The 58,886-nt window shown below is 38.4% G+C and overlaps 1 protein-coding gene and 1 long non-coding RNA gene across 2 annotated transcripts; one reads left to right on the top strand and one right to left on the bottom strand.

Annotated features, from left to right (window-relative positions):
• Positions 1–24,374: 24,374 nt before the first annotated feature.
• On the bottom strand, positions 24,375–52,669 carry LOC127114230 (uncharacterized). The gene is made up of 3 exons (XM_051046549.1): positions 52,440–52,669; positions 36,562–37,288; positions 24,375–24,848 (listed from the first exon to the last, which is right to left on the bottom strand). The coding sequence occupies exons 1-3, from the start codon at positions 52,652–52,654 to the stop codon at positions 24,669–24,671; spliced, it is 1,122 nt and encodes a 373-aa protein (XP_050902506.1). The 5' UTR covers positions 52,655–52,669; the 3' UTR covers positions 24,375–24,668.
• Positions 26,973–35,084, top strand: LOC127114231 (uncharacterized). The gene is made up of 2 exons (XR_007800162.1): positions 26,973–27,161; positions 34,971–35,084. It is a non-coding gene; the product is annotated as an uncharacterized LOC127114231 (long non-coding RNA).
• Positions 52,670–58,886: the final 6,217 nt, after the last annotated feature.

Raw genomic sequence — 58,886 nt, 5'->3', positions numbered from 1 at the left:
AAGGAGAGGAAACCCTTATTTATAGGTGAATGCCTTGAATTCACACTTTGCTCATGTGCATGGGAAATGCATTTTGAATGCATGGGCCTTTGTGGACGTGTGAGAGGCCCATGAATGGCTGAAGGAGCTTACTGAGATCATATGGAAGGCATGTGGTCATGCACATGGAATGAAGAATGCTTGCATTTCAAGTTATAACATAAAATATCAAAATGCACATAAATGAAAGAAATTCGAATCTCCCAAATGGTAGATCCAAATGACCATTGTGAGTAATGGTTGGAAAGCTTTTGAAATAAGGAACAAAAGTCATGTCGGGAAAAAAACCATTTGACATGTGAAATTGATTAAAACTGGCTTGGAAAGTTCAAGTGTAAAACATGTTCAAATCACTTTGAAAAAGTTAACCAAAAGTAAGCTTGATCAAACCCCTTTGTCCTCATGATACAAGCTTCAAATGAAAACATTTCCGACACCAAAGTTGCAGATATTTTCAAGACAGTCAATTTAGACTCAAATTTTGCATCATTTGGATTTTCTATGACAAAGTTATGAGCATTTGAAGTTGGGTACTTTTCAAATTCAATGAATTAGGTCAAGGATGACCTATAATGTTTTGCAATGGAACATGTATTTACTTTAGGATTATGAAATTTTGTCAAACATAACATTTGAAGTTTATATCTCAAGATTTCCAATTCCTTTGGTCCCACCTCAAAATCATAAAAATTTAGAAAGGACTGACGAGGTCTTATAAGATGAACAATGATTAAGGGTTTACCAGAGCACATAAGGACTGACGAGGCAAATAATGATTGAGTTGATTGATTAGGATTCAAAGACTTGATCATAAGGGAATTGATACAAGGGGTATCAAAATGTAAAAGAGAGTATGATTAATGATCCACTAAGGAAGAAGTGATTGATGTGCAATGGTGTTTCACTATTGAAGCGTTGAATGATTGAGCTTGCTTGAAGAAGAAGACTTGTCAATTGTATGATTCAAATTGCACTAAAGTCTATGAATAGAGATGAATACAGTGAGCAACATGGTCATTCATAATGTACCCAAAGATATCCAGAATAGGGGTAGGAATTCTCCAGTCTCATTCCTTCTCTACTAATTAAGGCTCATGACGTGCAATTTGCATCATAATCGATGAGTGTTGAAGTTGAATTTCCTTGCAGCTTCTCATGATGAAGGGTTGTCTTTTAAGAATGAATAAGCATGTTAATCAATTTGAATCAAGTTGTGTTAAAGCCTATGAATAGAGGTGAATACTGTGAGCAATTGGGTCATTCATCCCGTATCCAAAGATATCCAGAATGGGGGTAGGAATTCTCCAGTCCCATTCCTTCTCTATTACTTAAGACTCATGGCACATAACTTGGCTCATGATCAACAAGTGTTGAATTTGACCTTTATAGTGCTTGAATAATAGTCATGTCTCGTACTAATTTGAATTGCTTATACTTTTTATCTTTGATCTTTGAATCTTGATTGAAGTTGGAAATCCAGCATCCAACATAGATTGATCATAAGGACTTGCTTTATCAAGTGATCAAGGGTCTTTTAATCACTTGACTAAGCTTGGGGAATTAAGCATAATCAAAAGATTTAGTCGATCAAAGCGTACTTTGATTAACTTAATCAGTGGGCAAAAATTAGTTGAAAGTGAATGCAGCTACCTAAAGGGTTAAAGATTATTGGAATATTTTTATCAAGTCTAAAACTATGGGAACATGCAAAATTAGACTATTTCTACAGCTAGGGGTAAAACAGTCAATTCATAATTTCATAAATATTGAATTAAAATTCTAATTATCAATTATCAAATTAATCTCCACTAAATTCTAAATTATTCCTAATTTCTAAAATCCAAAAATTAATCTAATCTAATCAATTTCTAATCTAACCAAAATATTTCTAATTACTTTCTGATTAAATCCTAACCAAATTTTAATACCTAATTAAAATTCTAAAAGAAGAGCTAATTATCTAATCATTTTAATCTAAATCTAATATTTCTAATCTCTAATTATTTCAACAAATCCTAATTAAAATTCGATTTAACCTAAAAAATACAGCTAATACAAAACCTAACTAATTATCAAAACATAGTAACCAAAAAAAAAAGCAATGGGCCAAGATCAAGGTGGTGGACGGAAACTGGGGGGTGTGGACGACATTCTGACTACAGGGCCCAAACGACCTTACTGTTACGAACAAGGGGGTGTAGGACGGGGTGAATGATGTGATGAACAATAGTTGGCCAACAGGTGCAATTTGGACTGGGAGGTGTGAATAATTCAACTGGGTCCAGAAAGCCCACCGTTCAAACAAGTGAATGGAAGCAAAAATGAATAAGGTATAAACAACAAAGGCCACATGTTCCCAGGCAAACACCAATCACGTTTTTCACGTGCCAAATGATAAATTCAAAAGTCCAAAATGGCGTCGTCCGTGTTTCTCCACTGAGCTACGACTTCTTCCGCCACGCTGGAGGTTGCCTTCGGCAGCAGCAAAAATCTAATGACAAAAATAACCACCTCATCCCCTTCACCTCTTCAATCTGATTCCAGAAATACCACTGAAATAACTCAATTATCCATTAACAACCTGAATCTAAATAGAGAAGTTGCGAATCTTAAACCTAAAACTGAGATCAAATCACGCTCCCTTAGAGTCAAAGCCCTAAAGGTTATGGCTTTGACTTTAATAACCCTATTCTATATCCTGGTAACAAACAGATGGAAAAATCGTGAAGGCAAGAGAACTCACCGGTATGGAGGTCACCGGATTTTTCAGGTACGTTCTTCTGACTCTGTCGAATCTTTTCCTCCTTCGTCTCGATTCTGTCTTCTCCTTCTTCTTCTTATGGATCCTCCTGTTCTTCTCTTCTTTAAGCTTCTTCTACCAATTCTCTTTTGAATGCACGAGTTGTGAAGATTCTTGAACTAGAGAGAGAGAGAGAGAGAGAGAGAGAGAGAGAGAGAGAGAGAGAGAGAGAGAGAGAGAGAGAGAGAGAGAGAGAGAGAGAGAGAGAGAGAGAATTTTGGCAATGTTATTGAATGAATCCTCTTCTCTGTAACTGAATGAAGAGTATGGTTTTGGAGAGAATTGGGAATTTGTGATGAGAATGAAGTGAGGTTAATGAGAGATTAGAGAGTGTGGAAAATGATTCCCCCTCAATTGTGAGCTGAAGGTATGAATTTATAGAGTTGGAAATCCAACAGAATTAGGCAACTCGGGTGGCTCTGTTAGGGCAGGGGTAACTATTAGTTAATTTGGATGAGTGAGTTCAGTTATCAATGAGCTGTTAGGTTAGAAGTTAGTTGCAAGTTATTGATGTTATATGGTGAATTGTCAGTTATTCTGTAGTTATGATACTCGTGGTTTTATGAATGTTAGTTTTGATAGCCTTTGGTATTTATTTATTTGGAATGTGTGGCACTTTGATTGCAGCTTGGTCACTTGGTTAAGTTATGTTGATGTTGCATAATGGTTATGGTTTTGATACATTGTGTAGCGGTATATTCATGACCATTAAGCTATGGATAAACTTAACGTCAATAAAACCAGAGTCGCCACTGCGCTTTTATTGTTTCCAAGGGAAAAGGGAAAAGTACGAACAAAACCCAAAGATAGGAAGTTTTCAAATCAAAATTAATAAAATGCCAGAGATTACAGGTAAGGGGGTTGGTTACACAAAGGGAAGGTATTAGCACCCAAAGGGTCCTAGGTACTTCTAGGGAGCCCTTTTTGTGTGTACATGTGTTTTGGTATAAAAGATGTTTGCAATAAATAGAGTGTGGGGATGAGAAAATAATTCATTAATTATATTTTTTTTGTGTTTGACAAGACCTTCGGACTTGTGCCTACGTACCAAAATAAAATGAGGGATCAAAACCTTGTAGTTCGTGGTATCAATTTCAAAGTCAGTGAGTTACTTTTAACAAAATTTTAAGTTTAAAAAGAGGCACAAAAGGCCTAAAAGAATTTGAATGGGTGTTAGTCCTTTTTGTCTTTTGAAATTTGAAGTCAAGATGATTAGATTCATTTACAAGTTTGATTAAGAAAAAGAGTTTGAAAATGCAATGGCATAAGGCCAAAGTTTCTAATTTGAAATCAAGTTTAGGTTTAGAAATCACAAGAAAAGAAGATTTAATAAGGGGGGAGAGATTTGGAATTAAAGAAGTGGGAGGAGATGAATGACTAACCCTAAGCAAAAATTTAAAAGTTAAGAGTTGAAAAGATATGACCAATGAGCTACAATCCAATAGACAAGAATGTTATATAGAAACCCAAATTTCCCTTGGAATTTAGAATAAAGCAATATCAATACACAAATAGCAAGATGAAGATCAAGGCATCAAATAAAGATAGCCACATCCCAAGTGTAAGACCCCAATTTTGTCCCTAAGATCCCCCATGGCATCATATCATATCATAACATTGCCTCAAGGATCATTGTGCACCTTGCTTCCCTCCTAGTGGGTGGGCCATCTTGTGAGTGTGGTTATTGATCACCAAGCATGTTTAGCATTTGTATATCATTGCTTTTCATTTGTTTATTAACCCAAAAGTACAAAAATATTGTCATCTAACCTTGTTACTTGCAGCTGAAGCAATCAACAGTCAATCAGTCAATCATTCATTGAGCAATGTATGGTGGCCATTCTTGAAGAATTTGGGAACCATGATCATTCATAAGAGATTCATATGAGTTGTGACACCATTTGGTATCAAGATTTCAAGTGGAAGAGGCTTGAAAGTCATCAGAACATGGCTCAGTCAACCAAAACCCTAGTAAAGTCAACTGTGGTCAACTGTGCATTTAATCAGGGATTTGATGGTGGGAAATGGTTTGAGAGGTCTCATTCATGTCCATACAAGCCTCATATAACATGTCAAACATCATCATTGAGGAATTGGAGGTCAGACAAGAAGTTTCCCAAAATAGCAAGTGACCTGTAATTTTCAACTACCAAAAATGGAAAGTTCTTCTCCTCAAAATTACATCCTCAAGCAAGCTTCAAATCAAAATTTGTCCAACATGAAAGTTGAAGATCTTGCTCTTGCCTTTCCAAAAAGTCCAAGAACACCCATTTCTCATGTGTGGTTGGCAAGTTATGATCAAATCAGTTTCAAGAAATCTTGAACTTCAAGGAGGCATAACTCTTGAACCATTTGGCCAAATTGGGTGATTCTTTTTTGAGAAAATCCCATTTGACATGTGCTATCATAATACATCATTACATTTCATCAAAAATCATCAAATAAAAAGTGCATTTTTCAAGTGAACCATTTAAATTTTGGTGGGAAAAATAGTGAATTTGAAAAATACGCATGATTTTCACTCCAAACTAAGGCCAATCACTTCAAAACAGAAATTTGGACTTGCTTCAACTGGTTTTGCACTGTTCCATTGATCACACTTACATAAGGGCATTTTTGCCAAATTACATAACATGTGCATTTTCACTAATCCATTCCAATTGTTGCTAATCATGTTTACCAAGTGGATTAACAGGTACTATAAATCATTAATCATAACAGAAAATCGGAATCCACAATCACAATCTCAGATCCAAAATCAAAAATCATCTCAATTCTCTCAAAAAAATTTCAACTTCTTTTGATCAATTGCTGCATTGCTTTTGCATTGTTCTTGGTATATTCATCTTCTACAGGCATTGTTGAAGATCTGTTGAAGGAGAATCGTGGAAAATCTTGAAGAATCACCACTGTTGAACCTTGAACCTTCACATGGCAGTTGAAGTCTTAAAGAGAATCGAGCTGTTTTGAGCCAAAGCATTGCTTCCATTCACCTTCCTCATCGTCATTGAACATCTGTTTTCAACTTCTTGGCCTTGATTCATTCGATTTCACTTCTGTTGCTTCACAAAGGTAAGAATTCGAATCTTCTAATTCATGAAATAATGACATGGATCTTGTAGATCTTAGTTTGTAGATCACACAGAACTTTAGATCGTGAATTTCCATGCTGAATTGAGTGAGTTATCATGATTTGAATCTTGACATGCTAAACTGTTCTTGTTCGATCCATTCGATATGCGTAGAATTAGGACAAATGCTTGTTAGATTAGTGATGTATGTTGAATGCTGGTTTGAATGGTATATGGCTCGATGATTTCTGGAATATTTTGTTCATGTTGATGATGAACACGATGAGTTCATGTTGAAGCTAGGGTTTCTGTTTCCCAGATCGTCTTTGATCCTCTCTCCCGTGTTTTGCATGCGCGTTTATGTTTTCCCTTCATGTATTCGTCCACTTGTCACGATACGATTGGGGCTGCATTTCTTTTAATGAAACACAGTGTTTCATACAGGCGGTAAATTCAAATTGCTTCGCTTCATTACCACAATGCCATTCGCTCATTATAATTTCATCTTATTTTCTAAATGTTTATTTCATTTCATAATCAATCTTCAAAAAATCATAAGTCATTCATGGATAATCCAAATTGAGTGGGAATTTTTGCATTGATCTCCATTTTCCCTCTAGTTTTTTATAGGCATGATAACAAAAGTTGTGCACGACTGGTTTTTATTTTGGTCTATTGGTTTTGATCATGTATGCTTTTTGCCTATGTTTACCATTTTGATCATGAAATCTTGATGCTTGCTCCAAAATGCTTGAAATTTTATATGCATGATCTAGACTCACTCCTGGTCATTTTGGTATATGGTTTGCTAATTTTGCATTCCTGGATTGTGAGATATGATGTAATCTTTGGAGGTGTGACAATGTATGTCACACCCTGTCTTGTTCATGTTCTTGATTTTATTTTTCCATGCTTATGCTATGCCAATTGCCCTGGAGTTTTGCATGCTAATACTTATGGATGTCTAGTTTGCTTGTGATTTTTCCTGGAATATTTGAATGAATTTTCTATTTGTTTGAGAATTTTCTCCTCTGTTTGACCAATTGTTGACATTTTGTGAGTCATGATATCATATGTGTTGTGAAGTTCTCATGCATTATTGGATGACTTTGAAATTTGGCATGTGTATTATAGACATCTTGAAGTTTGCCATGGCTTTGATCTCATTCATTTATCATGTTTGGTTGCTGTTTTATGATTGCTGGAAGTTGATGCATGTTTTGATGCCTTGTATGAGCTTGTTTGAACTTGGCTTGACTTTATGATTTTGATTGACTTGCTTCCCTTTATCCAAAAGCCATGAAATTTGGTGTGTTGCTCATTCAATGTGTTCTGTTTTAGCATGATTTTTCCTGGAATTTATTGAGCCATTTTGGTATTGATATGCTTGTGTTCATTCTGTTTACATCATTGAGTTCTTAACTTGCCTAGTTTGACATGATTTGCTTATGAAATGGAATTGGTGTATAGTTTTGCTATGGGACCAACTGGAATTTGTTCTTATTTGATTAATTTTGATTTTGATCAACTTTCATGTTATGTTTTAAATTTTTTCTCCTCTTTTGACCCTAGGCTTTGGCCTAAGGGTTCACTTCTCACATTTGAATTTGTTTTCAGGTTAAAGAAGCAATTGCTTTAAGGAGATTAATTCAAGTTGATTGAGTTTGGTTTACTTGATTGTGATGAACTAACTTGGTTTGTTTTGTAGGATGCTAACTCGTTTGGTTTGAGTTTGTGCTTTGCACATGTGATTGATTGTGTTGACTGTTGGTTCATAACTTGTCTGTTTTGACTTTGTGATTGGTATACTGATTATATTTGATTGATTTCAGGTACCATAGTTGCTTTAGTTCCTTTGTGAACTTGCTATTGCTTTGCTTTGCTTAAGCATTAAGGTAGACTCTCTTGTCTCCATGTAGTCTGGAAGACCTGGCTTGTTACTTAGCCAGGCACCTGTCTGAAGTCCTCCTTAAGAGGCAATGTTTGTGATTGTTTAACTTTATCCCCAAGCAGGAAAAGACCTCATATGAGGCAATTGGTAGACAAAAGAGATATGTAGCCTATCTCCTACTATTCTGTGAGTCATTCACCTTGCTCACACCACATGTGTTGATGCATGGTGAGTAAAAACCCAAGATCTATCGAGTCATTAACTTGTGGAGAGAGTTCCATCTTTCTGAACTCCCACACCTTCTGATATTCAATGCTCTCCCTGACCAGGGATAAGAGTGATGAGGCACACCCCTCATATCCTTTCATCTGCTTCACGTTGGCTTTCAATGTCAAGGTTAAGAGCACCATCTACCCTATTCCAGTTGACTTTTAAGTCTAACCCATTGATTGAGCCTAATTGTTTGGTTATAGTGGGTGCTAAATGACTTGGTTTGATTGATTACTTCATATGTACATGTTTGCTTGCATACTTTGGTGCGTTGATCATCATTAATTGTTCATTATTGCATGATCATCATTTCATATCTTTGTGACTTGTTTGAGTTTGCCCATTGAGGACAACTGTAAGCCCATTCATTGGCCATTGTTCCTATGATTTGGAAGGGATAGAGTGTAAGACCATCTCACTTGGCTACTCATGTCCATTGCTTAGTGCATCGTTTGTTTGTTGTATGTGAGGATGCAATTGTAAGACCATGTTGTTGGCACTTGTACTCCCATGATCATCCTTTGGAGGTTGGTATAAGTCCAGACAGAGTGGCATCTGATATCCAAGTTTTGTTTTGCTTTAGGAGATTGGATTAAATCCATTTATTGGTATCCGATATCCGCTTTTGCTTTGTGAGATTGGTATAAGTCCATTGATGGCATCCGGTATCATTGTTTTGTTTTAGGAGATTGGTGTAAACCCATTTATTGGTATCCGGTATCCGCTTTTGATTGTGAGATTGGTATAAGTCCATTGATGGCATCCGGTATCACCTTGCTTTTATTTGCTTGTTTTGTTGCCTTATTCCTAAGGACACACTTGAATCATCTTCTATATGATCTCAAGAGGTGAACCTTTCTAGGAAGTTTTACATTCCACCATCCATACCCTATTTATCCTAAACCTTTTCACATGTTGTTTTCAAAAACTTTGACTTGTTGTGCAAACATCTTCATGTCTTTTCAAATTTGAAACCTGGACCCTGAGTCCTTGACTTTTCAAACTCCATTTCATAACACTTCTTTGAATCAATCTTAATCATACCTTGACCATATTTTGTGAATACTCATAATCAATTAACTTCACACATTCAATTGTTTTGTGGCTTTGCCGATTGTTAATATGTTTTCATACATTAGCCGTAGGTTTCAATTACCATAGCGGTTGATGTAAATCTTACCTTATCCTTAGTGAGTCGATTGTAAGACTTCCGTACTGAAAACAGGGTTAACCCCTCTAGTACGTCGAAGCCGTCCTCGCATGGTGGATTGTTGATTCAGGTTGAGTTTTCTCCCATTGGTAATGAAAAGCCTTAATGCTTGTGTTTTAAAATGAACTCACTAATTTTTGGAAATCTTTTAGCCGAACTACGGCGTTTTGATCCTTACCTTTGATGGAAGGTACGTAGGCAACGGGTTCATCCGTTCAAACACAAAAATAATAAAATTGTACATTCTTTTCTCATCATCCCATTCATGTTTGCACAATACGTCAAAACAAATAAACATTTTTATACAACAAGTGTGAAAAGGGCTCCCTAGGAGTACCTAGGACGTGATGGGTGCCTAACACCTTCCCATTGCGTAATTTACCCCTTACCCAGACTCTCTGATCTTTTTATTGGTTTTCTACGTGTAAAACTTCTTAGGTTTTTGTTCGCTTTTTAACTAGTCCTTAGGATAAATAAAAGTGCAGTGGCGACTCGATTCATTGTATACATTGCTTATGGTTTAATCAATAAATCATATAGCGACGAATACACCGCTACAGAAAAGTGGCAACTCTGCTGGGGACCACATTAAACCTTCCCTGGTGGTATTGCCTACTTTTCACCCTTGTTGTATCATACTTGTTATGTGTTATTTGACATATTTTTGTACAATTTGGGATAACTGTATTGATTGTAATGTTTGAATTGCTTGATATACAATTGCTGTTTGCTTTGGTGATCTCTGTGAGATGAGTTCTATACCCGAACTCGAGTGCACCTTAGGATAGGAGAATGGCATAGTCTTGTTGACTGGTGTGGAGTATTCCTTAGCCAGTTGACTTGCGAGTCCATTCACTTGGTGGAGGTCATGTTGGATTAATAATGTCACACAAGTCATTTGTGGTTAGGCATTATTCTTTCAATCTTGTGCCTTAGAAGCCAAGGACCGTAGTTTACCAAGCCCATCTTGGCCTATTTTTAGGACGTAGTGCGGAGGTCGTTCAGATGTCAATTCTGATGCGATTGTTACGCGATACTACACTCATAAGAGTCTCTCTTGAGAATATTTTTGGAAACGAGTATTCGTTCCTCCGATAATATCCGAGAGATGGGACGATGATTATGGGAACCTTTGGTAGAACATGTCTGGCAGGTTTAAACCCTAGTACACTCCCTTTGGGTGGTTCTTAACCAAGACTCCATGCTCGTGACTCTCAGCAAACCCGTGATTCATGGTTGAGTCGTTCAGACATCCTTAATATCAATGGAACTTGGGCGTTGATAAGGTGTAAATCATAATCCGCCAAAATGGATGGTTGATATTAAGGATGATTGAGCCGGTTCATGTACCGTTAATATCAATGGAACTTGGGTGTTGATAAGGTGAAAACCTAAATCCACCAAAATGGATGATTGATATTAGGGATACAATGAGCTTTCCCATGACCTTTGTCTGGTGTGATTTGCTTGATCCTTGAGTGTGATTGTTGCATTCATGCATTCATCTGCATCCATATCATCAGATAAAAAGAAAATTTTCAAGGAACTCAAAGGAGTTTATTTGCAAAAAATTTCAAACATGGAAAAAACCGGAATTTTTTTTTACCTGATATATATGATGAGATATTCTCATATATGATCAAAATGCTTCAATATTTCAAAGTTTGCAAATAAAACCCTCGAGTTCCTTTGAAATGAAAAACAAGCATATGCACAAACACTTCATGCATCATTTGCATAAGCGGGTGTTTTGTTCCGGTCTCCCGTCCTGTGGTCTGACCCTGCGATCTTCATTTATTTTGAAGACGCACTTCGCCGGTACTATACCAGAGCCAATCTCTGCCAGATTGATGGATCATCCTGAGTAAGAGAATTGTAAACTCGATGAGGAATTTGCCAAACTAAGTACTTTTGATGGATTTATTCCTGGTTAGCCACTTGTCTTCTTTCTCATATATTGACGCTGAGGATGAAGTTGGAACGCCGTTCCAAGCTTTATCTATTGATGAACCAATTGAGAAGAAGTCTCCTTCATTCACTTCCTACAAAGATGCGAAACTGGCCATTGAATATGGTGCAGTAGCTGGTTTAGGGAAGGTGATTGAGCTTGAAGACAATAGATCCCGGGCTGGCATTGGCTACTGTTCTGGGGAATTTAATGAGCAAGGTTTGTTCACGAGTGGAGGATTCATCCATGACGATCAACCTGAAGAGGCTGCTGCTATCTTGGAAGAGGATGCAGAAGATCTGAACAATTTCGTCATTCCTGGTGGTGTCTGCCACAATTGGGTCGCTGTAGATGTTCCTACAGTCATCCATAGATCAGAGTAATTGTTCACTTTGTTTAAAACCCTTCTCCCATGCCAAAAGGAGAAGTGATGACATTGTTGGCAGCATTCATACAATGATGTTTCATTCAATTAATGCATTATTAAACATTTGTTTTTCCATTTGTTTTCACTTTTCGCTTTTTTGCACGAAATCAGTGATCACAAAAAACCCATAAAAACAAGAATAAAAGCAAACATTTTTCATCTGCATAATGATTTGCTTGTTTAAATTCTAAAAATTTTCATTAACCAAAATCATTATGCAGGTTGATTCTAAAACTCATTGAACATAATGATCCAACACCATCTCCCAATTTCGAATTCCCTGTATTCGAGGCAGAGGAAGATGATATTGAAGGGATTCCTGATGAGATTACCCGTCTCCTTGAGCACGAGAAGAAGATCATTCAGCCGCACCTTGAAGATCTGGAAACAGTCAACTTGGGGTCTGAGGATTGTGTTCGTATGGTGAAGATTGGGGCACTTCTTGAAGAGTCTGTCAAGAAGGGGTTGATCAGCTTGCTACGAGAATATTCCGATATCTTCGCTTGGTCAATTAAGACATGCCGGGTCTAGATACAGATATTATGCAACATTTCCTGCCTTTGAAGCCTGAGTACGTGCCTGTGAAGCAGAAGCTCAGAAGAACTCAACCAGATATGGCAGTAAAGATCAAAGAGGAAGTTCAGAAGCAAATTGATGCGGGGTTTCTGGTGACTTCTACATATCCTCAATGGGTGGCCAATATTGTGTCTGTGCCTAAGAAGGACGGAAAAGTCCGTATGTGTGTTGATTACAGAGATTTGAATAAAGCTAGTCCTAAAGATGATTTTCCTCTACCACACATTGATATGTTGGTAGATAATACAGCTAAATTCAAAGTCTTTTCGTTTATGGACAAATTTTTCGGTTATAATCAAATCAAGATGGCACCCGAAGATATGGAGAAGACAACATTCATCACACCTTGGGGAACATTCTGTTATCGAGTGATGCCCTTCGGTTTGAAGAACGTCGGAGCCACGTATCAACGAGCTATGACTACCTTGTTTCATGATATGATGCACAAGGAGATAGAGGTCTATGTTGATGATATGATTGCTAAGTCCCGAACGGAAGTTGAACATATTGAGCATTTGTTGAAGCTTTTTCAGCGTCTGAGGAAGTTTAGACTTCGCCTGAATCCGAACAAATGTACATTTGGAGTCCGTTCCGGCAAGTTGTTGGGTTTCGTGGTAAGCGAAAGAGGTATTGAGGTTGATCCTTGGGTCGTTGGCACGCGTGCCGCCTCATTTATCACTGTCCCTTATTTCTGCCGATGCTGACAGGCATGGCTAGTTTTTTCGGGTATTCAGACCGATGCGGCATTCAGGCCAGGTTTCCGGTGTTCAGGCCGAGGTGGGTATTCAGACCAGTTTCTGATTTTCAGATCGAAGAAGCTTCCGAAGTTCAGATCGATGCAGCTTGCGGCATTCAGGCCAGGTTTCCGGTGTTCAGACCGAGGTGGGTGTTCAAACCAGATTTTCCGATTTTCAGATCGAAGAAGTTTCCGACGATCAGGTTGAAGTACTTGTGGCATTCAGGCCAATTTCCCGGTATCTAGACCGAATTGGTATTCAGACCGAAGTGGCATTCAGGCCAGTTTTCCGGTGTCCAGACCGAAGTGGTATCCAGACCGAAGTGGCGTTCAGGCCAGTTTTTCAGGCATGCAGGCTAATCTCTCGGTGTTCAGACCGACGTTAATACTCTCATGTTCCGATGCTCAGTATTCAGACTGACGAGCGGCGTTCAGGCCATGGGTATTCCTGTGTTGCCATTTATTTTGGTATCCAGGTCAACGTTTCTTTTCGGTATTCATCCGACTTTCTTTGTACCAGACGGATTCTTCTTTTGAGATTGCTTCTTTGCCGATTCTGACGGGCATTGTTAATTATTTCCCATCAGAGCGCAAATTGTTCGTCTGTTCTTGGTATTCAATCACTCTTCACCCTGATCATCTAAAAGCCGAGGTTGTTCATATCGACAGGTTCACAGTGGATTGAATAGGGGCAGCTATAACACCTCAAAATTTGCCCTCCTCTCTTGGGACTAGCTTAGCATATTGCATTTCATTTTTTAGGGCATTAGGCATTTGCATATTGCATATCATGTGGAATAGATAAGTCATCCCCTAAAATTCTTTCTCAGAAGATAGAGAGGTTAAGAGATGCAAGCCTGAGGGTCTCATAAATTGATCACTAATCATCTGAGGGTTTGTGCTTCAATTAGGGTTTCTTGTTCCTTCAAGGAGTTTGAGCATTATCTTATTGGCAAGGGTACATCATCATCATGGTTGTGTCATCCTCAAGGGGCTCATTGTTCATGCTCAAATTCTTTGGGATTAGGGTTTAGACTTTTGGTCAACCCTAATCAGTTGCATTCTACCAGTCAGGGTTTTTCAAGGAGATGAGGTCTTTATTGAGATGGAGATCATAATATGATTTTATTGAGCTTGTATAAGCTAGGGTTTCATTTTGGAGTTATTTCATCAAGTGGTTGAGGCTCAAAATCATCTGTGCATGTTCAAGTCATCTGTCAACCATAAAAGTCAACAGAAAGTCAACTCAAGGCTAGGAGGTGGAGAAATGAGTTTCAACATCTCATTCATGTTCAAAGGGGGCTTATTCATCATGTCAAATGCATATCTTGAAGAATTTGAGGCCAGATCAAAAGTTTCCAAAAATGGAAAGTGGCCTGTAATTGGAAGTTTCCAAAAATGGAAAGTTTTTGGTTCAAATTCAACTTGATCTTGCATCATCAAATAAGCTTCAAATGAAATTTTGTCCAACATGAAAGTTGAAGATCTCTCTCTCCTATTTCCAAAAAGTCCAGGATCATGAATTTATGATGAATGGTTGAGGAGATATGGTCCAATCATTACCAAGGATGCATGGAACTTCAAAAGGCCATAACTTTTGATTCATAACTCCAAATTTGGTGGTTCTTTTTGCAAAATGCTTGTCATGACATGAAGTTTCCAAAACATCCATCACATTGCATGAATTTCCAACATATGATCATTTGTGCTTTCAAGTCAATTTTGGAGGGAAATTGCAAAATTTAAAATTGATGCATCATGGGAACAAATGACCATTGCTAATATGTGCATGGAGTGTTTTTAAGTGCATTTGATCATTGGTTTGGTATTGTTCACGTCCATTTATTACATGCACCATGCAAATTTCCAATTTTTGCCATGCACCCTTATTTTGCTTAATCTATAATTAACTTTGATTAATTTTAATTAAAATAGGATTAGGACATGGTATATATAGATAATTGTAACAGAATTTGAAGAGGTTAATCACAATTCACCATTTCTAGATCTAAGAATTTTTTCCCTCCAAAATTTTCTTCCAATCTTAATTCAAATTTTTCTCACATAAGCCTTGAATCTTCTTCCATATTCTGGTTCTCTAGTGTTGATTTAGCAGAGATCAAGCCTTGGATCATCAAGTTTGGACCAGAATTGTGCATGTGAAGTTCAAGAACTCAAAAATGGCAAATGAAAATTGAGCTAGATCTACACGTTTCCAAGCCTCAATTTCATCATCAAACTTCATAACAAGTGATTTGGAGTGGATTTGCATGCTTGCTTGGCCTTGGATCTGCAGAATTCGCCAACTATTCTTCAAGAGGTCACATTTTTTATCCTCTTAATTCTCTGTTTTATGTACATAATCTTGTAGATCTTGTTGTGGTGAGAATTCTGATATAAATTTTGTGGAATTTGGATGAAAATTGAGTGAGATATAATGATTTCAAGTTTAGATCTAGAAACTTCTTTGCTTCGATTCAGAAAATCCATGGAGATTTAGGCTTAGATAATATGATATTTGAACTCTACATTGAAAGAGCTTTCCAACGATATATAATTTGTAAAATTCTGAGCAATTCTGGAAAATCTGGAAAATCTGGAAATTTGTGATGAACTTCATCACTGTTCTTCATCGCCTTCGTGAGGAAGATGAAGATCTTCACTTTACGTCGGTTTTGCTTCGCTTTGCGTCGGTTTGGACCGTCGCTAGCTTGAGGCTAGGGTTCGCTGCAAAACGGCGCCGTTTCATTGAGGCGCGCTCATATTCAAATTCGGACCAAGTTCGAATCCTGGTGGCAGCATTAATTCAAATTAATTCCTATTTCCCTCCAATTTCATGTATGCTTCATTTTCTTTTCAAATTTTTTTATGCTAACTTCCAAAATTCATAACAAATTGAAAAAAGCCTCAAATAATTCCAATTTTTTTGCTACTTGTTCCTTAGAATGTCTAGTTTTTTATGATGATGAATTTTGAAGTTGTGCATGGCTGGATTTCTGTTTGTGTTAGAATGATTGAACATATGTGCATTTGTGACCTTGCTCCACTCTTTCTATTGTGAAATGCTTGATTTTAATCCAATGGACATGAAATTTTGCATGATGATTCTAGACACATTGCTGGATGTTTTAGGCTTGGTTTGGTATTTTTCTAATTTACCATTTCTGTTTTATGCACATGTTTGTGAGGTGTGACAATTTGTGTCACACATTTGGTTGATCAACTTATGCAATTTAATTTCCATTTCAAATGACCTCTAATGCTTCTGAATTTTTGTATTATGATCATGTTGGAGGTGTAGAATGCTCATGATTTTTTCCAGAATTATTGGAATCATTTCTGTTTTGATTTGGATTTTTCATTCTCAATGTCCATTTGTGAGCCTTAAAATTGTCTTTGACTTCCTTTGCTTATTACATGGCCTTGCTTGATGATTTTGACTTGGTCCTTTTTATGACATGTTAATATGTGTTTTAAGTTGCATTGTGTTGAATTTCAGCTCCTGTTTTGAATTTTTTCTTCACCTTTGACCCTAGGCTTTGACCTAGTGGTTTGTTACTTACATGTGAGCTTTGAATTTCAGGATCAAGCACTTAATCTCCATGGTTGATGATGCTTCATCATTTAAATGTTGATATTTGCTATTGATTGCTAACATTTGCTGTTTTGTAGGTTGATGATAACTCACTTGAGTTTGCCTTAGGGTTTATTTGTTGTACATTGGGATTGCCTGTTTGATATTGACTGTTGTCTGTTTGTCTGAATTCTGTACTGATTGGTTTAGTTGTTTACACAGGTACTTTAGCCGCTTTACCTCATTATTTGAGTTGCTTTGCTTTGCTTGTGGTTGGCATACCACTTAGGTAACTTCCTTGATCTCCATGTAGTCTGGAAGACCTGTCATGTTATTTTGGCAGGCACCTGTCTGAAGCCCTCCTTAAGAGGCAATGTTTGTGCTTGTTTATCTTTGTGCCTTGTACATATAAAGACCTCCTAAGTGAAGAGGCATTGGCAGATAGAAGGGATGTGCAATCCATCCCCTGCTATTCAGTTGTGTCATGCATCCTGCTCACACCATGTGTTGATGCACTTTGAATAAGAACCCAAGATCTTGTTGTGTCAGTCATGTGGAGAAGAGTTCCTACATTCTGAACTCCCACACTTTCTAGTTGATTCAAGCTCTCCCAGGCCAGGGATAAGAGCTATGAGGCATAACCCTCATCTCCATTTCATCTGCTTCACCCTAACTCTTAATGTTAGGGTTAAGAGCTAAAAACACCCCATTCCAGTTGGCTTGTTTCTACAGCCTAGCCTTGTGTGAGCCACTTGTTTGCATATAGTGTGTGTGCTTGCTCTCTTGTGAATGCCTGTTTGCTGTTTATTTGCTGTTTATTTGCTGTTTCAACTTGCTGCCTGTGCGAGTTAGGTTCTGTTTAGATGCCTCAACCTAGGACTATTGTGGATTGCATGACAACTATTAGGCTCGAGTCAGCCTCCCTTTTAGTTTGTTATTTCCCGGTCTCTGGTTAGGAGAGAGTTTCTCCCCTGTTAAGGGGAACTACGTTGCCCTGATCCTCATACCAGATGAGGTACGTAGGCAGGAGATCGTGCGAGATCTCTCCGGGCACCCTTTTCCTTTTTTGTGTGTGTTTGCTTGACAGATAGCAGGCTCGAGTACCAGACTCCCTGTTAGCTTGTTTGTTCACCTTTTTTGTTGTTTTTGACGACTCAGCGTCTGGTTAACCTCTTGTTTGCTTCGAGTCTGACGTAAGTCCAGCGATTGGTAGTCGGTTTCCTGTGTTTGTTTGTGTGGAGTCTGACGTAAGTCCAGCGATTGGCAGTCGGTTTCCTGTGTTTGTTTGTGTGGAGTCTGGCGTAAGTCCAGCGATTGGCGGTCGGTTTCCTGTGGGTGTTTGTGTGCTTGGAGTCTGATGTAAGTCCAGCGATTGGCATTCGGTTTCCTTGTTTGTGTTTGTTGTTTGGAGTCGGACGTAAGACCAGCCATTGGCAGTCTGTTTCCATTTGCGTGTTTGCTTTGACGTCTCAGCGTCTTGGTATGGTGTTTGTTGCGGCGTGCGTTAGCCGAACTACGGTAGCTCTAATTCTCATTCCAGATGAGATACGTAGGCATAGGATGCGATATCCTAGCGAGCCCGTTCCCATTTTCCCCGAACTACGTCGACTCTGATGTTTGTTTCTGACAAACTACGTAGGCCCAGGATGCGATATCCTGCCGAGTCTCCTTCCTCCATCTTCTTCCGCCTGTTTTATTATTCCAGTGTGTGTGCATTCTTTGAGCAGTTTATCAGCAACCTTATCCTATTCTTCTGAGCGTGGATCCCGTCGAGTACGACGGACGTGAGGGGTGCTAATACCTTCCCCTTGCGTAACCGACTCCCGATCCTTGCATCTCCGGTCGTAAGACCATTTCCTTTCCAGGTTTACTTCGAGCGTTTCCTTTCCCTCCTTTGGGATAAATAACGCACAGTGGCGGCTCTGTTTGTTTGCTTTTTCCCACCGGTTGTTTTTCGCGGATGCGACCGTCGGTTCTCGGAGAACATTGTTACAAGACGTAAGCAAGTCGGATCTGATCACATAGTGACTCTACTCTAGTATATGAATAAGTCGGAAACGGTCTCTGGAAGGGTGTCAGGGGGCAACATGATGTTGGTGTAAGCCCTAGAGGCCAATACTTTTGGTACTTGTATCGAATTATTTATTAATAATAAAAGGCATTTTCTTTATTATGGTTGATTAATAAAGTCCCTGGAATAGATAGTCCGTTTAATGTATTAAGTGTGACTTAATCATGAGAGCACATTAAACATAAGGACACTATTCTTAAAGTATCCGTAGTCGAGCTTTATTATGAAGTGGGATAACATTAAAGCATTGAGACTATTACATTTGTAGACTGGTGATCACATCTCATGGATCATGGATAAAAAGTTATCAAGTCTTAAACATAGGTATGAATATTAAGAGTAATATTTATACCGGATTGACCCGCTATGAGAATACTATATAGAAAGTTATGCAAAGTGCCATAAGTAATTCTCATGGTGATAATGGTGTATACCACTCTATATTGACATCATTTTTATCACATATAACTATGCCAAATCCTCTGCTAAGTCTGCGAGGCCAGAAAATTCTTGCTTTAACTTCAGGAAATAAAAATGTTTTATCCCCTCCCATAGCTGATTGTGAAGGAAGTATTTTCAAGTTCGAGCCGCAAAACTCGTCTCCATCCAGCTCAACGGCTCTTTTGGCAGCATCAGGGGACAAAAATGTTATCTTGCCCCACTTTTCTCTATCTGGAGGATCCTTCCCCATTCCTTGGAACTTGTACACAGCACATATAGAACCTGAGGTATTCTTTTCAAAAAACATCAGGAGCTCCTTGTCATCAATTGCATTTATGTTTGAGTGATACACATCAACACTCAGGGAATGCTTCTCGAGTTCCAGATGCTTTATCTCAGCACCAGACCCAAACAAAGCCATAGGTGATGCAAAACCAGACCCGTGATACAAACATTTTTCCATACATTCTGTGCGTAACCTCTTTTTCTCGTATTCTAAAACATCACTCACCAACATAGTAGCTGTATTCATATCGTGTGAAGCGGCATATAACTGGATGAGATTCTCGTCAACTTTCACTTCAACAAAGATTCTTTCATCCAAACAAGCTTTCCTAATACGTGAAACATGACCAAGCAAATTACTGTTGGATTTCCCACAAAATCTTTTGAGAAGAATAGTGCCAAAACCAGTCAATGTCTTAGTTTGCAACTTCCGTTCTTCCATCTTGGATACATCAAACGAGGGAGGGGGTTGAAGGTCGTATAATGATTGAAACTCAACAACACTAACACAGACCAGATATTCATTAGACACTGAGAGAAGGTCACCGAAAACCACCCAACTAGGATTTTGAGCAAACACGAGCAAGGAAGAAGATGGATGCAGTTGAACATGTTGTCCAGTTTGCGCTACTTCATAACCAAGTTGATTGCGTCCAGAAAACATGGCTACATTTTCAGAAAGTGAGGCAAGTATAACCTTTTTCATATTCTTATCATGAACAGAAGGTGTATGAGGATCCCAACGCCAGTAACTTGGAACAACAAAGCCATGTTCACGCTCTAGAAAAGATTCTAACTCGAAAACTGTGTCTTGGCATCTCCTCATAGATTTAGCATTGATGCTATTTTCCTAACACCACTTATTCCTCCTCTCTTGAGGCAGAGCCTCCCATTCTTTATACTCAGAGAGAAGTGTAAAAAGGTCACCATCAGAATGGCAAAATTGCACTTTGAGACAATCAGATCTTTGCTTATCACCTCATCAATGTAGTTTCTTAGAGCCTTGAGATGAAAACCCCATACTGCAGAATTTATAAATTCTCATTTATCATAGACTCCATCCCACTACAGCACAAAAAACAATAAAAAAAACATGAGTATTACATATCAAAACAGGGGAATAAAACACCATACTATAACATGTCTCATTTATTCTTCTCAATTCTTACTCTTTTTATCCCTATGTTTCTTAAATTACATTAAGATATCTCACTATACTACTGCAAATCATCCTTTGTCCCGTTCATAAAGAGCATTAGAATTTATAAACCACCTTAAGCTCTTAATAAGAGTTTGGTATAAAACATCAAAATGATACAATTGTCACTCCTATGATTCTATGAACCTAACAATAACAACAAAACAAAACAAAAAAAGTTATAACCATGAAATAGAAACTATAAACTTAGAAATAATCAATTGATCTTTTTGTTCATATGCTTCACAAGCTGACCCATCTGAAACCTCCAATACACAAAATACACCATGCCAAATCCAATCATCACATAAAGCCAAACATTCTCTCCCTCACTCTCCTTTGGTGACATAATCTCCTCAATTCTAAAACCCTCCCTCTCTGAATTCCCCAAAAGACCCTCCAAAAAATACCCATACAACACATACATCTTATCCCTCCCTCTCGAAACAACCGAAGTAGGGTACCCTTCACTCTCAAGGTCAATTTTGTCATAAACCACACCCTCCCCCCATCCATTATTACTCTTCAGAAGCCACAACTTATTCGCTTGCGGTGAAACCACCAAAACGACACCGTCACTTCTAAAAACGACGCCATCAGGACGCGTGAGATCCTCGTTGAGAAGTACGTGCCTGGCTGTACCGTCGTCCGCATCAACCTTGAAAACCTTACCTGTATTGGATTGCACCACCAAGAGATAATCCCGCTGCTGACGTAAGCAATACCGTTGAGCCCGATGTAACTATACGGTGTGTCGCGGTCCACCGGATGTTCGGTGAACCTCGGCGATTTTGAGAAGATTGAAGCTTCTCCTTTCACGTTGACTTTCCAGATGTAGTTGCCGATGGAGTTCGTGACGTAAGCGTTGCCGTTGTAATCAACAGCGACGTCGTTTGCGAGGGCTTATTCATCGGTGGGGAGAGGGGAGAGGAAGAGGCGGTTGCCGGATTTTAGGCCGTAGGCGGCGAGAGCGTTGAAAGGAGGAAGAGGTTTGACGGCGTGGATTACAGCGAGGACGCGGTTGTTGCGTGAATCGACTGTTATACCTACAACGGTGACGTTTTCGGGGAGAGAGGTATCGGAGATTAGGGTTTCGATTATGCCAGCGTCGGAGATTGATGAGGTGGTGCGGTGACGGAGGGATCCGACGAGGAAGTGTTGTTTTAAAGGGTCCACGCTAGGGATTCTGGATAGAGGTTTGGTGATTGGAAATTGATGACGTGGGAGTTTTCGGCGAGGGCTTTGATTATCGGAGTTGAAGTTTGGAGGAAGAGGAGGAGGACGACGACGACGGTGGTGTATGAAGTAAGGGGTGATTGGATGAGTGAATTGGCATGGTGAGGTTTTGAGAGCTGTGTTTTTGGGTTTGAAACTTTATTCCAAGTAGCGGCTGAAGTTAAGTGTATGGGTCTTCATCTCATGATGATCTATCTATAAAATTATACTATATTCTTTAATCGGAGAGGATTTTGAATCTTTAGAGTTTGAAAAAGAGAAATTAAAGGTCAGATTGTTTTGTTTTGTTTTGCTTTTAAAAAATGATTTTTATACTATTTATTTTTAAAAAAAATTGTAAATAAAAAAAATTAATAAAAAATTACTTTTAATAATTATTCTAAAAATATTATTTTAGATATTTAATTATTTTATTTAAAAAAATTAGATATTAAATATTTTTAAATTATTTAATTTTGAAACTATTTTTCAAATAGTATTTTATAAAAATCATTTTTGAGATATAACTTTTTAATACATTGTATTTCGATTATATTTTGATCTTCAATAATTATGTTTATATTATTATACATCTTAGAATTCTCAAAGACCGAGCTTTTCTAGGTCGAGTATAAAAAGGCGAACAAGTCGGATTGCATAAATCGTTAGTAGGTCGGTTCTCGGAGAACATTGTTACAAGACGTAAGCAAGTCGGATCTGATCACATAGTGACTCTACTCTAGTATATGAATAAGTCGGAAACGGTCTCTGGAAGGGTGTCAGGGGGCAACATGATGTTGGTGTAAGCCCTAGAGGCCAATACTTTTGGTACTTGTATCGAATTATTTATTAATAATAAAAGGCATTTTCTTTATTATGGTTGATTAATAAAGTCCCTGGAATAGATAGTCCGTTTAATGTATTAAGTGTGACTTAATCATGAGAGCACATTAAACATAAGGACACTATTCTTAAAGTATTCGTAGTCGAGCTTTATTGTGAAGTGGGATAACATTAAAGCATTGAGACTATTATGTTTGTAGACTGGTGATCACATCTCATGGATCATGGATAAAAAGTTATCAAGTCTTAAACATAGGTATGAATATTAAGAGTAATATTTATACCGGATTGACCCGCTATGAGAATACTATATAGAAAGTTATGCAAAGTGTCATAAGTTATTCTCATGGTGATAATGGTGTATACCACTCTATATTGACATCATTTTTATCACATATAACTATGCCAAATCCTCTGCTAAGTCTGCGAGGCCAGAAAATTCTTGCTTTAACTTCAGGAAATAAAAATGTTTTATCCCCTCCCATAGCTGATTGTGAAGGAAGTATTTTCAAGTTCGAGCCGCAAAACTCGTCTCCATCCAGCTCAACGGCTCTTTTGGCAGCATCAGGGGACAAAAATGTTATCTTGCCCCACTTTTCTCTATCTGGAGGATCCTTCCCCATTCCTTGGAACTTGTACACAACACATATAGAACCTGAGGTATTCTTTTCAAAAAACATCAGGAGCTCCTTGTCATCAATTGCATTTATGTTTGAGTGATACACATCAACACTCAGGGAATGCTTCTCGAGTTCCAGATGCTTTATCTCAGCACCAGACCCAAACAAAGCCATAGGTGATGCAGAACCAGACCCGTGATACAAACATTTTTCCATACATTCTGTGCGTAACCTCTTTTTCCCGTATTCTAAAACATCACTCACCAACATAGTAGTTGTATTCATATCGTGTGAAGCGGCATATAACTGGATGAGATTCTCGTCAACTTTCACTTCAACAAAGATTCTTTCATCCAAACAAGCTTTCCTAATACGTGAAACATGACCAAGCAAATTACTGTTGGATTTCCCACAAAATCTTTTGAGAAGAATAGTGCCAAAACCAGTCAATGTCTTAGTTTGCAACTTCCGTTCTTCCATCTTGGATACATCAAACGAGGGAGGGGGTTGAAGGTCGTATAATGATTGAAACTCAACAGCACTAACACAGACCAGATATTCATTAGACACTGAGAGAAGGTCACCGAAAACCACCCAACTAGGCTTTTGAGCAAACACGAGCAAGGAAGAAGATGGATGCAGTTGAACATGTTGTCCAGTTTGCGCTACTTCATAACCAAGTTGATTGCGTCCACAAAACATGGCTACATTTTCAGAAAGTGAGGCCAGTATAACCTTTTTCATATTCTTATCATGAACAGAAGGTGTATGAGGATCCCAACGCCGGTAACTTGGAACAACAAAGCCATGTTCACGCTCTAGAAATGATTCTAACTCGAAAACTGTGTCTTGGCATCTCCTCATAGATTTAGCATTGATGCTATTTTCCCAACACCACTTATTCCTCCTCTCTTGAGGCAGAGCCTCCCATTCTTTGTACACAGAGAGAAGTGTAAAAAGGTCACCATCAGAATGGAAAAATTGCACTTTGAGACAATCAGATCTTTGCTTATCACCTCATCAATGTAGTTTCTTAGAGCCTTGAGATGAAAACCCCATACTGCAGAATTTATAAATTCTCATTTATCATAGACTCCATCCCACTACAGCACAAAAAACAATAAAAAAAACATGAGTATTACATATCAAAACAGGGGAATAGAACACCATACTATAACAGGTCTCATTTATTCTTCTCAATTCTTACTCTTTTTATCCCTATGTTTCTTAAATTACATTAAGATATCTCACTATACTGCTGCAAATCATCCTTTGTCCCGTTCATAAAGAGCATTAGAATTTATAAACCACCTTAAGCTCTTAATAAGAGTTTGGTATAAAACATCAAAATGATACAATTGTCACTCCTATGATTCTATGAACCTAACAATAACAACAAAACAAAACAAAAAAAGTTATAACCATGAAATAGAAACTATAAACTTAGAAATAATCAATTGATCTTTTTGTTCATATGCTTCACAAGCTGACCCATCTGAAACCTCCAATACACAAAATACACCATGCCAAATCCAATCATCACATAAAGCCAAACATTCTCTCCCTCACTCTCCTTTGGTGACATAATCTCCTCAATTCTAAAACCCTCCCTCTCTGAATTCCCCAAAAGACCCTCAAAAAATACCCATACAACACATACATCTTATCCCTCCCTCTCGAAACAACCGAAGTAGGGTACCCTTCACTCTCAAGGTCAATTTTGTCATAAACCACACCCTCCCCCCATCCATTATTACTCTTCAGAAGCCACAACTTATTCGCTTGCGGTGAAACCACCAAAACGACACTGTCACTTCTAAAAACGACGCCATCAGGATGCGTGAGATCCTCGTTGAGAAGTACGTGCCTGGCTGTACCGTCGTCCGCATCAACCTTGAAAACCTTACCTGTATTGGATTGCACCACCAAGAGATAATCCCCGTCGCTGACGTAAGCAATACCGTTGAGCCCGATGTAACTATACGGTGTGTCGCGGTCCACCGGATGTTCGGTGAACCTCGGCGATTTTGAGAAGATTGAAGCTTCTCCTTTCACGTTGACTTTCCAGATGTAGTTGCCGATGGAGTTCGTGACGTAAGCGTTGCCGTTGTAATCAACAGCGACGTCGTTTGCGAGGGCTTATTCATCGGTGGGGAGAGGGGAGAGGAAGAGGCGGTTGCCGGATTTTAGGCCGTAGGCGGCGAGAGCGTTGAAAGGAGGAAGAGGTTTGACGGCGTGGATTACAGCGAGGACGCGGTTGTTGCGTGAATCGACTGTTATACCTACAACGATGACGTTTTCGGGGAGAGAGGTATCGGAGATAAGGGTTTCGGTTATGCCAGCGTCGGAGGTTGATGAGATGGTGCGGTGACAGAGGGATCCGACGAGGAAGTGTTGTTTTAAAGGGTCCACGCTAGGGATTCTGGATAGAGGTTTGGTGATTGGAAATTGATGACGTGGGAGTTTTCGGCGAGGGCTTTGATTATCGGAGTTGAACTTTGGAGGAAGAGGAGGAGGAGGACGACGACGATGGTGTATGAAGTAAGGGAGTGATTGGATGAGTGAATTGGCATGGTGAGGTTTTGAGAGCTGTGTTTTTGGGTTTGAAACTTTATTCCAAGTAGCGGCTGAAGTTAAGTGTATGGGTCTTCATCTCATGATGATCTATCTATAAAATTATACTATATTCTTTAATCGGAGAGGATTTTGAATCTTTAGAGTTTGAAAAAGAGAAATTAAAGGTCAGATTGTTTTGCTTTTAAAAAATGATTTTTATACTATTTATTTTTTTAAAAAAATTGTAAATAAAAAAAATTAATAAAAAATTACTTTTAATAATTATTCTAAAAATATTATTTTAGATATTTAATTATTTTATTTAAAAAAATTAGATATTAAATATTTTTAAATTATTTAATTTTGAAACTATTTTTCAAATAGTATTTTATAAAAATCATTTTTGAGATATAACTTTTTAATACATTGTATTTCGATTATATTTTGATCTTCAATAATTATGTTTATATTATTATACATCTTAGAATTCTCAAAGACCGAGCTTTTCTAGGTCGAGTATAAAAAGGCGAACAAGTCGGATTGCATAAATCGTTAGTAGGTCGGTTCTCGGAGAACATTGTTACAAGACGTAAGCAAGTCGGATCTAATCACATAGTGACTCTACTCTAGTATATGAATAAGTCGGAAACGGTCTCTGGAAGGGTGTCAGGGGGCAACATGATGTTGGTGTAAGCCCTAGAGGCCAATACTTTTGGTACTTGTATCGAATTATTTACTAATAATAAAAGGCATTTTCTTTATTATGGTTGATTAATAAAGTCCCTGGAATAGATAGTCCGTTTAATGTATTAAGTGTGACTTAATCATGAGAGCACATTAAACATAAGGACATTATTCTTAAAGTATCCGTAGTCGAGCTTTATTGTGAAGTGGGATAACATTAAAGCATTGAGACTATTATGTTTGTAGACTGGTGATCACATCTCATGGATCATGGATAAAAAGTTATCAAGTCTTAAACATAGGTATGAATATTAAGAGTAATATTTATACCGGATTGACCCGCTATGAGAATACTATATAGAAAGTTATGCAAAGTGTCATAAGTTATTCTCATGGTGATAATGGTGTATACCACTCTATATTGACATCATTTTTATCACATATAACTATGCCAAATCCTCTGCTAAGTCTGCGAGGCCAGAAAATTCTTGCTTTAACTTCAGGAAATAAAAATGTTTTATCCCCTCCCATAGCTGATTGTGAAGGAAGTATTTTCAAGTTCGAGCCGCAAAACTCGTCTCCATCCAGCTCAACGGCTCTTTTGGCAGCATCAGGGGACAAAAATGTTATCTTGCCCCACTTTTCTCTATCTGGAGGATCCTTCCCCATTCCTTGGAACTTGTACACAGCACATATAGAACCTGAGGTATTCTTTTCAAAAAACATCAGGAGCTCATTGTCATCAATTGCATTTATGTTTGAGTGATACACATCAACACTCAGGGAATGCTTCTCGAGTTCCAGATGCTTTATCTCAGCACCAGACCCAAACAAAGCCATAGGTGATGCAGAACCAGACCCGTGATACAAACATTTTTCCATACATTCTGTGCGTAACCTCTTTTTCCCGTATTCTAAAACATCACTCACCAACATAGTAGTTGTATTCATATCGTGTGAAGCGGCATATAACTGGATGAGATTCTCGTCAACTTTCACTTCAACAAAGATTCTTTCATCCAAACAAGCTTTCCTAATACGTGAAACATGACCAAGCAAATTACTGTTGGATTTCCCACAAAATCTTTTGAGAAGAATAGTGCCAAAACCAGTCAATGTCTTAGTTTGCAACTTCCGTTCTTCCATCTTGGATACATCAAACGAGGGAGGGGGTTGAAGGTCGTATAATGATTGAAACTCAACAGCACTAACACAGACCAGATATTCATTAGACACTGAGAGAAGGTCACCGAAAACCACCCAACTAGGCTTTTGAGCAAACACGAGCAAGGAAGAAGATGGATGCAGTTGAACATGTTGTCCAGTTTGCGCTACTTCATAACCAAGTTGATTGCGTCCACAAAACATGGCTACATTTTCAGAAAGTGAGGCCAGTATAACCTTTTTCATATTCTTATCATGAACAGAAGGTGTATGAGGATCCCAACGCCGGTAACTTGGAACAACAAAGCCATGTTCACGCTCTAGAAATGATTCTAACTCGAAAACTGTGTCTTGGCATCTCCTCATAGATTTAGCATTGATGCTATTTTCCCAACACCACTTATTCCTCCTCTCTTGAGGCAGAGCCTCCCATTCTTTGTACACAGAGAGAAGTGTAAAAAGGTCACCATCAGAATGGAAAAATTGCACTTTGAGACAATCAGATCTTTGCTTATCACCTCATCAATGTAGTTTCTTAGAGCCTTGAGATGAAAACCCCATACTGCAGAATTTATAAATTCTCATTTATCATAGACTCCATCCCACTACAGCACAAAAAACAATAAAAAAAACATGAGTATTACATATCAAAACAGGGGAATAGAACACCATACTATAACAGGTCTCATTTATTCTTCTCAATTCTTACTCTTTTTATCCCTATGTTTCTTAAATTACATTAAGATATCTCACTATACTGCTGCAAATCATCCTTTGTCCCGTTCATAAAGAGCATTAGAATTTATAAACCACCTTAAGCTCTTAATAAGAGTTTGGTATAAAACATCAAAATGATACAATTGTCACTCCTATGATTCTATGAACCTAACAATAACAACAAAACAAAACAAAAAAAGTTATAACCATGAAATAGAAACTATAAACTTAGAAATAATCATATGATCTTTTTGTTCATATGCTTCACAAGCTGACCCATCTGAAACCTCCAATACACAAAATACACCATGCCAAATCCAATCATCACATAAAGCCAAACATTCTCTCCCTCACTCTCCTTTGGTGACATAATCTCCTCAATTCTAAAACCCTCCCTCTCTGAATTCCCCAAAAGACCCTCAAAAAATACCCATACAACACATACATCTTATCCCTCCCTCTCGAAACAACCGAAGTAGGGTACCCTTCACTCTCAAGGTCAATTTTGTCATAAACCACACCCTCCCCCCATCCATTATTACTCTTCAGAAGCCACAACTTATTCGCTTGCGGTGAAACCACCAAAACGACACTGTCACTTCTAAAAACGACGCCATCAGGATGCGTGAGATCCTCGTTGAGAAGTACGTGCCTGGCTGTACCGTCGTCCGCATCAACCTTGAAAACCTTACCTGTATTGGATTGCACCACCAAGAGATAATCCCCGTCGCTGACGTAAGCAATACCGTTGAGCCCGATGTAACTATACGGTGTGTCGCGGTCCACCGGATGTTCGGTGAACCTCGGCGATTTTGAGAAGATTGAAGCTTCTCCTTTCACGTTGACTTTCCAGATGTAGTTGCCGATGGAGTTCGTGACGTAAGCGTTGCCGTTGTAATCAACAGCGACGTCGTTTGCGAGGGCTTATTCATCGGTGGGGAGAGGGGAGAGGAAGAGGCGGTTGCCGGATTTTAGGCCGTAGGCGGCGAGAGCGTTGAAAGGAGGAAGAGGTTTGACGGCGTGGATTACAGCGAGGACGCGGTTGTTGCGTGAATCGACTGTTATACCTACAACGATGACGTTTTCGGGGAGAGAGGTATCGGAGATAAGGGTTTCGGTTATGCCAGCGTCGGAGGTTGATGAGATGGTGCGGTGACAGAGGGATCCGACGAGGAAGTGTTGTTTTAAAGGGTCCACGCTAGGGATTCTGGATAGAGGTTTGGTGATTGGAAATTGATGACGTGGGAGTTTTCGGCGAGGGCTTTGATTATCGGAGTTGAACTTTGGAGGAAGAGGAGGAGGAGGACGACGACGATGGTGTATGAAGTAAGGGAGTGATTGGATGAGTGAATTGGCATGGTGAGGTTTTGAGAGCTGTGTTTTTGGGTTTGAAACTTTATTCCAAGTAGCGGCTGAAGTTAAGTGTATGGGTCTTCATCTCATGATGATCTATCTATAAAATTATACTATATTCTTTAATCGGAGAGGATTTTGAATCTTTAGAGTTTGAAAAAGAGAAATTAAAGGTCAGATTGTTTTGCTTTTAAAAAATGATTTTTATACTATTTATTTTTTAAAAAAATTGTAAATAAAAAAAATTAATAAAAAATTACTTTTAATAATTATTCTAAAAATATTATTTTAGATATTTAATTATTTTATTTAAAAAAATTAGATATTAAATATTTTTAAATTATTTAATTTTGAAACTATTTTTCAAATAGTATTTTATAAAAATCATTTTTGAGATATAACTTTTTAATACATTGTATTTCGATTATATTTTGATCTTCAATAATTATGTTTATATTATTATACATCTTAGAATTCTCAAAGACCGAGCTTTTCTAGGTCGAGTATAAAAAGGCGAACAAGTCGGATTGCATAAATCGTTAGTAGGTCGGTTCTCGGAGAACATTGTTACAAGACGTAAGCAAGTCGGATCTAATCACATAGTGACTCTACTCTAGTATATGAATAAGTCGGAAACGGTCTCTGGAAGGGTGTCAGGGGGCAACATGATGTTGGTGTAAGCCCTAGAGGCCAATACTTTTGGTACTTGTATCGAATTATTTACTAATAATAAAAGGCATTTTCTTTATTATGGTTGATTAATAAAGTCCCTGGAATAGATAGTCCGTTTAATGTATTAAGTGTGACTTAATCATGAGAGCACATTAAACATAAGGACATTATTCTTAAAGTATCCGTAGTCGAGCTTTATTGTGAAGTGGGATAACATTAAAGCATTGAGACTATTATGTTTGTAGACTGGTGATCACATCTCATGGATCATGGATAAAAAGTTATCAAGTCTTAAACATAGGTATGAATATTAAGAGTAATATTTATACCGGATTGACCCGCTATGAGAATACTATATAGAAAGTTATGCAAAGTGTCATAAGTTATTCTCATGGTGATAATGGTGTATACCACTCTATATTGACATCATTTTTATCACATATAACTATGCCAAATCCTCTGCTAAGTCTGCGAGGCCAGAAAATTCTTGCTTTAACTTCAGGAAATAAAAATGTTTTATCCCCTCCCATAGCTGATTGTGAAGGAAGTATTTTCAAGTTCGAGCCGCAAAACTCGTCTCCATCCAGCTCAACGGCTCTTTTGGCAGCATCAGGGGACAAAAATGTTATCTTGCCCCACTTTTCTCTATCTGGAGGATCCTTCCCCATTCCTTGGAACTTGTACACAACACATATAGAACCTGAGGTATTCTTTTCAAAAAACATCAGGAGCTCATTGTCATCAATTGCATTTATGTTTGAGTGATACACATCAACACTCAGGGAATGCTTCTCGAGTTCCAGATGCTTTATCTCAGCACCAGACCCAAACAAAGCCATAGGTGATGCAGAACCAGACCCGTGATACAAACATTTTTCCATACATTCTGTGCGTAACCTCTTTTTCCCGTATTCTAAAACATCACTCACCAACATAGTAGTTGTATTCATATCGTGTGAAGCGGCATATAACTGGATGAGATTCTCGTCAACTTTCACTTCAACAAAGATTCTTTCATCCAAACAAGCTTTCCTAATACGTGAAACATGACCAAGCAAATTACTGTTGGATTTCCCACAAAATCTTTTGAGAAGAATAGTGCCAAAACCAGTCAATGTCTTAGTTTGCAACTTCCGTTCTTCCATCTTGGATACATCAAACGAGGGAGGGGGTTGAAGGTCGTATAATGATTGAAACTCAACAGCACTAACACAGACCAGATATTCATTAGACACTGAGAGAAGGTCACCGAAAACCACCCAACTAGGCTTTTGAGCAAACACGAGCAAGGAAGAAGATGGATGCAGTTGAACATGTTGTCCAGTTTGCGCTACTTCATAACCAAGTTGATTGCGTCCACAAAACATGGCTACATTTTCAGAAAGTGAGGCCAGTATAACCTTTTTCATATTCTTATCATGAACAGAAGGTGTATGAGGATCCCAACGCCGGTAACTTGGAACAACAAAGCCATGTTCACGCTCTAGAAATGATTCTAACTCGAAAACTGTGTCTTGGCATCTCCTCATAGATTTAGCATTGATGCTATTTTCCCAACACCACTTATTCCTCCTCTCTTGAGGCAGAGCCTCCCATTCTTTGTACACAGAGAGAAGTGTAAAAAGGTCACCATCAGAATGGAAAAATTGCACTTTGAGACAATCAGATCTTTGCTTATCACCTCATCAATGTAGTTTCTTAGAGCCTTGAGATGAAAACCCCATACTGCAGAATTTATAAATTCTCATTTATCATAGACTCCATCCCACTACAGCACAAAAAACAATAAAAAAAACATGAGTATTACATATCAAAACAGGGGAATAGAACACCATACTATAACAGGTCTCATTTATTCTTCTCAATTCTTACTCTTTTTATCCCTATGTTTCTTAAATTACATTAAGATATCTCACTATACTGCTGCAAATCATCCTTTGTCCCGTTCATAAAGAGCATTAGAATTTATAAACCACCTTAAGCTCTTAATAAGAGTTTGGTATAAAACATCAAAATGATACAATTGTCACTCCTATGATTCTATGAACCTAACAATAACAACAAAACAAAACAAAAAAAGTTATAACCATGAAATAGAAACTATAAACTTAGAAATAATCATTGATCTTTTTGTTCATATGCTTCACAAGCTGACCCATCTGAAACCTCCAATACACAAAATACACCATGCCAAATCCAATCATCACATAAAGCCAAACATTCTCTCCCTCACTCTCCTTTGGTGACATAATCTCCTCAATTCTAAAACCCTCCCTCTCTGAATTCCCCAAAAGACCCTCAAAAAATACCCATACAACACATACATCTTATCCCTCCCTCTCGAAACAACCGAAGTAGGGTACCCTTCACTCTCAAGGTCAATTTTGTCATAAACCACACCCTCCCCCCATCCATTATTACTCTTCAGAAGCCACAACTTATTCGCTTGCGGTGAAACCACCAAAACGACACTGTCACTTCTAAAAACGACGCCATCAGGATGCGTGAGATCCTCGTTGAGAAGTACGTGCCTGGCTGTACCGTCGTCCGCATCAACCTTGAAAACCTTACCTGTATTGGATTGCACCACCAAGAGATAATCCCCGTCGCTGACGTAAGCAATACCGTTGAGCCCGATGTAACTATACGGTGTGTCGCGGTCCACCGGATGTTCGGTGAACCTCGGCGATTTTGAGAAGATTGAAGCTTCTCCTTTCACGTTGACTTTCCAGATGTAGTTGCCGATGGAGTTCGTGACGTAAGCGTTGCCGTTGTAATCAACAGCGACGTCGTTTGCGAGGGCTTATTCATCGGTGGGGAGAGGGGAGAGGAAGAGGCGGTTGCCGGATTTTAGGCCGTAGGCGGCGAGAGCGTTGAAAGGAGGAAGAGGTTTGACGGCGTGGATTACAGCGAGGACGCGGTTGTTGCGTGAATCGACTGTTATACCTACAACGATGACGTTTTCGGGGAGAGAGGTATCGGAGATAAGGGTTTCGGTTATGCCAGCGTCGGAGGTTGATGAGATGGTGCGGTGACAGAGGGATCCGACGAGGAAGTGTTGTTTTAAAGGGTCCACGCTAGGGATTCTGGATAGAGGTTTGGTGATTGGAAATTGATGACGTGGGAGTTTTCGGCGAGGGCTTTGATTATCGGAGTTGAACTTTGGAGGAAGAGGAGGAGGAGGACGACGACGATGGTGTATGAAGTAAGGGAGTGATTGGATGAGTGAATTGGCATGGTGAGGTTTTGAGAGCTGTGTTTTTGGGTTTGAAACTTTATTCCAAGTAGCGGCTGAAGTTAAGTGTATGGGTCTTCATCTCATGATGATCTATCTATAAAATTATACTATATTCTTTAATCGGAGAGGATTTTGAATCTTTAGAGTTTGAAAAAGAGAAATTAAAGGTCAGATTGTTTTGCTTTTAAAAAATGATTTTTATACTATTTATTTTTTAAAAAAATTGTAAATAAAAAAAATTAATAAAAAATTACTTTTAATAATTATTCTAAAAATATTATTTTAGATATTTAATTATTTTATTTAAAAAAATTAGATATTAAATATTTTTAAATTATTTAATTTTGAAACTATTTTTCAAATAGTATTTTATAAAAATCATTTTTGAGATATAACTTTTTAATACATTGTATTTCGATTATATTTTGATCTTCAATAATTATGTTTATATTATTATACATCTTAGAATTCTCAAAGACCGAGCTTTTCTAGGTCGAGTATAAAAAGGCGAACAAGTCGGATTGCATAAATCGTTAGTAGGTCGGTTCTCGGAGAACATTGTTACAAGACGTAAGCAAGTCGGATCTGATCACATAGTGACTCTACTCTAGTATATGAATAAGTCGGAAACGGTCTCTGGAAGGGTGTCAGGGGGCAACATGATGTTGGTGTAAGCCCTAGAGGCCAATACTTTTGGTACTTGTATCGAATTATTTACTAATAATAAAAGGCATTTTCTTTATTATGGTTGATTAATAAAGTCCCTGGAATAGATAGTCCGTTTAATGTATTAAGTGTGACTTAATCATGAGAGCACATTAAACATAAGGACATTATTCTTAAAGTATCCGTAGTCGAGCTTTATTGTGAAGTGGGATAACATTAAAGCATTGAGACTATTATGTTTGTAGACTGGTGATCACATCTCATGGATCATGGATAAAAAGTTATCAAGTCTTAAACATAGGTATGAATATTAAGAGTAATATTTATACCGGATTGACCCGCTATGAGAATACTATATAGAAAGTTATGCAAAGTGTCATAAGTTATTCTCATGGTGATAATGGTGTATACCACTCTATATTGACATCATTTTTATCACATATAACTATGCCAAATCCTCTGCTAAGTCTGCGAGGCCAGAAAATTCTTGCTTTAACTTCAGGAAATAAAAATGTTTTATCCCCTCCCATAGCTGATTGTGAAGGAAGTATTTTCAAGTTCGAGCCGCAAAACTCGTCTCCATCCAGCTCAACGGCTCTTTTGGCAGCATCAGGGGACAAAAATGTTATCTTGCCCCACTTTTCTCTATCTGGAGGATCCTTCCCCATTCCTTGGAACTTGTACACAACACATATAGAACCTGAGGTATTCTTTTCAAAAAACATCAGGAGCTCCTTGTCATCAATTGCATTTATGTTTGAGTGATACACATCAACACTCAGGGAATGCTTCTCGAGTTCCAGATGCTTTATCTCAGCACCAGACCCAAACAAAGCCATAGGTGATGCAGAACCAGACCCGTGATACAAACATTTTTCCATACATTCTGTGCGTAACCTCTTTTTCCCGTATTCTAAAACATCACTCACCAACATAGTAGTTGTATTCATATCGTGTGAAGCGGCATATAACTGGATGAGATTCTCGTCAACTTTCACTTCAACAAAGATTCTTTCATCCAAACAAGCTTTCCTAATACGTGAAACATGACCAAGCAAATTACTGTTGGATTTCCCACAAAATCTTTTGAGAAGAATAGTGCCAAAACCAGTCAATGTCTTAGTTTGCAACTTCCGTTCTTCCATCTTGGATACATCAAACGAGGGAGGGGGTTGAAGGTCGTATAATGATTGAAACTCAACAGCACTAACACAGACCAGATATTCATTAGACACTGAGAGAAGGTCACCGAAAACCACCCAACTAGGCTTTTGAGCAAACACGAGCAAGGAAGAAGATGGATGCAGTTGAACATGTTGTCCAGTTTGCGCTACTTCATAACCAAGTTGATTGCGTCCACAAAACATGGCTACATTTTCAGAAAGTGAGGCCAGTATAACCTTTTTCATATTCTTATCATGAACAGAAGGTGTATGAGGATCCCAACGCCGGTAACTTGGAACAACAAAGCCATGTTCACGCTCTAGAAAAGATTCTAACTCGAAAACTGTGTCTTGGCATCTCCTCATAGATTTAGCATTGATGCTATTTTCCCAACACCACTTATTCCTCCTCTCTTGAGGCAGAGCCTCCCATTCTTTGTACACAGAGAGAAGTGTAAAAAGGTCACCATCAGAATGGAAAAATTGCACTTTGAGACAATCAGATCTTTGCTTATCACCTCATCAATGTAGTTTCTTAGAGCCTTGAGATGAAAACCCCATACTGCAGAATTTATAAATTCTCATTTATCATAGACTCCATCCCACTACAGCACAAAAAACAATAAAAAAAACATGAGTATTACATATCAAAACAGGGGAATAGAACACCATACTATAACAGGTCTCATTTATTCTTCTCAATTCTTACTCTTTTTATCCCTATGTTTCTTAAATTACATTAAGATATCTCACTATACTGCTGCAAATCATCCTTTGTCCCGTTCATAAAGAGCATTAGAATTTATAAACCACCTTAAGCTCTTAATAAGAGTTTGGTATAAAACATCAAAATGATACAATTGTCACTCCTATGATTCTATGAACCTAACAATAACAACAAAACAAAACAAAAAAAGTTATAACCATGAAATAGAAACTATAAACTTAGAAATAATCATTGATCTTTTTGTTCATATGCTTCACAAGCTGACCCATCTGAAACCTCCAATACACAAAATACACCATGCCAAATCCAATCATCACATAAAGCCAAACATTCTCTCCCTCACTCTCCTTTGGTGACATAATCTCCTCAATTCTAAAACCCTCCCTCTCTGAATTCCCCAAAAGACCCTCAAAAAATACCCATACAACACATACATCTTATCCCTCCCTCTCGAAACAACCGAAGTAGGGTACCCTTCACTCTCAAGGTCAATTTTGTCATAAACCACACCCTCCCCCCATCCATTATTACTCTTCAGAAGCCACAACTTATTCGCTTGCGGTGAAACCACCAAAACGACACTGTCACTTCTAAAAACGACGCCATCAGGATGCGTGAGATCCTCGTTGAGAAGTACGTGCCTGGCTGTACCGTCGTCCGCATCAACCTTGAAAACCTTACCTGTATTGGATTGCACCACCAAGAGATAATCCCCGTCGCTGACGTAAGCAATACCGTTGAGCCCGATGTAACTATACGGTGTGTCGCGGTCCACCGGATGTTCGGTGAACCTCGGCGATTTTGAGAAGATTGAAGCTTCTCCTTTCACGTTGACTTTCCAGATGTAGTTGCCGATGGAGTTCGTGACGTAAGCGTTGCCGTTGTAATCAACAGCGACGTCGTTTGCGAGGGCTTCTTCATCGGTGGGGAGAGGGGAGAGGAAGAGGCGGTTGCCGGATTTTAGGTCGTAGGCGGCGAGAGCGTTGAAAGGAGGAAGAGGTTTGACGGCGTGGATTACAGCGAGGACGCGGTTGTTGCGTGAATCGACTGTTATACCTACAACGGTGACGTTTTCGGGGAGAGAGGTATCGGAGATTAGGGTTTCGATTATGCCAGCGTCGGAGATTGATGAGGTGGTGCGGTGACGGAGGGATCCGACGAGGAAGTGTTGTTTTAAAGGGTCCACGCTAGGGATTCTGGATAGAGGTTTGGTGATTGGAAATTGATGACGTGGGAGTTTTCGGCGAGGGCTTTGATTATCGGAGTTGAACTTTGGAGGAAGAGGAGGAGGAGGAGGACGACGATGGTGTATGAAGTAAGGGAGTGATTGGATGAGTGAATTGGCATGGTGAGGTTTTGAGAGCTGTGTTTTTGGGTTTGAAACTTTATTCCAAGTAGCGGCTGAAGTTAAGTGTATGGGTCTTCATCTCATGATGATCTATCTATAAAATTATACTATATTCTTTAATCGGAGAGGATTTTGAATCTTTAGAGTTTGAAAAAGAGAAATTAAAGGTCAGATTGTTTTGCTTTTAAAAAATGATTTTTATACTATTTATTTTTTAAAAAAATTGTAAATAAAAAAATTAATAAAAAATTACTTTTAATAATTATTCTAAAAATATTATTTTAGATATTTAATTATTTTATTTAAAAAAATTAGATATTAAATATTTTTAAATTATTTAATTTTGAAACTATTTTTCAAATAGTATTTTATAAAAATCATTTTTGAGATATAACTTTTTAATACATTGTATTTCGATTATATTTTGATCTTCAATAATTATGTTTATATTATTATACATCTTAGAATTCTCAAAGACCGAGCTTTTCTAGGTCGAGTATAAAAAGGCGAACAAGTCGGATTGCATAAATCGTTAGTAGGTCGGTTCTCGGAGAACATTGTTACAAGACGTAAGCAAGTCGGATCTGATCACATAGTGACTCTACTCTAGTATATGAATAAGTCGGAAACGGTCTCTGGAAGGGTGTCAGGGGGCAACATGATGTTGGTGTAAGCCCTAGAGGCCAATACTTTTGGTACTTGTATCGAATTATTTACTAATAATAAAAGGCATTTTCTTTATTATGGTTGATTAATAAAGTCCCTGGAATAGATAGTCCGTTTAATGTATTAAGTGTGACTTAATCATGAGAGCACATTAAACATAAGGACATTATTCTTAAAGTATCCGTAGTCGAGCTTTATTGTGAAGTGGGATAACATTAAAGCATTGAGACTATTATGTTTGTAGACTGGTGATCACATCTCATGGATCATGGATAAAAAGTTATCAAGTCTTAAACATAGGTATGAATATTAAGAGTAATATTTATACCGGATTGACCCGCTATGAGAATACTATATAGAAAGTTATGCAAAGTGTCATAAGTTATTCTCATGGTGATAATGGTGTATACCACTCTATATTGACATCATTTTTATCACATATAACTATGCCAAATCCTCTGCTAAGTCTGCGAGGCCAGAAAATTCTTGCTTTAACTTCAGGAAATAAAAATGTTTTATCCCCTCCCATAGCTGATTGTGAAGGAAGTATTTTCAAGTTCGAGCCGCAAAACTCGTCTCCATCCAGCTCAACGGCTCTTTTGGCAGCATCAGGGGACAAAAATGTTATCTTGCCCCACTTTTCTCTATCTGGAGGATCCTTCCCCATTCCTTGGAACTTGTACACAACACATATAGAACCTGAGGTATTCTTTTCAAAAAACATCAGGAGCTCCTTGTCATCAATTGCATTTATGTTTGAGTGATACACATCAACACTCAGGGAATGCTTCTCGAGTTCCAGATGCTTTATCTCAGCACCAGACCCAAACAAAGCCATAGGTGATGCAGAACCAGACCCGTGATACAAACATTTTTCCATACATTCTGTGCGTAACCTCTTTTTCTCGTATTCTAAAACATCACTCACCAACATAGTAGTTGTATTCATATCGTGTGAAGCGGCATATAACTGGATGAGATTCTCGTCAACTTTCACTTCAACAAAGATTCTTTCATCCAAACAAGCTTTCCTAATACGTGAAACATGACCAAGCAAATTACTGTTGGATTTCCCACAAAATCTTTTGAGAAGAATAGTGCCAAAACCAGTCAATGTCTTAGTTTGCAACTTCCGTTCTTCCATCTTGGATACATCAAACGAGGGAGGGGGTTGAAGGTCGTATAATGATTGAAACTCAACAGCACTAACACAGACCAGATATTCATTAGACACTGAGAGAAGGTCACCGAAAACCACCCAACTAGGCTTTTGAGCAAACACGAGCAAGGAAGAAGATGGATGCAGTTGAACATGTTGTCCAGTTTGCGCTACTTCATAACCAAGTTGATTGCGTCCAGAAAACATGGCTACATTTTCAGAAAGTGAGGCCAGTATAACCTTTTTCATATTCTTATCATGAACAGAAGGTGTATGAGGATCCCAACGCCAGTAACTTGGAACAACAAAGCCATGTTCACGCTCTAGAAAAGATTCTAACTCGAAAACTGTGTCTTGGCATCTCCTCATAGATTTAGCATTGATGCTATTTTCCCAACACCACTTATTCCTCCTCTCTTGAGGCAGAGCCTCCCATTCTTTGTACACAGAGAGAAGTGTAAAAAGGTCACCATCAGAATGGCAAAATTGCACTTTGAGACAATCAGATCTTTGCTTATCACCTCATCAATGTAGTTTCTTAGAGCCTTGAGATGAAAACCCCATACTGCAGAATTTATAAATTCTCATTTATCATAGACTCCATCCCACTACAGCACAAAAAACAATAAAAAAACATGAGTATTACATATCAAAACAGGGGAATAGAACACCATACTATAACAGGTCTCATTTATTCTTCTCAATTCTTACTCTTTTTATCCCTATGTTTCTTAAATTACATTAAGATATCTCACTATACTGCTGCAAATCATCCTTTGTCCCGTTCATAAAGAGCATTAGAATTTATAAACCACCTTAAGCTCTTAATAAGAGTTTGGTATAAAACATCAAAATGATACAATTGTCACTCCTATGATTCTATGAACCTAACAATAACAACAAAACAAAACAAAAAAAGTTATAACCATGAAATAGAAACTATAAACTTAGAAATAATCATTGATCTTTTTGTTCATATGCTTCACAAGCTGACCCATCTGAAACCTCCAATACACAAAATACACCATGCCAAATCCAATCATCACATAAAGCCAAACATTCTCTCCCTCACTCTCCTTTGGTGACATAATCTCCTCAATTCTAAAACCCTCCCTCTCTGAATTCCCCAAAAGACCCTCCAAAAAATACCCATACAACACATACATCTTATCCCTCCCTCTCGAAACAACCGAAGTAGGGTACCCTTCACTCTCAAGGTCAATTTTGTCATAAACCACACCTCCCCCCATCCATTATTACTCTTCAGAAGCCACAACTTATTCGCTTGCGGTGAAACCACCAAAACGACACTGTCACTTCTAAAAACGACGCCATCAGGACGCGTGAGATCCTCGTTGAGAAGTACGTGCCTGGCTGTACCGTCGTCCGCATCAACCTTGAAAACCTTACCTGTATTGGATTGCACCACCAAGAGATAATCCCCGTCGCTGACGTAAGCAATACCGTTGAGCCCGATGTAACTATACGGTGTGTCGCGGTCCACCGGATGTTCGGTGAACCTCGGCGATTTTGAGAAGATTGAAGCTTCTCCTTTCACGTTGACTTTCCAGATGTAGTTGCCGATGGAGTTCGTGACGTAAGCGTTGCCGTTGTAATCAACAGCGACGTCGTTTGCGAGGGCTTCTTCATCGGTGGGGAGAGGGGAGAGGAAGAGGCGGTTGCCGGATTTTAGGTCGTAGGCGGCGAGAGCGTTGAAAGGAGGAAGAGGTTTGACGGCGTGGATTACAGCGAGGACGCGGTTGTTGCGTGAATCGACTGTTATACCTACAACGGTGACGTTTTCGGGGAGAGAGGTATCGGAGATTAGGGTTTCGATTATGCCAGCGTCGGAGATTGATGAGATGGTGCGGTGACGGAGGGATCCGACGAGGAAGTGTTGTTTTAAAGGGTCCCACGCTAGGGATTCTGGATAGAGGTTTGGTGATTGGAAATTGATGACGTGGGAGTTTTCGGCGAGGGCTTTGATTATCGGAGTTGAAGTTTGGAGGAAGAGGAGGAGGAGGACGACGACGGTGGTGTATGAAGTAAGGGAGTGATTGGATGAGTGAATTGGCATGGTGAGGTTTTGAGAGCTGTGTTTTTGGGTTTGAAACTTTATTCCAAGTAGCGGCTGAAGTTAAGTGTATGGGTCTTCATCTCATGATGATCTATCTATAAAATTATACTATATTCTTTAATCGGAGAGGATTTTGAATCTTTAGAGTTTGAAAAAGAGAAATTAAAGGTCAGATTGTTTTGTTTTGTTTTGCTTTTAAAAATGATTTTTATACTATTTATTTTTTTAAAAAATTGTAAATAAAAAAATTAATAAAAAATTACTTTTAATAATTATTCTAAAAATATTATTTTAGATATTTAATTATTTTATTTAAAAAATTAGATATTAAATATTTTTAAATTATTTAATTTTGAAACTATTTTTCAAATAGTATTTTATAAAAATCATTTTTGAGATATAACTTTTTAATACATTGTATTTCGATTATATTTTGATCTTCAATAATTATGTTTATATTATTATACATCTTAGAATTCTCAAAGACCGAGCTTTTCTAGGTCGAGTATAAAAAGGCGAACAAGTCGGATTGCATAAATCGTTAGTAGGTCGGTTCTCGGAGAACATTGTTACAAGACGTAAGCAAGTCGGATCTGATCACATAGTGACTCTACTCTAGTATATGAATAAGTCGGAAACGGTCTCTGGAAGGGTGTCAGGGGGCAACATGATGTTGGTGTAAGCCCTAGAGGCCAATACTTTTGGTACTTGTATCGAATTATTTATTAATAATAAAAGGCATTTTCTTTATTATGGTTGATTAATAAAGTCCCTGGAATAGATAGTCCGTTTAATGTATTAAGTGTGACTTAATCATGAGAGCACATTAAACATAAGGACACTATTCTTAAAGTATCCGTAGTCGAGCTTTATTGTGAAGTGGGATAACATTAAAGCATTGAGACTATTATGTTTGTAGACTGGTGATCACATCTCATGGATCATGGATAAAAAGTTATCAAGTCTTAAACATAGGTATGAATATTAAGAGTAATATTTATACCGGATTGACCCGCTATGAGAATACTATATAGAAAGTTATGCAAAGTGTCATAAGTTATTCTCATGGTGATAATGGTGTATACCACTCTATATTGACATCATTTTTATCACATATAACTATGCCAAATCCTCTGCTAAGTCTGCGAGGCCAGAAAATTCTTGCTTTAACTTCAGGAAATAAAAATGTTTTATCCCCTCCCATAGCTGATTGTGAAGGAAGTATTTTCAAGTTCGAGCCGCAAAACTCGTCTCCATCCAGCTCAACGGCTCTTTTGGCAGCATCAGGGGACAAAAATGTTATCTTGCCCCACTTTTCTCTATCTGGAGGATCCTTCCCCATTCCTTGGAACTTGTACACAACACATATAGAACCTGAGGTATTCTTTTCAAAAAACATCAGGAGCTCCTTGTCATCAATTGCATTTATGTTTGAGTGATACACATCAACACTCAGGGAATGCTTCTCGAGTTCCAGATGCTTTATCTCAGCACCAGACCCAAACAAAGCCATAGGTGATGCAGAACCAGACCCGTGATACAAACATTTTTCCATACATTCTGTGCGTAACCTCTTTTTCTCGTATTCTAAAACATCACTCACCAACATAGTAGCTGTATTCATATCGTGTGAAGCGGCATATAACTGGATGAGATTCTCGTCAACTTTCACTTCAACAAAGATTCTTTCATCCAAACAAGCTTTCCTAATACGTGAAACATGACCAAGCAAATTACTGTTGGATTTCCCACAAAATCTTTTGAGAAGAATAGTGCCAAAACCAGTCAATGTCTTAGTTTGCAACTTCCGTTCTTCCATCTTGGATACATCAAACGAGGGAGGGGGTTGAAGGTCGTATAATGATTGAAACTCAACAGCACTAACACAGACCAGATATTCATTAGACACTGAGAGAAGGTCACCGAAAACCACCCAACTAGGCTTTTGAGCAAACACGAGCAAGGAAGAAGATGGATGCAGTTGAACATGTTGTCCAGTTTGCGCTACTTCATAACCAAGTTGATTGCGTCCAGAAAACATGGCTACATTTTCAGAAAGTGAGGCCAGTATAACCTTTTTCATATTCTTATCATGAACAGAAGGTGTATGAGGATCCCAACGCCAGTAACTTGGAACAACAAAGCCATGTTCACGCTCTAGAAAAGATTCTAACTCGAAAACTGTGTCTTGGCATCTCCTCATAGATTTAGCATTGATGCTATTTTCCCAACACCACTTATTCCTCCTCTCTTGAGGCAGAGCCTCCCATTCTTTGTACACAAAGAGAAGTGTAAAAGGTCACCATCAGAATGGCAAAATTGCACTTTGAGACAATCAGATCTTTGCTTATCACCTCATCAATGTAGTTTCTTAGAGCCTTGAGATGAAAACCCCATACTGCAGAATTTATAAATTCTCATTTATCATAGACTCCATCCCACTACAGCACAAAAAACAATAAAAAAACATGAGTATTACATATCAAAACAGGGGAATAGAACACCATACTATAACATGTCTCATTTATTCTTCTCAATTCTTACTCTTTTTATCCCTATGTTTCTTAAATTACATTAAGATATCTCCTATACAACACATACATCTTATCCCTCCCTCTCGAAACAACCGAAGTAGGGTACCCTTCACTCTCAAGGTCAATTTTGTCATAAACCACACCCTCCCCCCATCCATTATTACTCTTCAGAAGCCACAACTTATTCGCTTGCGGTGAAAACACCAAAACGACACCGTCACTTCTAAAAACGACGCCATCAGGACGCGTGAGATCCTCGTTGAGAAGTACGTGCCTGGCTGTACCGTCGTCCGCATCAACCTTGAAAACCTTACCTGTATTGGATTGCACCACCAAGAGATAATCCTCGCTGCTAACGTAAGCAATACCGTTGAGCCCGATGTAACTATACGGCGTGTCGCGGTCCACCGGATGTTCGGTGAACCTCGGCGATTTTGAGAAGATTGAAGCTTCTCCTTTCACGTTGACTTTCCAGATGTAGTTGCCGATGGAGTTCGTGACGTAAGCGTTGCCGTTGTAATCAACAGCGACGTCGTTTGCGAGGGCTTCTTCATCGATGGGGAGAGGGGAGAGGAAGAGGCGGTTGCCGGATTTTAGGTCGTAGGCGGCGAGAGCGTTGAAAGGAGGAAGTGGTTTCACGGCGTGGATTACAGCGAGGACGCGGTTGTTGCGTGAATCGACTGTTATACCTACAACGGTGACGTTTTCGGGGAGAGAGGTATCGGAGATTAGGGTTTCGATTATGCCAGCGTCGGAGATTGATGAGGTGGTGCGGTGACGGAGGGATCCGACGAGGAAGTGTTGTTTTAAAGGGTCCCACGCTAGGGATTCTGGATAGAGGTTTGGTGATTGGAAATTGATGACGTGGGAGTTTTCGGCGAGGGCTTTGATTATCGGAGTTGAAGTTTGGAGGAAGAGGAGGAGGACGACGACGACGGTGGTGTATGAAGTAAGGGAGTGATTGGATGAGTGAATTGGCATGGTGAGGTTTTGAGAGCTGTGTTTTTGGGTTTGAAACTTTATTCCAAGTAGCGGCTGAAGTTAAGTGTATGGGTCTTCATCTCATGATGATCTATCTATAAAATTATACTATATTCTTTAATCGGAGAGGATTTTGAATCTTTAGAGTTTGAAAAAGAGAAATTAAAGGTCAGATTGTTTTGTTTTGTTTTGCTTTTAAAAATGATTTTTATACTATTTATTTTTTAAAAAAATTGTAAATAAAAAAATAATAAAAAATTACTTTTAATAATTATTCTAAAAATATTATTTTAGATATTTAATTATTTTATTTAAAAAAATTAGATATTAAATATTTTTAAATTATTTAATTTTGAAACTATTTTTCAAATAGTATTTTATAAAAATCATTTTTGAGATATAACTTTTTAATACATTGTATTTCGATTATATTTTGATCTTCAATAATTATGTTTATATTATTATACATCTTAGAATTCTCAAAGACCGAGCTTTTCTAGGTCGAGTATAAAAAGGCGAACAAGTCGGATTGCATAAATCGTTAGTAGGTCGGTTCTCGGAGAACATTGTTACAAGACGTAAGCAAGTCGGATCTGATCACATAGTGACTCTACTCTAGTATATGAATAAGTCGGAAACGGTCTCTGGAAGGGTGTCAGGGGGCAACATGATGTTGGTGTAAGCCCTAGAGGCCAATACTTTTGGTACTTGTATCGAATTATTTATTAATAATAAAAGGCATTTTCTTTATTATGGTTGATTAATAAAGTCCCTGGAATAGATAGTCCGTTTAATGTATTAAGTGTGACTTAATCATGAGAGCACATTAAACATAAGGACACTATTCTTAAAGTATCCGTAGTCGAGCTTTATTGTGAAGTGGGATAACATTAAAGCATTGAGACTATTATGTTTGTAGACTGGTGATCACATCTCATGGATCATGGATAAAAAGTTATCAAGTCTTAAACATAGGTATGAATATTAAGAGTAATATTTATACCGGATTGACCCGCTATGAGAATACTATATAGAAAGTTATGCAAAGTGTCATAAGTTATTCTCATGGTGATAATGGTGTATACCACTCTATATTGACATCATTTTTATCACATATAACTATGCCAAATCCTCTGCTAAGTCTGCGAGGCCAGAAAATTCTTGCTTTAACTTCAGGAAATAAAAATGTTTTATCCCCTCCCATAGCTGATTGTGAAGGAAGTATTTTCAAGTTCGAGCCGCAAAACTCGTCTCCATCCAGCTCAACGGCTCTTTTGGCAGCATCAGGGGACAAAAATGTTATCTTGCCCCACTTTTCTCTATCTGGAGGATCCTTCCCCATTCCTTGGAACTTGTACACAGCACATATAGAACCTGAGGTATTCTTTTCAAAAAACATCAGGAGCTCCTTGTCATCAATTGCATTTATGTTTGAGTGATACACATCAACACTCAGGGAATGCTTCTCGAGTTCCAGATGCTTTATCTCAGCACCAGACCCAAACAAAGCCATAGGTGATGCAGAACCAGACCCGTGATACAAACATTTTTCCATACATTCTGTGCGTAACCTCTTTTTCCGTATTCTAAAACATCACTCACCAACATAGTAGCTGTATTCATATCGTGTGAAGCGGCATATAACTGGATGAGATTCTCGTCAACTTTCACTTCAACAAAGATTCTTTCATCCAAACAAGCTTTCCTAATACGTGAAACATGACCAAGCAAATTACTGTTGGATTTCCCACAAAATCTTTTGAGAAGAATAGTGCCAAAACCAGTCAATGTCTTAGTTTGCAACTTCCGTTCTTCCATCTTGGATACATCAAACGAGGGAGGGGGTTGAAGGTCGTATAATGATTGAAACTCAACAGCACTAACACAGACCAGATATTCATTAGACACTGAGAGAAGGTCACCGAAAACCACCCAACTAGGCTTCTGAGCAAACACGAGCAAGGAAGAAGATGGATGCAGTTGAACATGTTGTCCAGTTTGCGCTACTTCATAACCAAGTTGATTGCGTCCAAAAAACATGGCTACATTTTCAGAAAGTGAGGCCAGTATAACCTTTTTCATATTCTTATCATGAACAGAAGGTGTATGAGGATCCCAACGCCAGTAACTTGGAACAACAAAGCCATGTTCACGCTCTAGAAAAGATTCTAACTCGAAAACTGTGTCTTGGCATCTCCTCATAGATTTAGCATTGATGCTATTTTCCCAACACCACTTATTCCTCCTCTCTTGAGGCAGAGCCTCCCATTCTTTGTACACAAAGAGAAGTGTAAAAGGTCACCATCAGAATGGCAAAATTGCACTTTGAGACAATCAGATCTTTGCTTATCACCTCATCAATGTAGTTTCTTAGAGCCTTGAGATGAAAACCCCATATTGCAGAATTTATAAATTCTCATTTATCATAGACTCCATCCCACTATAGCACAAAAAACAATAAAAAACATGAGTATTACATATCAAAACAGGGGAATAGAACACCATACTATAACATGTCTCATTTATTCTTCTCAATTCTTACTCTTTTTATCCCTATGTTTCTTAAATTACATTAAGATATCTCACTATACTGCTGCAAATCATCCTTTGTCCCGTTCATAAAGAGCATTAGAATTTATAAACCACCTTAAGCTCTTAATAAGAGTTTGGTATAAAACATCAAAATGATACAATTGTCACTCCTATGATTCTATGAACCTAACAATAACAACAAAACAAAACAAAAAAAGTTATAACCATGAAATAGAAACTATAAACTTAGAAATAATCAATTGATCTTTTTGTTCATATGCTTCACAAGCTGACCCATCTGAAACCTCCAATACACAAAATACACCATGCCAAATCCAATCATCACATAAAGCCAAACATTCTCTCCCTCACTCTCCTTTGGTGACATAATCTCCTCAATTCTAAACCCCTCCCTCTCTGAATTCCCCAAAGACCCTCCAAAAAATACCCATACAACACATACATCTTATCCCTCCCTCTCGAAACAACCGAAGTAGGGTACCCTTCACTCTCAAGGTCAATTTTGTCATAAACCACACCCTCCCCCCATCCATTATTACTCTTCAGAAGCCACAACTTATTCGCTTGCGGTGAAACCACCAAAACGACACCGTCACTTCTAAAAACGACGCCATCAGGACGCGTGAGATCCTCGTTGAGAAGTACGTGCCTGGCTGTACCGTCGTCCGCATCAACCTTGAAAACCTTACCTGTATTGGATTGCACCACCAAGAGATAATCCCCCTGCTGACGTAAGCAATACCGTTGAGCCCGATGTAACTATACGGTGTGTCGCGGTCCACCGGATGTTCGGTGAACCTCGGCGATTTTGAGAAGATTGAAGCTTCTCCTTTCACGTTGACTTTCCAAATGTAGTTGCCGATGGAGTTCGTGACGTAAGCGTTGCCGTTGTAATCAACATCGACGTCGTTTGCGAGGGCTTCTTCATCGGTGGGGAGAGGGGAGAGGAAGAGGCGGTTGCCGGATTTTAGGTCGTAGGCGGCGAGAGCGTTGAAAGGAGGAAGAGGTTTGACGGCGTGGATTACAGCGAGGACGCGGTTGTTGCGTGTATCGACTGTTATACCTACAACGGTTACGTTTTCGGGGAGAGAGGTATCGGAGATTAGGGTTTCGATTATGCCAGCGTCGGAGATTGATGAGATGGTGCGGTGACGGAGGGATCCGACGAGGAAGTGTTGTTTTAAAGGGTCCCACGCTAGGGATTCTGGATAGAGGTTTGGTGATTGGAAATTGGTGACGTGGGAGTTTTCGGCGAGGGCTTTGATTATCGGAGTTGAAGTTTGGAGGAAGAGGAGGAGGAGGACGACGACGGTGGTGTATGAAGTAAGGGAGTGATTGGATGAGTGAATTGGCATGGTGAGGTTTTGAGAGCTGTGTTTTTGGGTTTGAAACTTTATTCCAAGTAGCGGCTGAAGTTAAGTGTATGGGTCTTCATCTCATGATGATCTATCTATAAAATTATACTATATTCTTTAATCGGAGAGGATTTTGAATCTTTAGAGTTTGAAAAAGAGAAATTAAAGGTCAGATTGTTTTGTTTTGTTTTGCTTTTAAAAATGATTTTTATATTATTTACTTTTTAAAAAATTGTAAATAAAAAAATTAATAAAAATTACTTTTAATAATTATTCTAAAAATATTATTTTAGATATTTAATTATTTTATTTAAAAAAATTAGATATTAAATATTTTTAAATTATTTAATTTTGAAACTATTTTTCAAATAGTATTTTATAAAAATCATTTTTGAGATATAACTTTTTAATACATTGTATTTCGATTATATTTTGATCTTCAATAATTATGTTTATATTATTATACATCTTAGAATTCTCAAAGACCGAGCTTTTCTAGGTCGAGTATAAAAAGGCGAACAAGTCGGATTGCATAAATCGTTAGTAGGTCGGTTCTCGGAGAACATTGTTATAAGACGTAAGCAAGTCGGATCTGATCACATAGTGACTCTACTCTAGTATATGAATAAGTCGGAAACGGTCTTTGGAAGGGTGTCAGGGGGCAACATGATGTTGGTGTAAGCCCTAGAGGCCAATACTTTTGGTACTTGTATCGAATTATTTATTAATAATAAAAGGCATTTTCTTTATTATGGTTGATTAATAAAGTCCCTGGAATAGATCATCCATTTAATGTATTAAGTGTGACTTAATCATGAGAGCACATTAAACATAAGGACACTATTCTTAAAGTATCCGTAGTCGAGCTTTATTGTGAAGTGGGATAACATTAAAGCATTGAGACTATTATGTTTGTAGACTGGTGATCACATCTCATGGATCATGGATAAAAAGTTATCAAGTCTTAAACATAGGTATGAATATTAAGAGTAATATTTATACCGGATTGACCCGCTATGAGAATACTATATAGAAAGTTATGCAAAGTGTCATAAGTTATTCTCATGGTGATAATGGTGTATACCACTCTATATTGACATCATTTTTATCACATATAACTATGCCAAATCCTCTGCTAAGTCTGCGAGGCCAAAAAATTCTTGCTTTAACTTCAGGAAATAAAAATGTTTTATCCCCTCCCATAGCTGATTGTGAAGGAAGTATTTTCAAGTTCGAGTCGCAAATCTCGTCTCCATCCAGCTCAACGGCTCTTTTGGCAGCATCAGGGGACAAAAATGTTATCTTGCCCCACTTTTCTCTATCTGGAGGATCCTTCCCCATTCCTTGGAACTTGTACACAGCACATATAGAACCTGAGGTATTCTTTTCAAAAACATCAGGAGCTCCTTGTCATCAATTGCATTTATGTTTGAGTGATACACATCAACACTCAGGGAATGCTTCTCGAGTTCCAGATGCTTTATCTCAGCACCAGACCCAAACAAAGCCATAGGTGATGCAGAACCAGACCCGTGATACAAACATTTTTCCATACATTCTGTGCGTAACCTTTTTTTCTCGTATTCTAAAACATCACTCACCAACATAGTAGCTGTATTCATATCGTGTGAAGCGGCATATAACTGGATGAGATTCTCGTCAACTTTCACTTCAACAAAGATTCTTTCATCCAAACAAGCTTTCCTAATACGTGAAACATGACCAAGCAAATTACTGTTGGATTTCCCACAAAATCTTTTGAGAAGAATAGTGCCAAAACCAGTCAATGTCTTAGTTTGCAACTTCCGTTCTTCCATCTTGGATACATCAAACGAGGGAGGGGGTTGAAGGTCGTATAATGATTGAAACTCAACAGCACTAACACAGACCAGATATTCATTAGACACTGAGAGAAGGTCACCGAAAACCACCCAACTAGGCTTCTGAGCAAACACGAGCAAGGAAGAAGATGGATGCAGTTGAACATGTTGTCCAGTTTGCGCAATTTCATAACCAAGTTGATTGCGTCCAGAAAACATGGCTACATTTTCAGAAAGTGAGGCCAGTATAACCTTTTTCATATTCTTATCATGAACAGAAGATGTATGAGGATCCCAACGCCAGTAACTTGGAACAACAAAGCCATGTTCACGCTCTAGAAAAGATTCTAACTCGAAAACTGTGTCTTGGCATCTCCTCGTAGATTTAGCATTGATGCTATTTTCCCAACACCACTTATTCCTCCTCTCTTGAGGCAGAGCCTCCCATTCTTTGTACACGGTAGAGAAGTTTAAAAAGGTCACCATCAGAATGGCAAAATTGCACTTTGAGACAATCATATCTTTGCTTATCACCTCATCAATGTAGTTTCTTAGAGCCTTGAGATGAAAACCCCATACTGCAGAATATATAAATTCTCATTTATCATAGACTCCATCCCACTACAGCACAAAAAACAATAAAAAAAACATGAGTATTACATATCAAAACAGGGGAATAGAACACCATACTATAACAGGTCTCATTTATTCTTCTCAATTCTTACTCTTTTTATCCTTATGTTTCTTAAATTACATTAAGATATCTCATTATACTGCTGTAAATCATCCTTTGTCCCGTTCATAAAGAGCATTAGAATTTATAAACCACCTTAAGCTCTTAATAAGAGTTTGGTATAAAACATCAAAATGATACAATTGTCACTCCTATGATTCTATGAACCTAACAATAACAACTAAACAAAACAAAAAAAGTTATAACCATGAAATAGAAACTATAAACTTAGAAATAATCAATTGATCTTTTTGTTCATATGCTTCACAAGCTGACCCATCTGAAACCTCCTCAATTCTAAAACCTTCCCTCTCTGAATTCCCCAAAAGACCCTCCAAAAATACCCATACAACACATACATCTTATCCCTCCCTCTCGAAACAACCGAAGTAGGGTACCCTTCACTCTCAAGGTCAATTTTGTCATAAACCACACCCTCCCTCCATCCATTATTACTCTTCAGAAGCCACAACTTATTCGCTTGCGGTGAAACCACCAAAACGACACCGTCCCTTCTAAAAACGACGCCATCAGGACGCGTGAGATCCTCGTTGAGAAGTACGTGCCTGGCTGTACCGTCGTCCGCATCAACCTTGAAAACCTTACCTGTATTGGATTGAACCACCAAGAGATAATCCCCGCTGCTGACGTAAGCAATACCGTTGAGCCCGATGTAACTATACGGTGTGTCGCGGTCCACCGGATGTTCGGTGAACCTCGGCGATTTTGAGAAGATTGAAGCTTCTCCTTTCACGTTGACTTTCCAGATGTAGTTGCCGATGGAGTTCGTGACGTAAGCGTTGCCGTTGTAATCAACATCGACATTGTTTGCGAGGGCTTCTTCATCGGTGGGGAGAGGGGAGAGGAAGAGGCGGTTGCCGGATTTTAGGTCGTAGGCGGCGAGAGCGTTGAAAGGAGGAAGAGGTTTGACGGCGTGGATTACAGCGAGGACGCGGTTGTTGCGTGTATCGACTGTTATACCTACAACGGTGACGTTTTCGGGGAGAGAGGTATCAGAGATTAGGGTTTCGATTATGCCAGCGTCGGAGATTGATGAGATGGTGCGGTGACGGAGGGATCCGACGAGGAAGTGTTGTTTTAAAGGGTCCCACGCTAGGGATTCTGGATAGAGGTTTGGTGATTGGAAATTGGTGACGTGGGAGTTTTCGGCGAGGGCTTTGATTATCGGAGTTGAAGTTTGGAGGAAGAGGAGGAGGAGGAGGACGACGGTGGTGTATGAAGTAAGGGAGTGATTGGATGAGTGAATTGGCATGGTGAGGTTTTGAGAGCTGTGTTTTTGGGTTTGAAACTTTATTCCAAGTAGCGGCTGAAGTTAAGTGTATGGGTCTTCATCTCATGATGATCTATCTATAAAATTATACTATATTCTTTAATCGGAGAGGATTTTGAATCTTTAGAGTTTGAAAAAGAGAAATTAAAGGTCAGATTGTTTTGTTTTGTTTTGCTTTTAAAAAATGATTTTTATATTATTTACTTTTTAAAAAATTGTAAATAAAAAAATTAATAAAAAATTACTTTTAATAATTATTCTAAAATATTATTTTTGATATTTAATTATTTTATTTAAAAAAATTAGATATTAATATTTTTAAATTATTTAATTTTGAAACTATTTTTCAAATAGTATTTTATAAAATCATTTTTGAGATATAACTTTTAATACATTGTATTTCGATTATATTTTGATCTTCAATAATTATGTTTATATGATTATACATCTTAGAATTCTCAAAGACCGAGCTTTTCTAGGTCGAGTATAAAAAGGCGAACAAGTCGGATTGCATAAATCGTTAGTAGGTCGGTGTAACACCTCAAAATTTGCCCTCCTCTCTTGGGACTAGCTTAACATATTGCATATCATCTTTAGGACATTAGTCATTGCATATTGGATATCATGTGGCAACATTGTGCAAGTTATCCTCCTAAGTCTTGGTCAGAAGATAGGAGGTTGATATTTAAGCTGAGGGTTTCATTGACTGGATCATTAATCATCTGAGGGTGTGTGATTCAAATTAGGGTTTCTTGATTTCTCAAGGGGATGAGCTTCCTCTTGGTTGAAATGGCACATCATCATCATCATGGTTTTGCCATCACCAAGAGATTGATCAGATGCATTGAGATTAGGGTTTTGACCTCTGGTCACCCTAATCAGTTGCATTGGGCCAATCAGGGCTTGTGAAGGAGATGAGGTTTTCAATGGATATGAGGATCATCATATCATTATATTGAGCTTATGGAAGCTAGGGTTTCATCATTGAGCCATTTCATCAGAAGTTTGAGGCTCAAGTTGATCAATGCACAGCCAATTCATCTATCAGTCAACAAAAGTCAACTGTGGTCAACTGTGCCTGAATTGAGGGATTTGGAGGTAGGAGAGAGTTAGAGACACTTCATTCATGTCTAAACAAGTTTCATTTGACATTTCAAACATCAAGAATGAAGAAAATAAAGTCAGATGGAAACTTTCCAAAAATAGAAAGTGACTTGTAATTGAAATTTGCCAAAATGGAAAGTTTTTCTCCTCAAAATTACATGTCCAAAAATGCTTCAAATGAAATTTTGTCCAACATGAACGTTGTAGATCTTGCTCTCACCTTTCCAAAAAGTCCAAGAACATGAATTTCTCATGTGTGGTTGGCAAGTTATGGATTGATCATTGTCCAAAAAAGTTGAATTTCAAAGTGGCATAACTTTTGATTCACAAGGCCAAATTGAGTGAGGTTTCTTTGAGCAAACTCCATTTGACATGTACTATCATAATCCATCATTACATTTCATGAAAACTCATCACATAAAAAGTCCATTTTTTAAGTGAACCAATTTTGAATTTGGAGGGAAAAAGTGCATTTTGAGAAATAAGCCTTGTTTTCACATGATTCCTTTTGCAATAGCTCACCAATGTTATTTGAAACTTGCTGCAACAAAGAAATCCACTGTTACATTGGTTTGGCATAAGTGAGGGTGAATTGGCTAATTGGCCATTTTAGCATAAAAGTGCATTTTCACTAATCACTCATATTTGGCTAAACTTGATTAACAAAATGGATTAAGCTGGGCTATATATTGCTAATCATAACAGAACATCAGATTAACATTCATTCATCTCAGATCTAGATCCAAAATTGCACAATTCTCTCAACTTTTCATCTTTACTTTTTTGCAATTTCTTCACAAACCTAGCCAAGATCTTCATTGATTCATCACCTTCAAGCATTGTAGAAGCTTTTGCAAGCAAGGATTCATCCATATTCGAGCAAATCATGGACTGTTAAAGTGAGGTGCAATAATGGCAAGTTGAGATTTCATCAAGATCGTGCATAATCAACACACAAACCTTGTTCCATTCATCTTCCACATCATCATAGAAGTTCTGTTTTCATGTTACAAGGCCTAAAACGCGCGATTCACAACTGTCATCATCTTGAAGGTCAGATTTCGACCTTAATGATTCTTGAAATTGTTTGATGCTTCTTGTAGATCTTTCTTAGTAGATCATTCTGCACTTTGAACCACTAAATTTGGTTGAGAAACAAGGAAGTTATGATGATTTGAAGTTTTGTGCTCAAATATGTTTTGATTCGATTCTCTTAAATTAGGATGAATTAGGATTAATGGATGTGATATTGTGAATGTGCATTGAAAGACCTTTCCATTGATATAAGGTTTGTGTGATTTGGTGAACATTTGTTCTTGGACCTATGAACATATGATGAACATGAAGAACGTGTGAAAATTTTCCAGAAAGTGTTGCTAGATCCATAATTTCGCTACTGTTCATGCTGGGAGTGTTAGCGTGCGCGTTTTTAAAATGGACCTCCCTTCGATCCTTCGCCCAAGCGTTTCCTCTTTTTTGCTTTGCCATTTATTTCAACCATATGCTACATATTTCACATGCTTTATTTCATTTTTTTTATTTTTTCCCTTGCTTCCAAAATTCATAACTCATGAAATAATTGTCCAAATTGAATGAAATTTTTTGTTCCATGATCCTTGTAGTCTCTTCAATTTAATGGATATTTTTGCAAAAATTGTGCATGTGTGGATTTCTGTTTTGGCTAGGGTTTGTATGAACATATGTTTGCTTGCACATTGCTTGGTGTTTGGCTTGTAAAATGATGATGCTTAATTGGAAATTCTTGAAATTTTGTATGCATATTCTAGACACCTTAAGGAGCATTTTGATATGTGGTTTGTGATTTTTGAGTTTCTGGATTGTGAGATATGATCATTTGAATCTAGGTGTGACAATTTGTGTCACACCAGTTCATGTCCAACTTAGGGATTTTCATAACCATGCCAAATGAACTTGAAATAAGCTGAAGTTTTGCATGTTGACTCTCTTGGATGTTAGGTTCACATGTGAAATTTTGTGGAATTTGTGGATGTGTTTCCTATTTGATTGAGAATTTCCTTTCTGTTTGACCAAATGTGGACTTTTTGTGAGTCATGTTCTTAAATGTCTTGTGAAATTCTGGATATGTATTGGATGGACCTGAAATTTTGTGGAGTGATTATAGACACATTGAAGTTTGCCATGGTTTTGGTTTAGTGCATTTATCATGTTCCTACATTGTTTTATGCTTGCTTGAAGTTGATGCATGATATTGTGCCTTGTTTGGACTTGTTTGAGCATGCCTTAACTTGATGAATTTAATTGACTTGCTTCCCATTATCCAATTGGCCTGAAATTTGGTGTGATGATTGTGTATTGAATGCTGTTTAGCCATGAATTTTCTGGAGATTTATTGAATTGTTTTGGATTGAGTTTGAATTGATTCATTCTGTTTGGTCCAATGAGCTTCTAGATGACATGCTTTGCCCTAATTGCTTCATGAAATGATAATGGTTGATGATATGAACATGAGACCAATTGGACATGATTCTAATTTGATTGAACTTGATTTTTGATAGATTTCATGTTCTGTTTTGAACTTTTGCTTCCTCTTTGACCCTAGGCTTTGTCCTAGGGTTTGCTTCTCATGTTTGAGTTGTGTTTCAGGACAAAAGGCAAATGAAATGGAGGAATTAATGCATTTGGTTTAAGTTGCTCATTTGGATGATGTTGATTAACATTAATTTTGTTTTGTAGGTGGTTTCTAATTCATTTGTGTTGAGCATTGGCTTATGCTTTGCTTAATGCATTGCTTGTGTACAGTTAACTGTTAACTTGTAATTGTCTGTTTAACTGTTTGAGTTGTGTATTGATCATGCTAGATTGATTTCAGGTACATTAGTTGCTTGAGTTCTTTTGAACTTGCTTGTGCTGTTGCTTGGTTGTATAAACCAATTGAGGTAGAATTTCTTTTCTCCATGTAGTCTGGAAGACCTGGCCTGTTACTTGGCCAGGCACCTGTCTGAAGTCCTCCTTAAGAGGCAATGCCTGTGATTGTTTATTTTTGTCCCCAAGCAGGAAAAGACCTTGATTAAGGCAATTGGCAGATACAAGAGATGTGCAATCCATCTCCTGCTATTCTGTTGAGTCGTCCCTCTGCTCACACAACTGGTGTTGATGCATTGTGGACATTAACCCAAGATCCTTGTACAGTTGTACAGTTGAGTCAGTGTCATAAGTGTAGAAGGGTTCCCACTTTCTGAACCCACACTTCATTGTCTGAAGCTCTCCCTGGCCAGGGATAAGAGCTGTGAGGCACACCCCTCACTTCCTATTTCATCTGCTTCACCCTAACTCTCAATGTTAAGGTTAAGAGCTAACATCACCCTGACACAGTTGTGTTGCTTTTGCAACTTAACCCTTGATTGAGCCCACCTTGTCTGTATATAGTGTGTGCTAACTGTGAATGTTTGCTTTGTTCTGATTATGCTTGCATGCTTGCTTTGCCTGGTTAGGATAGCTTGCTGTTGTGCAAGTAGATAGAAAACTCAACCTAGGACCATTGTGGAATACATGATAACTATTAGGCTCGAGTCAGTCTCCCTTTTAGTTTGTCATTTCCCAGTCTCTGGTTAGGAGAAAGTTTCTCCCCTGTTTAGGGGAACTACGTTGCCCTGATCCTCATACCAGATGAGGTACGTAGGCAGGAGGTCGCACGAGATCTCTCCGGGCACCCTTTTTTGTTTTTCACCCTTTTTGTTTTGAAACCCTTTGCCTTTTTGTGTGTGTTTGCTTGACAGTTGCTAGGCTCGAGTTCCCGACTCCTTAGTAGCTTGTTGCTTGTTTGTTCTTGTGTGTTTTAGGAGACGGATGTAAGCCCAGCCATTGGCAGTCCGTATCCTCTTGTTGTGTGCTTGGAGTCCGGTATAAGTCCATCAAGTGGCATCTGGTTTCCAGTGTGGGTTTGTTCGGGTTCGGAAGCTGATGTAAGTCCAGCGATTGGCATTCGGGTTCCATGTTTGCCTGTTTGTGTGTTTGTTTGATGTCTCAGCGTCTGTGCGTGTGTTTGTTTCGGCGTGCGTGAGCCGAACTACGGTAGATTTGATTCTCGTTCCAGACGAGATACGTAGGCATAGGATGCGATGTCCTAGCGAGCCCTCTTCCCCCTCTTTCCACCTGTGTTGTTTTCAGTGTGTGTGTGTGTGATGTTTGTTTTAGCAACCTTAATCTATCTTTTGAGCATGGATCCCGTAGTGTACTACGGATGCGTAGGGGTGCTAATACCTTCCCTTCGCATAACCGACTCCCGTACCCTTTCTCTTTGGTCGCGAGACCATGCTTTTCCAGGTTTACTCTGAGCGTTTCCTTTCCCTCTTTGGGATAAATAACGCACGGTGGCGGCTCTGTGTTGTTTTGTTTTAGCCCGCCGGTTGTTTTTCGCGGATGCGACAGCTGACGACTCTGCTGGGGACTTGAAGTTGACCTCTTGCTGGTCCATCTTCCCTAAGCGAGTCAGTCCTACCGCTCTCTAGGATAGGGTTTGGTTGCTTTTGCTGTTTCATTTATTGCATTCATTTATTTATTGTTTGCATTTATTGTTTGCATTTATGTTTGCATTCATTCATATTCATCTGTTCATCTGGCTGTGCTGTGTTGTCTCTCTGATGGGGTGGGAGTTACTCGAGGTAAAAGGCCCAATACCCAGGCTATGAGTGAAATCTAGGAAACCTAGGAATAAAGTGATTCATGGGAAGCGGGTGGTATGCGCCACTTAGCGGAACATTGACATCACGAGCAGTTCAGACCCTGATGGGATATTATCGTTACATACTTCGGGTGTGTATATGATGATATTCTGTGAAAGGTTATTTATGCTGCGTTTCTCTTGACCTTACCCTGGCCTAGATGACACCCGTGAGCGGGGAGGGGATGATCTTTATTACAGGTACAGATGGTGACTGTGTTGGTGACTAATGGCTCAGCTGTTGATCAGAGTCATATTTATAAGTCGGATTTATAGATTTATTTCCGAGACGCCGGAGTTTCGTCCGTGGTATTTATCAGTGGGGATCCGTTTATTTCAGGATTCCCCGGGCCGATTCAGATGATTTTGTGGTTATCTGCTCAGAGTTTGTCTGATGATGATGGTGAT

Source organism: Lathyrus oleraceus, unplaced genomic scaffold, assembly GCF_024323335.1.
Source record: "Lathyrus oleraceus cultivar Zhongwan6 unplaced genomic scaffold, CAAS_Psat_ZW6_1.0 chrUn0439, whole genome shotgun sequence".
Classification (NCBI taxonomy): Eukaryota; Viridiplantae; Streptophyta; class Magnoliopsida; order Fabales; family Fabaceae; genus Lathyrus; species Lathyrus oleraceus.
Note: the sequence above shows the minus strand (reverse complement) of the source record. Positions and strands in the feature narration are given on the sequence as shown.

Excerpts from the sequence above, each read along its gene's own strand:
- LOC127114230 (XM_051046549.1), bottom strand. The coding sequence starts at position 52,654 with ATGCCAATTCACTCATCCAATCACTCCCTTACTTCATACACCACCGTC. Across the intron at positions 37,289-52,439 it reads TCCCTCCGTCACCGCACCAT|CTCATCAATCTCCGACGCTG; the intron begins CTCATCAATCTC and ends TCACCGCACCAC. Across the intron at positions 24,849-36,561 it reads TGTATGGGTATTTTTTGAGG|GGTCTTTTGGGGAATTCAGA; the intron begins GTCTTTTGGGGA and ends GTATTTTTTGAG.